This window comes from Lactuca saligna, chromosome 8, assembly GCF_052625555.1.
Source record: "Lactuca saligna cultivar CGN05327 chromosome 8, ASM5262555v1, whole genome shotgun sequence".
Classification (NCBI taxonomy): Eukaryota; Viridiplantae; Streptophyta; class Magnoliopsida; order Asterales; family Asteraceae; genus Lactuca; species Lactuca saligna.
In genome coordinates this window covers 216,386,904-216,458,992 of record NC_136424.1, presented here as the reverse complement: position 1 = coordinate 216,458,992, position 72,089 = coordinate 216,386,904, and the positions used below count along the sequence as shown (strand labels likewise).

General features: G+C 40.0%; 1 non-coding gene across 1 annotated transcript; it reads right to left on the bottom strand.

The window, feature by feature from the left end:
• Positions 1–53,718: 53,718 nt before the first annotated feature.
• On the bottom strand, positions 53,719–53,821 carry LOC145013752 (U6 spliceosomal RNA). The gene has a single exon (XR_013665271.1). It is a non-coding gene; the product is annotated as a U6 spliceosomal RNA (small nuclear RNA).
• Positions 53,822–72,089: the final 18,268 nt, after the last annotated feature.

Here is a 72,089-nt window from a genome sequence, read left to right as displayed (position 1 = left end):
CGACGAGTTCCACCTGGGCCTGAATCATAGGGCCACCGCGACTCAACTCGCCGAGTCGAAGGTCAACTCGGCGAGTCCCAACCTGACTCGATCCACCTGTCAAAACCTTTCCAACTCTCTGCGACTCACTGAGTCGCCCACAACTCGGTCCGGACTACACACATGATGGTCTCAAGGACAATCTTCAAGCGACTCGTCGAGTCTGTTCTTCAGACTCGGCGAGTCCATGCCATGCACCAGCTAAAACTGGCTTTTGCGGTCAGATCCGCTCCATACATACATAGATCTGGCCTTCCCAAGCTTATTTGTCACGTAAAGTCTTAGTCTTGGTTTCCATGCAATGCATACAAGGCTTACATTGAAGAAACAACCACTTATTTGGCAAGTTTAGCTTCTAACTCAAAGGAATGGACATAAAGCTTGTCATGAGGGGTCTCCTGGACCTGCTTAAGTCCAGATCTAGGTTCCATGTCTCCATGGGACCTATCATACTTCTTATTCAAGCCAAGAAATGCAAGAAGAAACCCTAGATTTGGCCCATCAACACAAAACACGAAGATTGGCTCAGAAAATTACCTCAAGAAGACCCCCTTGATGAAATAGCAACAGATCTAAGCTCCCCAACACTTCAAGCTTGCTCCTCTCCCTCCTTTCCTTGCAATATCACACAAAATGATGAACAAAAGGCCTTCAAACACACTCACAAGGGCTTACAGACGTATGGAGGCTCTTAGGGTTCAAGGTGGCCGCATATGAGGGCCATAAGGTCCTTTAAATAGGGCTTAGGACCGGGAAATTAGGGTTTCATCAAACAGCGCGGACTCGCCGAGTCCATCCCTTGGACTCGCCGAGTCCGGATGCGAACCCCCGCTCAAAAACGCGACCCGACTCGGCGAGTCGACTACCAAGTCGTCGAGTCCCCTCACAGAATGACAAAAATATAAGAAATGAAGATACCTGGGGATTCAGGCTGTTACAAATCTCCCCCACTATAATAAGACTTCTCCCTCGAAGTCCCGTTTAGGCAAAAAGCTCCGGATGCTGCTCCCGCATCTCATGTTCCGGCTCCCAGGTCATCTCTGATCCCTTCCGATGTTGCCACTGAACCAATACCAGGGGTACCTCCTTGTTTCTCAAAACCTTGATCTTCCGATCTTTGATGGCCACAGGTCTTTCAGCATAATGCAGACTTGCATCCACCTGAATATCCCCTAACGGAACCACCGCTGATTCGTCGGCTATACATTTCCGCAGTTGCGACACATGGAAAGTATCGTGAATCTGTCCCAACTCTGCTGGCAAGTCTAAACGGTAGGCTACCCGACCCACCCTTGCGATCACACGGAAAGGACCAATATACCGAGGCCCCAACTTGCCCCTCTTCCTGAACCGAATCACTCCTTTCCAAGGAGAGACCTTCAGAAGCACGAGATCACCAACTTGGAACTCAAGCTCGGACCGTCGCCTGTCTGCATAACTCTTCTGCCGGCTCTGAGCGGTCAATAACCTTTGCCTGACCATCTGAATTTGCTCGATCGTCTGAAGCACGATCTTCGTGCTACCCATAACCTGATGTCCCACCTCACCCCAACAGATGGGGGTGCGACACCTCCGCACATACAACAGCTCAAAGGGCAGCATACCAATGCTCGAATGATGGCGGTTATTATACGAGAACTCTGCTAAAGGTAGATAGGTGTCCCAGCTCCCTCCGAAGTCCAACACACATGCCCGAAGCATGTCCTCGAGTGTCTGAATTGTCCGTTCACTCTGGCCGTCTGTCTGAGGATGATATGTCGTACTGAAATGTAACTTAGTACCCAACTCTTCATGGAATTTCTTCCAGAACCTGGAAGTGAAACGCACATCGCGGTCCGAAATAATCGAGATCGGCACCCCGTGCCGAGATACTACTTCCCTCACATATAACTCAACCAACTTCTCCGCAGAAGAGCTCTCACTAATAGCTAGAAAATGAGCGCTCTTTGTCAGCCGATCCACAATTACCCAAATCGCATCGACTCCTCTCGCCGTTCGCGGTAACTTGGTGATGAAATCCATAGAGATTTGTTCCCACTTCCATTCGGGAATCTCTAGCGGTTGCAGCTTACCGTGCGGTCGCTGGTGTTCGGCCTTGACCTGCCGACAAGTCGAACACCTCTCGACGAACCAAGTGACATCCCTTTTCATACATGGCCACCAGTACTCCTTCTTGAGATCCAAATACATTTTCGTAGCACCAGGATGAATCGAGAATTTCGATCGATGTGCTTCCTCCATCAAAATAGTGCGCGCACCGCCCACAAACGGCACCCAAATCCGTCCCTGACAAGTCATAAGCCCTCGACCATCCGTAACAAATCCTGATACCTGACCTACCACCCGTTCCCTCTTCTGGTGTTCCGGCTTTGCAGCCTCCATCTGAGCCCCTCGAATAATGTCTAGAATCAGGGTCAAAACCGTCAACCTCATACAAATATCTCGGATAGGGGCGCTATCTGCCCTACGGCTCAATGCGTCGGCTACCACATTAGCCTTGCCCGGGTGGTACAGGATCTCACAATCGTAATCCTTCACCACATCCAACCACCTCCTCTGCCGCATATTCAGATTTGGCTGATCCATCAAGTATTTCAAGCTCTTATGGACCGTGTAAATCGTACACCGAACCCCATACAAATAGTGTCGCCAGATCTTGAGGGCAAACACCACCGCCCCCAATTCCAGGTCCTGCGTGGGATATCTCGACTCATGAGGCTTCAACTGCCTCGAAGCGTACGCTATCACATGACCCCTCTGCATAAGTACCGCCCCCAGACCCGATATAGAGGCATCACAGTATACCACAAAATCCTCCATCCCTTCCGGGAGTGCAAGCACCGGAGCCTCGCACAATTTCTGACGAAGCGTCTCAAATGAAGACTGCTGCTCCGGTCCCCATGAAAACGCAACACCCTTCCGGGTCAACCTAGTAAGTGGCACAGCGATCTTGGAGAAATCCTTGATAAATCTGCGGTAATATCTGGCCAAACCCAGAAAACTCCTGATCTTGGTGGGCGATCTCGGCACCTCCCACCTCAACACCGCCTCAATCTTGGCCGGGTCGACCAATATCCCCTTCTGGTTCACAAGATGCCCGAGGAATTGGACCTCTCGTAACCAGAAATCACACTTGGAGAACTTGGCATACAATCTTTCCGATCTCAAAACCCGAAGAATCTCCCGCAAATGTTCCTCATGCTGGTCCCTAGTCCTTGAATACACCAAAATATCATCGATGAATACGATCACCGACCGATCCAGCATCGGTCGGCACACCCTGTTCATGAGATCCATGAATGCGGTCGGGGCATTGGTGAGCCCAAAAGGCATCACCACAAACTCATAATGTCCATAACGAGTCCTGAAGGCAGTCTTTTGGATATCCTCCTCGCGAACCCTCATTTGATGATATCCCGACCTCAAGTCAATCTTGGAAAACCAAGATGCCCCCTGCAACTGATCGAACAGATCGTCGATCCTAGGTAACGGGTATCGGTTCTTAATCGTCAGTTTGTTTAACTCCTGATAATCGATACACATCCGATGTGAACCATCCTTCTTCTTGACGAACAAAATCGGCGCTCCCCAAGGCGAACTACTCGGTCGAATGAATCCCTTCCCCAACAGCTCCTGAAGCTGCGAGGATAATTCTTGCATTTCCGGTGGAGCGAGACGGTAAGGCGCCTTGGTGATGGGCGCCGCTCCCGGAACCAAATCGATACGAAACTCCACTTGCCTCTCCGGAGGCACACCTGGTAACTCCTCGGGGAACACATCCGCAAACTCGCATACAACCGGAACGTCATCAATCGAATTGGGCCTCTCCGCGGTCACACGAGTATCCATCACATAGGCTATGAATCCATCACAGCCCTCCTGCAGACTCTACCTTGCCCTGGCCGCTGAACAAAACGCCGACCCACACCGGGTCCCTTCGCCATAAACCGTGAGCACTCCCCCACTAGGGTCTCGAATCATCACCAGCTGTCTCTCGCAGTCAATGACTGCTCTAAACTTACTCAACCAATCCATGCCCACGATAATGCAAACATCCCCCATAGCTATAGGGACCAAGTCTATAGGAAACTCGACCCCAAAAATCTCGAGCACGCATCCTCGAATCACCTCGGTGGCGTATACCGCTCTCTCGTTTGCTATAGCAACTCGCAGGGGACGACTCATCGTCTCCCGATCGATATCGATGTGCTGGCTAAAAGCCAACGAAACAAAGGACCGACTCGCACCTGAGTCGAATAATACCAAAGCAGGCACATGATTCACAAGAAAAGTACCTACGCAGGTAGTAATATAAGCATAATATCTCAGCATAAAATGTAAATACATGAAAGAATACATACCGGCCACTACATCAGGCGCCGCGCGGACCTCCTCCGCAGTCAACTGGAAAGCTCTCCCACGAGCCTTCGGGGCCTCGGTCTTCACTGGCCGAACCTCAGGAACCCTAGCAGCAGGCAAAGATCCCTGGCGAAGCTGGGGGCACTCAGCCTTCCGATGGCCAGTCTGGTTACAATGGAAGCAAACCATAAATCCCTTGGGGCAATCCCTCGCAATGTGCCCCTCCTTGCCACACTTGTAGCAAGCACCCGATCGACATGCCCCCTCGTGACCCTTGCCGCACTTCCCACAAGTGCGGCTCTTCTGTCCTCCGGATCTCAAATCAGCGTACTTGGTCCGCTTGGCTGTCGGCTGTGGCTGAGCCGGCCGCCGATCCACCCATTGAGACTCGACCTCCTCCCTGGCCTGGGTCTCCAACTCGATCTCCCGCTTCCTGGCATTCGCCTGAAGCTCAGCAAAAGTCTGATATGACGAGTTCGATACGAACTCCCGGATGTCTCTCCTCAGCACTCCCAAATACCGGCTCATCTGAGCCTGCTCCGTGGACACCTGCTCGGGGCAGAACATCGCCCTCTCGTGAAACTTCCGCATGATCACTGTAACCGAATCGTTACCCTGCTTGAGGGTCAAGAACTCCTGAACCAATCGTTCCCTCTCTACCGAGGGAACATACTCGTCTCTGAACATAGCAGTAAATCTCTCCCAAGTCATGGCTGAAACCTCCGCAAGAGTGAAGTTCGCCGTCACGAACTTCCACCAATCCTTTGCTCCCAGGCGGAGCTGGTTCAAGGCGAACCGCACCCTCAGATGCTCCGGACATGAACAAGTATAGAAGCATCCCTCAATATCAGCAATCCACCTCATCGCAGCAATCGGATCCTGCATCCCGTCAAACTCTGGTGGTTTCGTGTTGCTGAACTCCCGGAACAGCAACGAGTCACCCCCCTGTGGTCTGGCAGCAGCCACAGCTGCGGTAGCTGCAGCGGCAGCAGCCTCAGACAACGCGGCGTACCGCTCATCAAATGTCTCCATCAGCGTGGTCTTAATAGACCCAAACATCTCTGGAATCTCGGCCCGGATTGCTGCAGCTACCTCCTCATGAATCATCTGACGAAGCTCCTCGTCAGTCACTCTACTCGTGCCAGGTCTGTGTCGTGGTCCAACCATGATGTCTCTGAAATACAACATAAAAATATCAGAGACTCTACCGGGAAAAAACGCACTCGATAACGCAGTCCTACTCAGTCTCTGATACTCAGGGATTCTTACTTGGGCTGCCTACTGACCCGGTGTCCTTGGTAGTACGGGCCCAATACTACCAATTACACCGCGTCGGTATTCACCCCAAGTCCTCCTCCCCAAACCCCGAATCCTGAGCACTCTATTCTTATCATTCTCTAGTTACTCACTCGCTCTCGAGCACCTCATGGAAGCAAGTTTCCCTAGACTAAGGCATCACAAGATCAGGCCACTCTAGTCCTAATATGTATACCTAGTCTACTAGCATGCGTATCATATCATATCACACATAATAAGAGCATTTTGGGGATTTTTACCGTTCGGGCGCTGGCTGACCGTACACACTTTTTCTTCTTTGGTCGTCTCATTTGTTAAAAATTTTAAATTTTCTCAAATCCCCGGTTTGAGTTCAGTTACGCCCGAAGGTGTACCCGAATCCCTCAAACCAAGGCTCTGATACCAACTTGTAACGTCATAAAATTTCCAACCAAAAATTTTCATTTTTACAACCATCAAAACATGAGTAATAAGTTTAGATTCCAAAGTAACAATGTAGTCACAACCGATTACATAACAAAAGATAAAATAGTTTTCCCCGAGTGTGTGTGTGTACGGTCACGCTGGCGCCTTCCCACGGTCCTCACTCGTACCTGAAACACATAATGCAACAACTGTAAGCATAAAGCTTAGTGAGTTCCCAAAATACAACATACACACATACGCCTTTCCAGGCCTTGACCTTCCGGTCCATGTGTCTCAGGGGACTTCCGTCCCGACTGGGTAAATCTTCCGGTCCTACCCACGTCAACCCTTATAGTCCATATGACCACGCCTTCCGGCCCATATCAAACATATCATACATGACACATATAGCAAATAACTTAACACACATAAGGCATATATTTCATATCATATTCGACCTTCCGGTCACACAGTCAAAAACCCTTCCGGGTACAGTATAGTGAGAGGACTCACCTCGTATGCCTCGCTAAGTCGCTAATCGTGAATCCTGGAATCACTCGGGCCCGAACCCTCGAGTTGCAATCCTCCTATGATATTATAAATCTATAATTATTACTTGTACCACTAAGGTGGACCATCCATATCAAGTCAACACAGGTTGACTTGGTCAGCAGTCTTTAGACAATTTGGACCAGACTCGGCGAGTGCACAATAGCGACTCGGCGAGTCTACGCGTTTTTACCAACTCTCAAGAATTTTCCCTTTGACTCGCCGAGTACTCCCCCGACTCGACGAGTTCCACCTGGGCCTGAATCACAGGGCCACCGCGACTCAACTCGCCGAGTCGAAGGTCAACTCGGCGAGTCCCAACCTGACTCGGTCCACCTGTCAAAACCTTTCCAACTCTCTGCGACTCACTGAGTCGCCCACAACTCGGTCCGGACTACACACAGGATGGTCTCAAGGACAATCTTCAAGCGACTCGTCGAGTCTGTTCTTCAGACTCGGCGATTCCATGCCATGCACCAGCTAAAACTGGCTTTTGCGGTCAGATCTGCTCCATACATACATAGATCTGGCCTTCCCAAGCTTATTTGTCACGTAAAGTCTTAGTCTTGGTTGCCATGCAATGCATACAAGGCTTACTTTGAAGAAACAACCACTTATTTGGCAAGTTTAGCTTCTAACTCAAAGGAATGGACATAAAGCTTGTCATGAGGGGTCTCCTGGACCTGCTTAAGTCCAGATCTAGGTTCCATGTCTCCATGGGACCTATCATACTTCTTATTCAAGCCAAGAAATGCAAGAAGAACCCCTAGATTTGGCCCATCAACACAAAACACGAAGATTGGCTCAGAAAATTACCTCAAGAAGACCCCCTTGATGAAATAGCAACAGATCTAAGCTCCCCAACACTTCAAGCTTGCTCCTCTCCCTCCTTTCCTTGCAATATCACACAAAATGATGAACAAAAGGCCTTCAAACACACTCACAAGGGCTTACAGACGTATGGAGGCTCTTAGGGTTCAAGGTGGCCGCATATGAGGGCCATAAGGTCCTTTAAATAGGGCTTAGGACCGGGAAATTAGGGATTCATCAAACAGTGCGGACTCGCCGAGTCCATCCCTTGGACTCGCCGAGTCCGGATGCGAACCCCCGCTCAAAAACGCGACCCGACTCGGCGAGTTGACTACCAACTCGCCGAGTCCCCTCACAGAATGACAAAAATATAAGAAATGAAGATACCTGGGGATTCGGGCTGTTACAAATAAAGAATGAACTCCTATCTTGGTAACAGGTGATGCTTTCCTGTTGCCCATGACTAAGTTTATCTTCCCATGCTCCACATGCTCACTTCTTCTTAGTGCCTGCAAATCAGTACAAATGTGAATACCACACCCTGTATCAAGCACCCAAGAATTAACATTAGATGAGTTGTTAGACAATATTGTGTAAATACCTGCATGGGTGGGTTTAACCTTCCCATCCTTTACATCTTGTAGATATTTGGTGCAGCTTCGCTTGAAGTGTCCCTTATCTTGGCAATAGAAGCACTGTGCTTCCTTTGGGTTCGAAGAAGGAGTAATGGGACCTTTCTTTGTCCCACTTGAAGAGGAACCATCAAGAGTCTTACCCTTGGTACCCTTTGAAGGGCTTTTCCTCTTCTTACTCTTCCCTTGCCCAATTGCAAGAATAGGGGCTGTTAAAGGAGTAGAAGTAACAACCGCTTTACCCTTAAGGCTATTTTCAGCTGTCCTTAAGAGTCCTTGAAGTTTGCTAAGTGTGAATTCCTCCTTATTCATACGATAAGTCATACGAAACTGATCATAACTTGAAGGTAAGGAATGGAGAATGATGTCAATCGCCAATTCCTCAGGGAAGTCAACATTGAGTTTTAGCAACCGGTCAACGAACCTCTGCATCTTCTGCAAGTGACCAGTGATGGGTTCACCATCCTTCATCCTTGCGGTTATCATGGAGGAAATGATTTCATACCTCTCTTGGCACGTGCTCTGATGGTACCTTTCCATCAGATCTAGGTGCATCTCGTAGGGGTAGAAATCTTCATAAGATTTTTGGAGTTCCGAAGTCATTGTGGCCATCATGATGCAGGACACCTTGGTGGCATCCTTCTCATGTGCAATGAACTCCGCAAGCTCTTCTGGAGTAGCAGTGGCTTCATTAACAACCTTAAGCTCCCTATCAAGGACATATTCTTTGTCCTCATAGCGGGTAATCATCCTGATGTTTCTGATCCACTCATTGAAGTTGGATCCATCAAAGACGACCTTACCACACAAGTTCATTAGGGAAAAGGAGCCTGAAGGGTTTGAGCCAGCAGCGTTATTGGAAGACATCTGGAATAGAAGGAAGATAAGTTTCATTAGATTAAAAGTCCTTAATAAGTCACCCAAATGAGATATTAAGGCTAGGATCCAACAAACTATTTATAGGTGGAAGAGGGATGTCGTAATCCACACTATAAAATATTTGAAGGTAGGTAAATGACGATTTACCAAGTTCCACCATAAGAACGAAATATTTTATTATTAGGTTTTATTGGTTTTTGAAACTCCTAGATCTTTTGAGATACATTGAACTTTTCAATGGCATGTTTGAATCTCGAATGTGCCCTCTCTAGTTTGTGACTGGGATGTCGAGGATCACAAACAAGGTGTGAATAACCATACAAATTGACTTGGTACCCTTAACAATATTACCTAATCGATGTTCTGGTTCACCACACACGCTCCACCGATCTATAATAAAGTCAAGTTACCCTTTGCCACTCTTACTAGTCCATGTTAGTGTGTCGGTTAACCACGCACGCTCCACTAACGACTTGGTAAGGTACAAACTGTAATTTTATGGGCTAGCACCAATTTCACATTTTCCTAAAGTAACTAAGATTGGGAATTTATAATGTATAGTTACTTTATAATTCATTATACTTTTAATGAGAATTTAAAATCGTACCCTACCCGTTCGGCTAACGACCCTCCACCGATCAAGGAAGCGGTGGGTGAGAGTGGACACCCATTAAGTCACCATTTTATAGGCAACAACCTTATACCCCCCTTATAGACCGGCTTCGTGAATGAGGCCTACTAACGGTAAGAACGACATATTCTTATACATATCTATATAATAAAATTATAATAATAGTATAAGGGTTGATTTTTAAACCTTTTTAAAAAATCTAAGGTATAATTTGGAATTAAAGTGTAAGACTTTTCAAATTCCAAAACTTGAGGGCAAGAATTGAAACTATTCCAAGTCTCTTCAATTTTGTAATTTATGAGTTTTATCTGTTCATAAAAATGAAGACTCTTCATTTTATGAAACCTATTTAGTTATTTAAACACAAATTAAAGAAGTGACCTTTGGTTATCCATAACTTGAGGACAAGTTATGGACACCATCAATACAATTAAGATCAAGAATTAAACACACATGGTGGTTACACATAATTCCTATGATCTTCTAAAACTCATAAGAACACAAATTCATGTCAAGCAATTTCAAGAAATCATATAAACATATATAATACTTTGAAATTGTTAAAAGTCATGTAAAATGGATTAACATAATCATTATCATTTTGAAAAACAGATTTTACAAGTCCAAAACAGATTGGGATAATGATTTTAATCCATTTCCAGCAACAAAAACTCGAAAAAATATGCCCAGCTCGATCCTACTCGGCGAGTGCATTATCCTACTCGGCGAGTAGGATGAATTTGCTCATGGACTCGACGAGTCCTCCCCATGGACTCGGCGAGTACAGTCGTCAGAATGCAGAATTTTTTGTTTTCAAGCAGTTTTGCATCAAGTATACAGAAAACAATCCTAGGCTCTGATACCACTGATGGATTTTGAGCATTCTAACACTTCCTAAGTGTACATGCAACCCTAATAACCTTGAATCTATGTTTTCTCTATATACATGCAAATTCCTTTTTCAAGGTTATTTCCTAACTAGCATGGCATGGGGATTACATAAAACATAAAACTAGTAGAAATACATACCTTGTTGTTGCTTGGATTCCTTCAAGACTTTGTGAGCCTAGCATCCCAAATGTTGTGCCTCAAATGCTTCACACAACACCACAAAACTTGGAATAACTTGAGAGACTACTTGTAGCACTCAAAATCGGTTATGCCATCTCTAGTAACCTCTTAGGTCCGATTTTACTAGCCAAAGGGTTCCTTTTATAGTGGTGTCACAATTAGGGTTTCATTAAGAAGACCCATAATTATCATGACTCTTCATTTCTCATGACCCATGGGTTTGTAACTCCCATGGACTATCCATGGAGCTCCAAATGGTTACATCCATAACCCATAAACCATGGATCATTAATCCACCATAAAAGAATTTATGATTGTCATAATCAACCCTTACATATTTGATTAGTTTCACTTTGATCACCAAATTAATACTAGATTAATACTTGATCAAATACTAATTAAATAATACTATTATTAATATATTAGAACTTATAATATATTAATAATCATAAGTACCTTATTCTCTCATTTAGTCTATCCAAGTATTGCAATGGCATGCAACCCAAATGGACCATACCGGGTCGGGTCAAGTTCATACCAAATAAAGTTATGGACTTAGACACTATATCCAACAATTAGAAGTATAAAGTAAGGACCATATTGACGTATTTTGAAAAGCGGTAACTCTTGTTCAGAAGTGATGGTCAAAATGGTAATATGGAATTGTCTCCATAGGTGGAAGTTATTCTTTAAATCTGTGTAAGATTAAAGAACTTAATGCTAAGAAGGATGTTCAAAGGAATGTACTTTGAATTTGAGACTTCATTTCCATGGAATTGTTTTCCATTGGAATACTCTGTAATGTCTGTTGCCAAATCTTTGTGACTTTTGTGCATAGTCATTACAAGGGGATCATTGAATATAAGTTTAGAATCTAACAAATTACAGTAATGGCAAGAGTTTGGTATTCTTGCATTTACAACAAGGATTGGAATTGTGAAATGAGCATCATTGGAATATTGACAATTGATCTATTTCACAAAGAGAGGACCATATTTAAACATAGTATGCATAGTTGGAGTATGGCATAATTGTTGTTTGGAAAACATAGTGTATATGCTTGGAGCATGGGACAACTAATGTTTTAATTCAAGCATAAAGTTGATTAATTGAAACATAAATAATGAGTAATCAATATGGTGCTTAGATAAAAGTCGTTTTATTTACACCCAAGTGTTGGGGCCATATAGGATTAAGTATTATTCTTGTGTTTCACTTTGCATGTTTTGACTTTCAAAATAATTATGTTATGGTATATATCATATTATTCAAACCATCCACAGTCAGTCATATGTTGGAAGTAGATATGAATCAAGACTATCATGAATTTGGCTTGTATGATTTGTCTAAAGTGCTTTAGACAATGCAATGGTTGCTACAACATTCATGAGTACTCATAAGGGCTAAGTATTGGATTCAAACCACGCTCACTTGCATCACTTCATGGAATTTATCTCGAGTGATCGTGAGACGGTAATATCATATAAATCTTCAAACCTAGAGATATGAGTTGTTGACTATGAGTTGGTTATTCATTGATTGTACGAAAACGCATTGGTAACTCGATGTTATAAAACGTGCCTTTGTGAATAATTTAACAAGTAGTTAGTACAAGCATATCAATCGAAGTTTATCTGTTCCTTCTAGAAATAGAAGCGATATCTGGGCCCCTCGATGATTTGGTTTTGACCTATGTACTGGGCCCGGTCAGAACCTAATTGATGTGTTCAATTTAGTTCTATGTCGAAACAAATCGGAGATCGAGAAACAAATGCTGCGAGATACTTTGAAAGAGCTACGATTGCTAGTCGGATTTTGAAGTCATATTTGCAAATATAGTTATTAGACTTATCCAAGTGGGAGACTATTGGATATAGTGTCTAAGTCCATAACTTTATTTGGTATCAACTTGACCCGACCCGGCATGGTCCATTTGGGTTGCATTGCATTGCAATACTTGGATAAACTAAATGAGAGGATAAGGCACTTATGATTATTAATATATTATAAGTTCTAATATATTAATAATAGTATTATTTAATTAGTATTTGATCAAGTATTAATCTAGAACTAATTTGGTGATCAAAGTGAGACTAATTAAATATATAGGGTTGATTATGACAATCATCAATTCTTTTATGGTGGATTAATGATCCATGGTTTATGGGTTTGGTTATAACCATATGGAGCTCCATGGATAGTCCATGGGAGTTACAAACCCATGGGTCATGAGAAATGAAGAGTCATGACAATTAGGGTTTACATTTGTAACTCCTAATTATGACACACTATAAAAGAAACCCTATAGCATGCAAAATTGGCACTAGAGTATTCTTGTGAGGGCATAGCCGATTTTGAAGTTTAGAAGTATTCTCTCTAGTTATTCCAAGGTTGTAGTGTTGTGTGAAGCATTTGAGGCACAACATTTGGGGTGCTAGGCTCACAAAGTCTTGAAGGAATCCAAGCAACAACAAGGTATGTGTTTCTACTAGTTTTTATGTTTTATGTATTCCCCATGCCATGCTAGTTAGGAAATAACCTTGTAAAAGAAATTTACATGTATATAGAGAAAACATAGATTCAAGGTTATTAGGGTTGCATCTACACTTAGGAAGTGTTAGAATGCTCAAAACCCAATAGTGTTATCATTACATTACTCTATATGTACTCACTCACTATTATTCTCGATCATCATTCCCAATTGTGTACAACACCACTATCATAATTATCTCAAGTATCTCATCGGCAATTAATACAGTATCATGTCCCCTAGTATGGATCTCATAGTCACATGCTCAATCAAATAGGAAGACTTAAGATTACTACAATTTATTAATACACCTATAACAATAACAATATTACCACTTTTAGCTCCTTGGACCTTCCGTGACTTCTCCCAACCCGAACATGGATCATGTGCTTCAGATACTAGGAGCTCTACTACTATCTTTGACACTTATGCATGTTCGTTTCAAGATCCATGCTGGACTGTCCAATTCGCTCATTGACGTCAATTTCTATCATATATAATCTCTACACTAGCAATTTATATCATTTCGTAGTGTAATATTTTCATTTTCATTCCTCTACTCTAATCCACAAGGAACCTCCTCCGGCATTGACGTGTTGCCAAATGAATGCACAGTCATACACAACGTGAAGCCAAATAGTCATACAAATATCGAACTCCATGCCAGAACGGTTGGACTCAAACAAGAGTTGCACATTAGGCTAAATCAAACATTGTAAGTCTATTTGGCTCCTATTGCATACAACCTAAACTAAACAAGCTATCAGTGTAGCATAAATTCCAAGTGACATACAATAGGCATTCAACATGGCATGGAAGTAAAAGGCTATCTAGTGCATATACACAATTTCTCGTAGAAAGTAATAATTCACATTAAATAATTAAATCATTTTCCTTCGGTTTCAGCTACTGCACACAATGGGTCCTTGATCCTTGTCACCAAAGTTTTCCATTTTCTTTACAAACTTTATAAGAAAATATTTCCAAGCCGCAAATTTGAGTTCAAACACTCCGAGATGTGTCTGATTTGCTCAAACTGTGCTCTGATACCAACTTGTAACTTCCCAAAATTTACAATAAATTTAAACTGTTGAAAACATTTATATTTATAATAAAAACCATTAAATCCATTAATAAACCAAAACTATTAAGTTTCAAGTATTCAAATAAAATTTCAATATCAAAAGATACTTCCAACAATATTAATCCATTTATACTTCAAAACAACGGAAAACTAACATTCTTAAAATCCAATATCAAGATTTTGTGACAAGGATCCAATCTTCAACCGTGCTAGTGTACATTCAAGCTAAAACCTCATTCATATCATATGTACCTGTAATAAGCATTTTGATAAAGTAAAGGATAAGCACGAAGCTTAGTGAATTCCAACACAACATAACAATAGAAGTTTTACACCCTACTCCTACATTCCATGCCATCAACAAATATGCAAGCATCCATATAATATATAAACATCAAGATCATACATATCATGTCTATTTGGGAACACATCCCAGACAACACCCAAATAAAGACTTAGTATTCAGCCGTCGAGCCCACGGACTTGGCGTCTCCGCCTTCGGTCCCCCTGACTTGGCACAATGGCCTTCGGTCAGTTGGCTCGGTATTCAGCCGTCAAGCCCAAACATATAGACTCGGTATTAAGCCGTTGAGCCCAAACATATCATTTATATACATTCCACATAAAAAATAAGTTCATCAAATATAACTAATGCAACAAGTATTACTTTAACTATCAACCATATAGTTCCTAGTCTCAGTCGACCTAATAGTAAGCATATAATACGCTAAGGTTATGAAGTGAGGAACTCACCTCCAATAGAAAACCACTCTCCAAAGTATCCGGAGACACCCTTTACACCAGTTCAACCTTCACGCTTCCTAATAATAGCAAATTGAGTTAAGTTATGGTCCTTTTATATCTCAAAAGTATAATGACTCATGGGTTATTTTTTCAGATTTATATATAAAAGTTATGGTATGTTCGGGACCTATTTTAACCCTCTTAATCAACTTATTTTTCAAAAAAAAAATTATATCAATGACTTTCAGGTACTTAGCTTTGAAATTAGTATTTTCACACCTCCATATGATTTTTTCTACAATTTTTGGTAAGTTTTACAAAGCTGCCTCGCAAAACAGTTCATTACGGGCCAGTCTGGATAAATGGTCGGTTTTACCCTTGTTAGAAGCATTTCTGATTTTTGGTCAATACAATGAAATGTAGAGGCCTAAAAAAAGAAACTATGGGATTTAGTTTCGACTAAAAAGGTTTTCTCATGATTGATATATGGTCTCTTAAAGATATGGATAGATTGGTCCATTTTTCAGAAAGATAAAACTAGGGTTATGATTCAATCCACTCAACCCATTAAGTGTCAAGTTCAATTAACATGTTCCAGGTCTGTAGCACATCAGCCCTAGGACTTGTAGGACATTTTCATGAAATGAGAAAGAAATCATACCTAGGTTGTTGAGATTGAAAGCTCCATACAAGCCTTGCACCTAAAACGATTTCGACAACAACCCTAAAATTTATGCCATGATCGATGACTTGTAACTCGCGCTCCATACAATATAATTAAACTTACAACAATCAAAACTTAAATATATGTATTAGGAAGCTAGACTCCAAATTTCTCGACGATCCAATGGTTCAATCTCCGAGGAACGTTCGAGCACTGCTGAAAGGTCTTCAAAAACGGGAATTCCAAGCAAAATGGATATTTGGGTTAAGTTGTGTTTAAGGCCCCCAATTCAACCCAAAAAATTTCCTCTTATATCCTTAGGTTTGAAAAAATACCTTTATTGCCCCTCTTTGCAATATTATGACTTTAAAGTCCTCAAGTCTCAGTTCGGTTCCTCATAACTCCACCTATCATCGATTTGACATTCAAGTAATTATAATTTCATTTCATACACCCCCATACTTAGTCCTGAAATATAAAATTAACTATTGGAATTCAAATATTTGAATTTATAACCTCAAACTTTTATTTTTTTGACCCATGATTATAACTATTTAAATTAATTGGAAATTAGGGTGTTACAAATCAGCTTTTCCATTCATTTTCAATGCATTCCAACCCAAATCATATATCTATCAACATCCAACTCATTCACCAACATAATAACATATTCCCATTACTTCTAAACATCTAATAAACCCATAAAAGGCATCAATCAGCATTTTACAATCTTAATATTACCAAAAGGACTAAAATGCCCATAAGCACTTAAAATGCCCTTAAGCACACAATAACAATCTAAAACATTTATACCAAAATTATAGGTTCTTACATGTAATTGATATTACAAAATAGTAACAAAGACACACTTATGGGTTATTTTCCAATATTTTTCCACTTGGCCAAGTGACTATTTGTATAAATGTTTTATTGTCTTGACCAAGTTACATCAATTTGGTTTATATTTACACCAAAACCAATAACGTACAACATAACATGTCATTCTAAGACAAGGGAACCCCACTCATCATATTTTGGTGCTTCATATGTAATTAAGTGTTCACAATTTATTAATATTGACAAATTACATATTATAGTAGAAATATAATACAATACTTGAATAACTAAAATTAAAGTTCCATTTAAATTAATATGCTATAATTACATAATATTAGGTCTAGACTTAAACCCATATTGAAATAAAAATTAGGTGCTAGACCTTTCTTCATCATATCCGTTAGAATATTATTATTTTTGAGGTGGTCGATACAAATATCATTCTCCCCCACTCATTATTACGGGAACAAGGATTTTGTATCGAGGTAAAGCTCCACTCCACTTTAGTTATTGCTAATGGAAAAGTTTATATATGCATAGTTATAAGAATAAATTTATCTAACAACCTTGAAATGGAATTTATTATCAATATTCTTGTGATTAAACTTCTCAATAATATTCCATTGTAGTTGATGTGGTCATCAACTTTTACTTATGACTCTTTCATGATATTGGACAAGTGATAGCATAAATATTTAACCCAATAATGAATTTTCATATTTACATTTTCCAAAGTAAGAGTTGAATAGCGTATCACTTCCAATTCATCACTTATTTTATAGACAAGTTTGTGATTCTTAGTCCCTTATAAATATCATAGGACTTTCTTAACGCTTTCCACTGATCTAGCAATATTAGATTGATACAGCCCAACATGTTGGTGACATAAGTGATCCCAAGATGAGTACAAATGTGTGCAGACATAAAACTTCCAACTACCAAAGCATAATGGATTAAATTCATTTGATCATGCTTTACCTTTGCTTTTGGGCATTGAATTAAGCAAAACACTTCCGCTTTAACTACTGAGCAACAGAGTGGGACCGTTGTTTGATTTTATATCGACTAAGTAAGTGCTTGATATATGCCTTTTTGGACAATCCTAAAGTTCCTTGATTTCTATATCGATGTATTTCTATACATATAACATAAGTTTCTTCACCGCGACTTGCATATTGAATGATGTGATAATAAACGTTTTGATTCATACAATAAATCAATAATTCTAATTGCCAATAGCATGTTATCTACAAATTAGAATGACAAAGTCCCTCCTACTTATCTTGAGGTATATACATTGATCTACTTTTCTTAATGAGGTCGCTACTCTTCATGAATTCATTGGACTTTAGGGTCACCTGTAATTACAATATCTTATTATATTAATTAGGCATATAAATTAAATTTCATAAAAAATAAAAAGACATTGAGGATGCTATATTAGTGAGGTTATTTTTGAATTCAGATTCAAGGTTCCATTCCTCTCCTCTTGGAGCATATTATCGATTTAAGTTACAAGCTATGTCTTTGTTGTTATTGCACATCAAGATACTTGGTGCTTAATTATTTTGTTTATGGATATAGGAGTTACTTTAGGGGTAACCATCTCGGTGATAGTACACTACCAAGTCCATACCACCAGCCACGTGCAAGTCCTTGAGAGTACTAGCAACTCCTCCTACTCAAAGTGGCGGCAGTTGCGGGGAGAGTGGTGGAAATGGTGACAAGATGATCTCACTCAGCCCGATTCAACGTGGTCCTTTCCCTAATAGAAATACTATATTATAGTGAAAACAGGTACATATTTTTAACTTATACTTTTTTGTTTCAGATAGTTACAATTTGGGCTATAAATAAGTCGAGCCCCGGTTCAACAAAGCTTGAGCTCAATCGACTTATTTGTCAAGTGACTGCATTATTCATGTTTTTGGTTCTTTTTATTTGGTTTTTCACACGTCATGTGACGATTAGCTTATAAGGAATCAATTTTGAAAATTAGCATGGCAATTTGAAAAAGAAGATAACTCTTGTATATTACTCAAAGTTATAGTCTGGGCAACATGGTTACATATCTGAAACCAAAGTACGTATCTATTGTATCCATCCTATCTTTTGAGTTAGGCCAACTTTTATTATTAGTGTGTAGACACATGCGTACCATTTCATTCATTGATCACCCACATTGCAACTCTCTTTCTGTTGTTTTTTTATTGTGGCTGTAAAGATATGTACACTTGTTTTCTTTATTTTTCATCCTTTTTAAAATATAGAAAATATGCTTGATTGTAGCCTTACTCTTTAATAAAGATAATAATATATGTAACTTGTGTTGGTGATTTTAGTGTTATCAATATATTTTGGTGTAATTATCATTAATAATGAGATAGGTTGAGTTTCATTTACTAACCGAGCTTGGAGGTGCAGGGGTGCACACTTGGTGTGATAATTATGAACCTGGGAATACGGGGGACCGGGGGCAACGCCCCTGGGTGCAGGGTTCCACGGGGTTGCATCCCCTTTGCAGGGTCTAGGGGCAGCACCCCTAGCAGTGGTTCCGTTGAATTGTCAGCAGATGAGGTTCCAAGGGGCAGCGCCTTGAAATATCAATGAATTTTACACGACTTCATGCAATTTCCCGCCAGAATTCTCCTGATGACATTGCAATGATGAAAGCGTTAGTTATGTTTAATAACTATCGGTTTTGGCCCCAAATTAGGAGGCAACCATCACAACCTCTTTTCCCCCTAGTATAAAAACCTTTTTTTGGTTCCAGAAAAAGGTTAGAACTCATATACATGAAAAGTATATTTTGTTCTCTCCATCTCTACAGAACACAAATGTAACACCCATAAAATCATGACAAATTTGAACTTTTAAAAACATTTCAAAACCATTAACTCGTTACAATACTGTTTTCAAAATATATAATATCAGAGTTTTTTCCAGCAACATAAACAAAACATGGGGAGTTGTACGATCACGCCTTCGCCTTGTCGTGATCCCCTAATGTGCCTAAAACAATAAACTGAAACTATAAGCTCAAGGCTTAGTGAGTTCCCCAAAATACTGATACACTACACATAACACATATACAAATAACAACATGTACTGGGTCCACATATTTACAAACTGGATTACCCCCTAGGCCCAAAGTGTGAGTCTGTATTGCCTTACGGGCCCATAGCTCACATCTGGCTTGCGATATATGAGTCTCCCTCAGCTCGTAACTGGAATGCTCCCAAGCCCACAGTACGAGTCTAGCATGCCCTACCTAGCCCTCATCTCGTATCTGGAATGCTCCCAGGTTTGTTGGTTGCCGAACAGAGCAGTATCACCTCAACCCATCCCACAAAACATGTCAACATATAACACAACCACTGCACATACAAAATAATCACATAACAGCACAGGTTGTCCTACTGATCTACCTAACTGGCATAGCAACTAGCATGCAACATTAACTCATACTCAACATACCACCACTACTAGGATAACATATCCAATGGGCCGGTCTTGGTACCTTAGACCCCTTAGTATAGTAAGTTAACTCACCTTTCAACTGTCAACTCGAAAGATAAGCTCAAACTCTCGGATCACCGCCACAAACTCCACCACCTATATTCACCACACAACCATACTCATAAATTTCCAATTTCCCAAAATGCCCCAGAAGTCAATTAGTCAACCCTTGGTTAAAGTCAAAGTCAATGGTCAAGGACAACAATCCATGTTGACCCGAATCGTCGAGTGCAGTCACTGACTCGTCGAGTCCTTCCTGAACTCAAGTAGTCGTGAAATCCCCCACTGACTCGTCGAGTTTCCCTGCAACTCGTCGGGTGCATGAATGTCCAAATGTCGGGAAAACCCTAGTTGCTCGCCGAGTTACCCCATTGACTCGCCGAGTCCATGCAGAAGTCCTTGCACGACAATCTTGATCGGACTCACCAAGTTGACCATGTAACACGTTGAGTCCCTTCAGCCTTTTATCCATTCAGATGCCTTTTTAGCCATTTTAAGGTTCCATATTGCAGATCCAGTTTTCCAAGGCATGTTTATCACGTAAAGTTGAAAACTTTACGTGCATGCAAGGCTCTAAAGGCTTAGAATGTCAAATCCAAGCTTGTAATGAAGTTTTACACATAAGGAGAGGCTTACACATGCTAAAGCTGGAACTTTGTGGACTTAGACACAAAAGAGAGCTCAGATCTGAAGTTCCAACTTCAGATCTTAGCTCATACCCAAGAATATCTTCCTAACATGCTAGCAAAGTCCTAATCTTTAACCAAATGAGATCTAGAATGAAATGAGGTCAAGGTAACGACTTGATACCTTCAAACAATGCTAGCTGATGTAGATTTCAGACCCCCACTCATTCCTTGCTGCTAGCTACTTGATCTCCAAGCTCCTCTCACAAAATATCCACCTTCCAAAGCTTAACACACACAAAAATGGAGCACACACACGAATTAGGGTTTGTTGGACTCTCAAGTGGCTGTAAGGGGATGCGGGAGGCTAATGATCCCTTAAATAGTGTGCAAAACCCTGAAAATTAGGGTTTCATATTCCAGCTCCTACCCGTCGAGTCCTATCTTGGACTCGGTGAGCAGGTCACTTAAACACGTGGCCGAACCCGCTGCTACTCGACGAGTCAGGGCATCCAACTCGTCGAGTAGACCTTGAAATTAAGAAAATTAGAGCCATAAAAGTAATACCTGAGAATCAGGGCATTACAATTCTCCCCCACTTGAACTAGAATTTGTCCTTGAAGTCCACTACAGTGAACAACTCCGGATAGTGCTCCCGCATCTTAGCCTCCGGCTCCCATGTCCACTCGGATCCCCTCTGATGCTCCCATTGTACCTTTACCAAAGGTATCTCCTTGTTCCGCAGAACCTTTACCTTCCTCTCCAGTATGGCTACGGGCCTCTCCATGTAATTCAAGCACTCATCGACCTGAATATCATCCAACGATACCACCACCTCCTAATCCATAATGCACTTTCGTAATTGCGAAAAGTGAAAAGTGTTGTGGATCTGACTGAGCTCCTCCGGTAGCTCTAGCCTGTAAGCTACCTTGCCAACCCTGGCAATAATCCTAAATCACCTAATATGTTGGGGACCCAATTTCCCTCTCTTCCTGAAGCGGATCACACCCTTCTAGGTCAAGACCTTCAGGAGTACCATGCCCCCAACCTAGAACTCTAACTTGGATCGACGTCTGTCGGCGTAACTCTTCTGCTAACTCTGAGCGGTCTGCAGTCGCTTCCTAATCTGCTGAATCTTCTTGGTAATCTGCAAGACTACCTTCATCCATCCCATCACCCTATGTCCGACCTCACCCCAAAAAATTAGGGTACAACATCTCCACCCATACAACAGCTCGAAAGGTGGGGTGCCAATGTTGGAATGATAGTTGTTGTTGTAAGCGAACTTTGCATGGGGTAGGTGGGAATCCTAGATCCCACCAAAGTCAATGACATATGCCCTCAACATGTCCTCTAGGGTCTGTATGGTCGGCTCTCTCTGATCGTCGATCTGTGGATGATACGTTGTGCTAAAATGTAGCCGCGTGCCCAGTTCCTCATGGAACTTCTGCCAGAAACGGGAGGTAAATTGAACATCTCATTCAGAAACAATGGAGACTGGAACCCCGTGGTGAGCGACAATCTCGCAGACATAAACATCGGCCAACTTCTCGGCCGATGAACTCTCCTGTATGGCCAAGAAATGGGCTTTCTTGGTCAATCGATCCACGATGACCCATATAACATCAAACCCCTTCACCGTCCTTGATAGCTTGGTAATGAAGTCCATCGTGATTTGTTCCTATTTCTACAAGGGAATCTCCAGGGGCTGCAGCGTATCATGCAGCCTCTGATGCTCGGCCTTGACCATCCTACAGGTCAAGCATCTCTCAACGTACCAAGCAATTTCTCGCTTCATACATGGCCACCAGTAACTCAAACTCAAGTCCCAGTACATCTTAGTGGCCCCCGGGTGAATAAAGAAGTGAGATTTGTGAGCCTCCTCCATCACTGTCTGTTTGACCCCACTAGACATCGGAACCCATACCCGACTGCATCAGGTCAATAGTCCCTGACTATCCTGCACAAACCGGGAGTTCTTGCCCCTGATCCTCACTAGCTTCCAGTTCTCTGGTCGCATGCCCTCAGCCTAAGCATCTCTGATCGAACTCATAAGTGGAGAATCCACCGCTATCCTTATACATATCGCTGGGGTGGAAGACCCAGCTGACTTACGGCTTAGAGCGTTCACCACCACTTCTGCTTTACCAGGGTGTAAAGGATCTCGCAATCGTAGTCCTTGACTACATCTAGCCACCTGCGCTGCCTCATGTTCAGGTTCAGCTGATCCATGATGTGTCTCAGGCTCTTATGATCAGTGTATATGGTACAGCGGACCCCATAGAGGTAATGTCTCCAAATCTTGAGAGTGAATACCACCGCTCCCTACTCCAAATCGTGTGTAGGGTATCTCGTCTCATGCGGCTTCAGTTGCCACAATGCGTAGGCTATCACTCGTCCTCTTTGTATGAGGACCGCCGCCAGTCCTGTGATAGATGCATCACTGAACACCACAAAATCGTCGACTCCCTCCAGAAGAATCAATACTAGAGCCTTGCACAACCGCTGTTGGAGGGTCTCAAATGCCTCTGCTGCTCAGGGCTTCACCAGAAATCCACCCCTTCCTCATCAGATGAGTGAGGGGTACTGCAATCTTGGAGACATCCCGTATGAATCTCTGGTAGCACCGTGATAATCCTAGAAAACTCCTGATATCCGAAGGAGATCTCGACACCTCCCACTGCATGACTGCCTCGATTTTGGCCGAGTCGACCAAAATCCCCTCTTGGTTAATGAGATGTCTGAGGAATTGGACCTCTCATAACCAAAACTCGCACTTCAAGAACTTGGCATATAGTCATTCTTGTCTCAGAACTCCCAATAACTTCCTGAGGTGTTCATCGTGCTGCTCTCAGGTCTTGGAATATACTAAGATATCATCAATAAACACGATGACCGAGCGGTCGAGCATCAGTCTGCAAAACTGATTCATCAGGTCCAAAAATATTGTTGGCGCATTGGTGAGCCCAACTAGCATCACCACGAACTCGTAATGTCCGTAACGAGTTCGAAACGCGGTCTTCTCCATGTCCTCCTCTCTGACCGGGACCTGATGATACCCCGACCTCAAATCTATCTTGGAAAACTAAGATGCACCCTGTAACTAATCAAAGAGATCATCTATCCTCGGGAGTGGATATCGGTTCTTCACCGTTAACTTGTTCAACTCCCTATAATCAATGCACATCCAAGACGAACCATTCTTCTTCCTGAAAAAGAGGATCGATGCTCACCATAGAGAACTGATCGGTCGAATGAACTGCTTGCCTAGTAGTTCTTGCAGCTGTGATGATAGCTCATGCATCTCGGGTGGCACCAATCGGTACAGCGCCTTGGCGATAGGGGCCGCACCCGACACTAGGTCGATCCAGAACCCAACTCGCCTCTCTGGAACACGTCAGCAAACTCTCTAACCACTAGAACCTCTGAAACTGTAGTATGATCCCTGACCCGCGTATCCACCACATACACTAGAAAACCTGCACACCCGTGCTGAATATACTGCCGACCACCGGCAGCTGAACAAAACCCTGCTCCCACTCTGGTTCCCTTGCCATATATAATTAGTTCTCCCCCACTTGGGGTTCGAACTAACACCCACTGACCCTCACAATCAATCATGGTACTGAATTGACTGAGCTAGTCCATCCCCACAATCATGCACACCTCCCCTATGGGACTCAGAATCAAGTTTATCGGGAAGGAAACCCCGAAGATCTACTACTCACATCCTTGGTAGACCAAAGAAGCAGAAACCCCGTGTTCGTTGGCGATAGAGACTCGCAACGGACACTCTAGCTCGCCTACTGGCACACTGAACTCCCTACTACATGTCTATGATACAAATGACCGACGCGCCCCCGAGTCAAATAAAACCAATGGAGGCAAGGAGTTAACTAAAAACGTACCTAATTACAGGTACAAAAATAAGAATAAAACATATATAATAAATGAGGTAAAGGATAGAAACATACCAGCAACCACATTTGGTGTTGTCCTAGCCTCCTCGACTGTAAGTTGGAAGGCGCACCCCTGAGCCCTTGGGGTCTCTGCTCTACCCTACCTCCCATCGGTAATCTTCAGTGTAGCCAGCGCAGGAGCCTGCGCCGCCTTAGCGGCAAGCAACGAACAGTTGGCCTTCACGTGGCTAACCTAATCACAGTGATAACATAACCTCATACTCGGAACCGGGGTGGCCCGGCGACAATCCTTCGCATAATGCCCATCCTTTCCATACCTGTGCCACCCACTACCAGCTCCACAAACCCCAAAATAACCCTTGTCGCACTTTCCACAAGTGCGGCTCCGCTGACCCCCGGTCCTAAAATCAGCAGTCTTAGACCGCTTCAGCGTAGGCTGTGATTGTGTCGGGGCCTATCGCTACTCCCTCACTGCAACTCAATCTCCAAATCATGCCGCCTAGCGGCCTCTTGTAGATCCAGTAAAGTATCACATCGTTGAGTGGATACAAACTGATGAATTTTAGTCTTGAGCATGCTCAGATAATGTGTCATATGGGCCTACTTAGAAGCAAACTCTGGGCAAAACATCTCCCTTTCAGTGAACATACGGGTGATCTCCGTCACTAACTCCCCATCCTGTCTCAAACTCAAAACTCCAGAGCCAAACGTTCCCTCTCGACCCGTGGAATTTAACGGGCACGGAACATGTCCCTGAACTGCTTCCAAGTAATAGCAGCTCTCTGATCATCAATGTACGACCCTGTCGTCAATCTCCACCAATCCTTGGCCCTGAGCCTCAACATGTTCAGGGCACATCTAACCTGCTGGTTAGTAGGACATGAACAGTAAAGAAACAGCCATCCGCGTTAGATAACCACCTCATGGCTCTAATCAGTTCCTGGGTACCATCAAATGTCGGGGGCTTCATGTTATCGAAGTCCCGGTACTGGAAGCCCCAACTGGCTCCTCCTCCTCATGCCACTGTTACAACCAATACAGCTGCAGCGGCAGCCGTCTCTACAAGGGTTGTGCAATGCTCGTCATAATACTAGACCATGGCAGTCTTAATAGACTTAAACATCTCCGGCAGCTGTGCCCGGAACATAGCAGCAACCTCATCATGCAGGATTTCTCGAATCCTGGCATCTAGTTGTACCCATCTGCACCACAGTCTCGGGTGCTACTGGCTCCTCCTGGCCTTCGTCTCCTGACCTAGATCTAGTCACAACGCGTCTTGTAACCACCATTCTGAAAGCATACCAATAAAATATCAGATAATCCACATAATAACAGGAGACCAACATCCAACTAAACCCTAAGGGTTGTGAATTCCTTGCTACGTGTATGGGTCGTGTGCTTTCAGTAGTACAGGCCCATACTACCTTCCACACCTATCCATATTTGTCTCAAGTATCACCACAACGCCCTAACTATATACATAAACTGGCAAGCACTCAGTCCTAACTCCTAGAGGAATGCTAAGCTATCTCATAACTGGCCTCCTGGCCTCTCATGACCCACCCATCCATGAAACTTCCACCAACCCTGCACCACTAGTGTATGCTAGCCATACATAACGTTAGACCCTATAGACTTTCGAATATCCGATCCTACCCTAAGCCCCCAATCAAACAAGAACAGAACATAAGGCCAAATCAAACATTCTCAGGCTATAAGATCTTAATTATGTATAACCGTTATTCATACACTAAGTAACTACAATAATGATCTCAATTTCACATAAAGGAAACCCTAGGCTAGCAGGCATCATGTGATCGGACAATTCTATCATGCAATTCCTGAGGATCCCTAGCCTAGTACTAACATGTTGTTCTAACATATCAGAATATCAAATAACGTATGGTATTTTGGGGCCTACTTACTGGCTCTGGCTAATCATACACCCTGCATCCTCCTTTGATATTTTGAAAACCTTTTTGAAAAAAAAATCATTTTGAAAATCTTTTCCTTAGTTTGATACTTGATTCACACAAGTGTTCCTCCAATTCACTCAAACCAAGGCTCTGATACTAACTTGTAACACCCATAAAATCATGCCAAATTTGAACTTTTAAAAACATTTCAAAACCATTAAATCATTACAATCTTGTTTTCAAAATATATAATATCAGAGTTTTTCCCAGAAACATAAACAAAACATGTGGAGTTGTACGATCACGCCTTCGCCTTGCCGCGATCCCCTAATGTACCTAAAAAAATAAACTGAAACTATAAGCCCGAGGCTTAGTGAGTTCCCCAAAAATACTGATACACTACACATAACACATATACAAATAACAGCATGTACTGTATCATAGCTTTACAGATTGGATTACCCCTTGGGCCCACAGTGTGAGTCTGGATTGCCTTACGGCCCCACAACTCAGATCTGGCGTGCCATCGAGCTGATAGTACGAGTCTCCCTTAGCTCATAACTGGAATGCTCCCGAGCCCACAATACGAGTCTGGCATGCCCCACCTGGCCCTCAGCTCGTATCTGGAATGCTCCTGGGTTTGTTGGTTACCGCGCGGAGCAGTATCACCTCAACATATCTCACATAACATGTTAACATATAACACAACCACTACACATACAAATAATCACATAACAGTACAGGTAGTCTTACTGATCTACCTAACTGGCATAACTACTAGCATGCAACACTAACTCATACTCAACATACTACCACTGCTAGGATAACATATCCAATGAGTCGACCTTGGTGCCTTAGACCGCTTAGTATAGTGAGGTAACTTACCTCTCAAATGTCAACTTGAAAGACAAGCTCAAACTCTCAAATCACCTCCACAAACTCCACTACCTATATGTTGGATTAGTTATCTAAGTTCATAACTATTTCTGGAATTTATTTGACCCAATTAGCATGGTCCATTTGGGTTGCATGGCATTGCAACACTTAGATAGACTAAATAAGAGAAAGGACACTTAAGGTTTATTAATATATTATAAGTTCTAATATATTAATTATATTATTTAATTAGTATTGGTCAAGAATTAATTTAGAATTAATTAAGTGATCAAAAAGAGACTAATTAAATATATGGGGTTGATTGTGTAAATCATCTATTCTTGTATAGTTGGGCTAATGATCCACGGTTTGTATGGATTGGGTTAAAACCCATAAGGTGCTCCATGGATAGTCCATGGAGGTTACAAACCCATGGATCATGTAATATGAAAAGCCATGACAATTAGGGTTTACATGGTGTAACCCTACTTGTGCCACAACTATATAAAGACCCCAAGTCTATGAAAATTGGCACTACTACAAGCAAGTAAGAGGGCAATCCGATTTTGTGGTATAAGAGTTCTTCACTTAAAGTTATTCTAAGTGTTTTGGTGTTGTGTGAGACATTTGAGGCATCACACTTGGGGTGTTAGGCTCAAAAGGTTCTCAAGGAATCCAAGCAACTACAATGTATGTTCTTCTACTATTATTTACGTTTAAAAGTTCCCCATGCCATGCTAGTTAGGATAATAACCTTGGAAAATCAATTTTGCATGTATCTTAGTAAAACATAGATCCAAGGTTTCTAGGGTTGCACGTACACCTTAAGAGTGTTAGAATGCTCAAAACCCTTTAGTGGTATCAGAGCTTAGACTTGTTTTCTTGATACTTGATGCAAAATTGTTGAAAAAGCTCAAAAATATGCAATCTTCTGAGTGGACTCGCCGAGTCCATGGGGGGACTCGACGAGTCCAAGCACAAATTCATCCTACTCGTCGAGTAGGTTCATGCACTCGATGAGTAGGTGCCCCTGATTGCAGATTTTCGAGTTTTCCTACGTGAAATGGACTAGAAGTATTACCCTAAACTGTTTTGGTGTTTTAAAACCTGTTCTAGATGGTGTAATGAGTATGCTAATCCATTTACAATGGCTAATATCAAAATTTCAAGTTTTGTATGGTTTATTTATGATTCTTGAAATTGTTGATATGAATATTCATGTTCTTATGAGTTTAGAAGATCATGGGAATTATTTGTAACTTGCTTGTCGATTTAATTCTTGATCTTGATGTGTTTTAATGGAATCCATAATTTGTCCTCAAGTTATAGATTACCAAAAGTCACACTTTTAAAGTCCATTATTAAACACATAGGTTACATGAAATGAAAAGTCACTCATTTTATTAATCCATTAACTCATAAGTTATGAGAGATGAAAAGTTTTGAAAGTTTCAAAACTTTTCCTCAAGTGTTGGAACATGTAAAGTCACTTTAAAAACTTTAGTTCCAACACCAAGAATTATAAAAGTTAAAATTCAACCATTATACTTTAAAATATTATAATTTAATAATATATATATATATATATATATATATATATATATATATATATATATATATATATATATAATATATATATATATATATATTATCGCCCGTAGATTCGGGCTAGTCAATTTAGAGTCAAAAACGACTTTTCGACAAAAGATTATTTAGAATAAATAGTTTGAACCAAGTTTTAGTATATGTCACAAGATTTTCGTACATATAAAGAACACCGAAATCCGAGTTATCACGAAGAAGTTATGACCCGACGAAGTTTCGCGATGGAAGCGACACGATACCGGGAAACGTAAATAGCGAATTTACGATAGAGCAAGATTTAGCCTTGGAGATCTAAACAAAAGTCATAGAATACGTTAAACCAAGAGCATCCATAAAAATAACACTCAAATCTGACTTCGTATGAGGAAGTTATGATTTTTTGAAGTTTCGGATAAGCAGTGTACAGCCCGAAATTTGAATAATAGACTGAGCGGTTTTTAGCCAACACAACCTAAACGAGAATCGAAGATCTCGTTAAGAGTAGCATAACGAGAAAAATATGGGCGAAAACGGATATCGGATGAAGAAGTTATGAGAATTTAACGTCAATCTTGTCTCGGCCTGTTGATAATGTAACATTTAAAAAAGAGTCAACATTAGCCGACGAAGTCCAAACGAAAGTTGTAGAGTACGTTCCCGCCTTCACGTGGATATAAAGAACGTCGGAAACGGAGCTCGTATGCGAAAGTTACGAATTTTTAAAGTTGAAGCATGAAATTGCGAAGTCTGGAACGAAATCGATGACGTGGCGCATTCTGAACCGTCCATCGCTAATCAGTGCTCGCTCCTGATGCAGCCACGTCGCCTCGCTTCGCTACGCCCAGTGTCCGAGGTCAAGTACGCGCAGCATACCTTCGGCCTTACCCTTCTGATGAATGCGAGACAGCTGGATCCAAATGGCACCCTTATCCGAGGAACGCCCGGCATAGCCAAGGACTACGCCCAGCGTAATCCGAGGCCTCGCTGGGTATAAAAGGGGGGCGAGGGTCTCCAACTTTTTCACACCAATTTCTTTCTCTCTCTAAATTCCTTTCTCTCTCTAAGGTTTTAACGCTCCCCTAAGCCTAGGTGATCTACTAGCACCCTAAGGAAGCCACGAGGCTCCCGGAGTCCTGAGGAAAAGGGTCTTTTGGTTTCGGAAACGCTGCTCCGAGCAAAGCCCGGTTTTCTTTAAAACCCGTTGTAAGTGAGCTACACTTATGCAATTTTTAATATAGCTTTCGAATAACTATAGTAATGTTATTAGGTCTTTAAAATAATTATTTGGGCTATTATTATGAGTTATATAGTGTTGTTTAACGCTTATATAATAATAATAATAATAATAATAATAATAATAATAATAATAATAATAATAATAATAATAATAATAATAATAATATCTAGACTATTAATTAGTCGCGGTTGATGTTAGACTAAACCCTAGTGGTATTGATACTAGGTTTTATTGAAGGAAAATTGTTTTGAGAGTATCGAAGCGCTGTCTGAGTGCTGAGTCACCACCGTATCAAGTGAGTGCATAGTCCCTTTCATCTTACACGTAGCTATGAAGTATCTTAATATAAATTACGTGCTATGTGTGCATATTGTCTGAATATTTGCTGTCTATGTTGAGTGAAAGATTTTTATACATGTTTTAAATGATTTAAACTGTATAAGTATTTTATATCTACAAAATGTGTTGGGTAAAACATGGGTAGATGAAATAGTTATTGTGTGATAACATGATGAAAGACATCAATGTTGACAGTGATCCAGTCATCTAGTGGAATATAGATGATGACCATGAACGATACTAGACAGTCCAGTGGAACGCTAGTAGGCCCGTAACCTGTAGATGTTTTTGAACTAGGTGCTCATTAGGTATTTTTGAACTGAGTGTGTTCACTAGGTATTTTGAACTGAGTGTGTTCACTAGGTATTTTTGAACTGAGTGTGTTCATTAGGTATTTTGAACTAAGTGTGTTCACTAGTTACATTTGAACTAAGTGTTTACCAGATGTTTTGGACTACGTGTTCACCAGTTGTAATCTATAAGCCTTGGTAACGATGGACTTCATGCCGATTCCTTAGGATGATCCTTAGGAATGAATAAATGAGGAATAGGTGATTCTTAAGGTAGATCCTTAAGACTAAAGAAGATAACGAGGATGGGTAATTGGGTTGATTGTTTGATTGTTTAAACATAATAATTATATTATTGTGGGTTGAAAACCCTATGTACTCACCAGGTTTCCCAACTTGACCCACTCAGTTTACTTATATTACAGGTGTTGATATGAAGTCACATTACACTCAGAGATTAAAGAGATGTAGATCACTAGTGTAAATAAATGTAGGTTCCATTTATGCTTATGCTTATGTATTGATGATGACATCCCAAACGTTTTAAAATGAATAAAATACGTTTCTTCGAAAATGTTTTGATAACGTATTTATCGTGTTCTTTTTTGGAACAAATTCCGCAATATTTTTATGAAAAGAAGTACTCTGATTTTTACAAAGCATAAACAAAATCGGTCTTTCTGGCCGTGAAAAATGGGGATGTCACATATATATATATATATATATATATATATATATATATATATATATATATATATATATATATATAACGGTAAGACAACTTGGTCTTCTATATATATATATATATATATATATATATATATATATATATATATATATATATATATATATAGAAGACCAAGTTGTCTTACCGTTAGTAGGCCTCATTCATGAAGCAGATCTATAAGAGGGTATAAGGTTGTTGCCTATAAAATGGCAGCTTAATGGGTGTCCACTCTCACCTACCGCTTCCTTGACTGGTGGAGGGTCGTTAGCCGAATGGGTAGGAAAATGACTTTAAATCCTCATTAAAAGTATAATGAATAAGTAACTAAATGTTTTTCTAAATTCCCAATCTTAGTTACTTTAGGAAAATGTGAATAATGTGCTAACCCATGAAATTACACTTTGCACTTTGTTTAAGTCGTTAGTGGAGCATGTGTGGTTAACCGGCACACTAACTTGGACTTAACAAGGTAGGCAAAGGGTGACTTAAGGTTTATCATAGTTCGGTGGAGCACGTGTGGTTAACCGGCACATCGATTGAGTGATAAACATTAAGAGTACCAAGTAATTTGCATGGTTACTTCACACCTTGTTTTGTGATCCTTGGCATCCCAGTCACAAAACTTGAGGGGCACACTCGAGATTGAAACATGCCATTGAAAAGTTCAATGAATCTCAAAGAATCTAGGAGTTGCAAAACCAATTAAAACCTAATAATTATTTCGTTTTACATGGTGGAAATTGGTGAATTGTCATTCAGTTACCTTCAAATATTTTATAGCTTGGATTACGACATCCCTCTTCTAAGTTATAAAATATTGTGTTGGGTCCTAGCCTTAATATTGCATTTGGGTGTTTTATTAAGGACTATCGTTATATCTAATCTAAACTTGTATTTCTTCTTTTTTAGATGTCTACCAACAATGTTGCTTCTAGCTCAAACCCTATCGACTCCTTCTCTCTCATGAACCTTTGTGGGAGATTCATCTTCGATGGTTCCAACTTTATGGATTGGATCTGGAACATCAGGATGGTCACTCGTTACAATGACAAAGAATATGCAATCGACAAGGAGTTGAAGGAACTCGATGAGTCGTATGCTACTCCTAAGGAGATCACTGAATTCCGGACTCATGAGAGAGATGCCACAAAAGTGGCATGTATCATGTTGGCCACAATGATAGTCGAGCTCCAGAAGTTCTATGAGGACTATTACCCTTTTGAGATGCACCAGGACTTGAAGGATTGCTACCATCAAAGTGCTCACCAAGAGAGGTATGATATCATCTGCTCCATGATAACAACCCAAATGAAGGATGGTGAACCCATCGCGAGCCACTTACAGAAAATGCAAAGGTATGTGGACCGTTTGCTGAAGCTAAATGTGAACTTCCCCGAGGAGCTGGCAATTGACATCATTTTGCACTCCTTACCTTCTTGTTTTGATCAATTCCGAATGACATACCACATGAACAAGGAGGAAGCTACACTCAGCAAACTTCAAGGACTCTTGAAGACCACCAAAAGTGGTTTTAAGGGTAAGTCAATTGTTACCACTCCTACTCCTACCGCGGCTCCTGTCTTGGCAATCGGGCAAGGCAAAGGAAATAAGAGGAAAAGCCCCTCGAAGGGTACCAAGGGGAAGTCCCTTGATGGCTCCGCTTCAAGTGGAACCAAGAAAGGTTCTGTCACTCCTTCTGTTAACCCAAAAGAGGATGAATGCTTCTATTGCCATGAAAAGTCGCACTGGAAGCGAAACTGCTCAAAGTACCTCCAAGATGTGAAGGATGGGAAAGTAAAACCCAACCATGCAGTTATTTACACTATATTGTCTAATAACTCACCCCATTCTAATTCTTGGGTCCTTGATACCGGTTGTGGTGTTCATATTTGTTTTGATTTGCAGTGACTAAGAAGAAGTGAGGATGTGGAACATGGGAAGATAAGCTTAATCATGGGGAATAGGAAAGCTTCACCTGTCACTAAGATTGGAGTTTATACTTTGTTTCTAAGTAGTGGGTTAACTTTAGTGGGTTAACTTTAGATTTGAATAAGTAGTGGGTTTACCTTTTCTTTTGATAATGAATATGGTAGTATTAATGCTTTCTTTAATAGTGTTCTTTATTTTAAAGCATTACCTTGTGATGGTGTGTATGAAGCTATGTCGGTTGTAGATAATCTAGGAAATAATGTATTGTGTATTGATTCTTCCACTAACATGGATAAAGCATCATTATGGCATTGTCGTCTTGGACATGTAAGCAAGAAACACATAGGCCAACTCCAAAAGGATGGAGTCTTGGAGTCATTTGACCTAAAGTCAGATGATCGTTGTGAATATTGTTTACTTGGAAAAATGACAAAATCACCCTTCATTGATTCTTGTGCTACGGGTGAGGGTTTGTTGGATCTGGTAGACACAGATGTGTGTGGACCCTTTAGAACCGCCACAAGGGATGCCAACCGCTTCTATGTGACTTTTACTGATGATTATAGTAGATATGGATATGTCTACTTAATCAAGCATAAGTCAGAAACCTTTGAAAAGTTCAAAGAGTTTAAGCAGGAAGTGGAGAATCAATTGGGCAGGAACATTAAGATGCTTTGATTCGATCGAGGTGGTGAGTATCTTAGTATAGAGTTCATTGACTATCTTAAGGAATGTGGGATTGTCTCATAATTGACCCCTCCCAGGCACCGCAGTTTAATGGTGTGCCTGAGAGGCGTAATCGAACATTGTTGGATATGGTTCATTCCATGATGAGTCGAGCTTCGCTACCAATCTCATTTTGGGGGTATGCCTTAGAGACTATTGCCCATATCCTTAATCTAGTCCCTACAAAGAAGGTTTCCAAAACACCTCACGAGATGTGGACTGGAAAAGTTCCCAATCTAGATCACATGAAGATTTTGGCTTGCGAGGCTTTCATGAGGCGCAAGACTCATGATAAGATCGAACCTCGAAGTGAGAGATGTTTATTCATCAGCTACCCACAGAAATCCTTTGGTTACCTCTTCTACAAACCCAATGATAATATGGTCTTTGTAGCAAGGAGGGGAGTCTTTTGCGAGAGAGAGTTCATAAACCAAGCAAACAGTGGGAGGCAAATTGACCTTGAAGAAATTCAAGATTTAAGTGGTGAAGGAACCTCAAACCCTAGCAATCAACCAGAGGAGGAAACTCCTATCAAAACCTAGCAATCAACCTGAGCATTACTATGGTTTCCATATTACTGCGGAAGGTGATACACTTATCAGTGATAACACACAGATAGGTCTGGATGATCCTAACAGCTACACGGAAGCTATGGCAGGCCCTGAGGCTGCTAAATGGAAAGAGGCTATGGACACCGAGATACAGTCCATGTATGACAACCAAGTTTGGAACTTGGTTGACCATGTACTAGGTCGTAAGACAGTTAGGTGCAAATGGATCTTCAAAAAAAATACCGACATGAATGGTAATGTACACACTTATAAGGTGTGACTGGTTGCAAAGGGCTTTTCTCAAACTCCGGGAGTTGATTATGATGATACCTTTTCACCAATAGCAAAGATTAATTCTATTAGGGTTATGTTAGCCATTGCTACATTTCATGATTGTGAAATATGGAAAATAGATGTCAAAACCATTTTCCTTAATGTAAAGTTGGTTGGGGATGTTTACATGAGTCAACCAGAGGGTTTTGTCAGCACAGAGCACCCTAATAGAGTGTGTAAGCTTGAGAAATCCATTTATGGATTGAAACAAGCACCTTGCAGATGGAATCTTTGTTTCGATGAGAAAGTCAAAGAGTTTAGCTTTTCGAGGAGCGAAGATGAATCTTGTGTATATGTCAAGGCTAGTAGGAATATAGTTAGCTTTTTGGTATTGTATGTGGATGACATACTACTCATGGTAAATGACATCCTAACTCTGCAGGAAGTGAAATCCTAGCTTAGGAAGTGTTTCTCTATGAAGGACCTTGGAGAAGCTGCCTATACCCTATGGATAAGGATTTTGAGAGACAGGAGTAAGACACTAATTAGACTTAGTCAGAGTACCTACTTGGATAAGGTGTTGAGTAGATTCAGCATGCATTGTCACACCCCCAAACCAAGGATGGCGGAAACGTCTGGGGGTGGAGGACTTCATGTACAGTATCACAACAACGTGTATAATAGTGCTCAAAGTAAAAACAACCACCATATATATAATTGCAAAAGTTACACAAAAGTATATGTTTACATGTTTCAAAAGCAATTACATTATGATGACAAAATAATTTGTTGACGGTTTAGCGTCCCATCCTCAAAGCGATGAAGTTTTCCTGTTTCACTGATTTCCTGAGAATACAAGTAGTTTTAAAGAGTGTCAACACAAAGGTTGGTGAGTTCATAAGAGTTTTGTTTGAAGTAGAAACCGTTTTTCCTTGTAAAATCGATTTAGTTTGATTTCCAGAAAATCCAATATTTTCTTAGTTAAGTATGAATAGAAATAATCCTACATGATGCTGTAATGAACCCTAGAGTAATCCGTAGAGTTCCTCTATAATCGTCCAACATATAAAGTTATATAAGGCTTAACTTAGATAAAACGTTGAATATAGTGGGTCTGCCCTAGGTCCACAACCCAACGAGGAACAGGAGATGAGGCGGGCACCACCAATTCTAGGCCAATCAAGACTAAATTCTTATATGACTCAACATATACGCTCAGCGACTATAGTTGAAGTCTAACAATTTTAGAGGAAGTGTAGTTTTAATATCATAATAGCTTTGTATAGAGACCCGGCACTTTGTATTTGTACCCCTTTTTGTATAGAGACCCGGTACTTTGTATTTGTACCCATAGAGATAAAAGGTGATTTTAAATTGACATAAAACTCATTTAGGTTTTAAAAATAAAATCCCGTAAACTTATGGATTGTTCCCTATGTGAGCCGTTATAATCATACTATGACTATGTGAACCTGCCACGACGTTCTCAGTGTCGCGAAAAATGAAATGACATTTGTCACCCGTAGACCTGCAGGTCCAACTGTAGCTAGCAGCAAGGTGTGGGGTGTCAATCCCAATATAGATCTATATACAAGTATCACGTTCTCCCTCAAGGAGATTCTGATTATAACTACCAGGAATTATATCCCGCACTCGGACGTACGGGGAGAGAGAGAGAGAGAGAAAAATAGAGAAACTCACAATATAGGATAACAAGTTTACGTGAAATGTGTGTGAATATAAATATTTCTTGTATGAATGTACCCTTCTTGTACGAGTGCGTAGAGTGATGTATCATAAACTATACCTATTATAGTTTATCTAAAATGTATGTACCATGTATGAACTCCTTTATGGAAAAGTATTAGTGTTGTGAATTTATTGAACCATAGCTTAATAAATTTACGTGAAATGTGTGCGAATAGAAATCTTTCTTGTATGAATGTACCCTTCTTGTACGAGTGCGTAGAGTGATGTATCATAAACTATACCTATTATAGTTTATCTAAAATGTATGTACTATGTATGAACTCTTTTATGGAAAAGTATTAGTGTTGTGAATTTATTGACTATACTTTTTATAGTTTAATAGCACGTGTTCCAAAATGAATGAATAATATTTAATATGAATGTTTTAGTTTCAGTTCATAATGATAAACTAGCAAGGAAACACATTCAAATATTAGAACTTATGATTATACACTTTGCTCAACATAATACAAAGCGTTATGATATTTACATGCTGTTGGCAAAATTTAGCAATTCTGCCCTGTTTTGGAAAAATCATAGAAAAATCATACGAAGTCGAAAACTAGATCCGTAATTTCTGAGAGTTCACAAAATGTGTCTAGTTTGCTCATAATTTTTATCACAATTTATAATGACCTCTAACTTGGGTGAATAAGTCCATAATCACAGACTGGTCCGGATTGTTGTTTGAAATGATAGGCAGTTTTGTAAAAATCACCATAAATTGTAGAAAAATCGTATGGAGATGTGCAAGTAGCCATTTTAAAGCTAAAAACTTGAACTATTTGCACCTTGTACAGTTTTGAAAACAAAAGTGTTTAAGATGCCCAAAACAGTCCGTGAATGGAGTTGAACTTTTCTAATGAAGGCTGTTAGAAAAATTTAGATATGTTCTTAGTGTTTTAACTTGTATTCCCCCCTGAAAACTTGAGAAAACATGAAAATGTAGGGGTATGAACTCACCTTGAGTGATTTCAGTAGATAAGTGTTGAAGAAGGAAAGTGTTCAACCCAAAAACACTTGAAGAATCACTTGAAGATTCGAAGATCTAACACAATTATGAGAGAGTTTGTCTAAGATATCCATGATTTGAGTGGAAATAAATGAGATAATCATAAAGAGAATGGATTATGCTTACCACATGTGGAGGAAAAACTCAAGATCAGCCCTTGAATCTCGAATTTCTAGAGAGAGAAAGTGAGAGAGGAAAGAGTTTGATCTTCTTGTGAAATGAGAGCAAATGAGAGAAGTGAGGAGAGAGGATGAATAATCAGCCCTCAAAAACGTGGGAAGGAGGGATAATTGAGTGGAAAAGACATTGATGTGACCTAGGTAAGGTGGAGAGGTGTGGTTAGTCAAAGAGTGGGTGTGGGGTGGTTGCTTGTGACTTTGGATAAGGCAAAGTCAACACTCCACCTTTAATAATTCATCCATTTGATTTTTATTATTTAAATAATGATTTTCATCAAAATATGTTTAAATTATGAATATTTAGAGTTTATAATGTTAAAATATAATTTCTGGAGAAAATCCCGCTTTAAAATCATGAAAAACGGGCTTAAAATGTCAAAAATATCAAAAATGGGCTAAAAGTGGCAATTATGCGAAATCTGGCCGAGTCTCGGCCTTCTGGTGCTGAACCGAGAGAGAGGGAGGCAGAAACCGAGAGAAGAAGAGAAGGAGGGAAGAAGCCGAGAGGGGAGAAGGGAGAGGGTAGGAACCGAGAGGTGGAAGGGGACAGAGAGGCGCGCGAACAGAGAGCGAGTTAGCGAACAGAGAGGCGGAGGCGGACCGAGAGGCAGAATAGCGGACAGAGAGTGGGACGGACCGAGAGGCACCGAGAGGGACCGACCGCTCGGTTGTGAACAGTACTCTCGGTTCCGGTTCTTGCTTCTTGGGCTCGGTCTCGGTTCGGTTCAGCATCAGGAGGGTTCGGCTCTACTTTCGGTTTCGGGTACTTGCTTCTTGCTCTCGGTTTCGGTTCTCTTGGCCACCAGAGGCTCGGTCTCTGGTCTCTTGGCCACCAGAGGCTCGGTCTCTGGTCCTAAGAAGCCTCTCATTCCGGTTTCGGTTCCTAAAGCCTATTTTTCTCGTTTTCGCCCCGTTTTAAGCCGTTTTTGACCCGGTTAAGGGCCGGAATGACCCAAATGATTCCAAAAAGTTACGGGAAACTTTTGAGAGAGATTTGGGAGAGATTTCTCACACTTGGAGAGATTTGGGAGAGATTTGACATTCTTGGAGAGATTTCTCATACAAAGAGATATTTGAGAGAGATTTCACATACTTAGAGGGATTTGGGAGAGATTTGACATTCTTGGAGAGATTTCTCATACAAAGAGATATTTGAGAGAGATTTCACATACTTAGAGGGATTTGGGAGAGATTTGACATTCTTGGAGAGATTTCTCATACAGAGAGATATTTGGGAGAGATTTCACATACGTGGAGAGATTTGGGAGAGATTTGACATTCTTGGAGAGATTTCTCATACAAAGAGATATTTGAGAGAGATTTCACATACTTAGAGGGATTTGGGAGAGATTTGACATTCTTGGAGAGATTTCTCATACAAAGAGATATTTGAGAGAGATTTCACATACTTAGAGGGATTTGGGAGAGATTTGACATAGTCAGAGATAGAGTGAAAACGATTGAGAGGGGATCCATGTGTGACAAATGTGAGTGTCCGGCATCGCAATGCATGGTTCGTAAACCCTGTTAAGCCCTGATTAAGGATCTTACACATTCCCGATGAGTATGCATCATTGTTTTATCAGTTTGGCTCGCCACGTAGTACGGTTTTTAGGTTAAAGAGATCTAGTTGTACGTACTTTTCGATTCATGTTTTCTTATTAGAGTAGCGACTTGTTTAGTAGATACTGAGCGTAAGTCCAAGTACACAAGGGTCAGTTGAGCTGACCGGTTTGACTTGTTGACTTGATTTGACTTTGAATTGACCGGAATTTGACGGTTGTCACATCATCCCCCCGTTAAAGGGAATTTCGTCCCGAAATTTGCACTTCGAATGGGGATCCAGGAATTTAGAGGAAAGATGGGGATGACTTTTCGTAGTACAAGAATTTGATTATGGCGAGGAATAACTCGCCCGATGTCACATGATTACTACTATGCATGCTTTAATCGATGCTAGATTTATCATATAAAGAAATTCGGGATTTAAATGTCGATGTTAGAAACACGTACTGATATTTGCGGGCAGTTCCGGAGTGGTTTCTCCCTCGGTGATTGCAAACACCCTCCCGCCACCACCAGCATCTCTTGTTCTTGGGCATTCCCTTTTAAAGTGTCCCGTTTCTCCACACTCGTAACAGGTTGGGCTTGCTCCAGAGCCGGGTACCTGGTTGATGGGTCGTGCTGGTGCCTTACAGAAACGAGCAGTGTGCCCCTCTCTGTCGCAGTTTTTGCAATGCAACTTTCGGCAAGCCCCAGTGTGATGGAAGTTACACTTGTTGCATTTTGGAAGTGTTCCTGCGTATGGTTTCATGGGAGTTGGTGTGGTGAGGGTTGTGGCAGCATGAACAGCAAGGATCTGTTGCTTCTTAGCGAGGCCTTGGGTTGATTGGTCCTTCTTGTTGTCCCAAAACTTTCTTTCGTTGTTCCCTCCTCTTGCTTGGGTAAGGGTGGTTGCCATAGTGTCATGGTGGGCATGATGGTCAATGAGTTGTTGTGCTAACTCCTTGGCGCTGTCGAAGGTAGTTGGTCTTGAGGCGAGCACGCTATCTTGAATTTTGGGGGACAATCCCCAGAGGTAACGCTCCAACTTTTTGTCTTCCGGGGTGACCATAGCGGGACAAAGGAGTGCTAGATCACAAAATCGGTTGGTGTAAGTTGTAAGGTCGGAGCCTGCCATTCGGAGATTCCATAGTTCTTGCTCCAGTTTTTGCACTTCACCTCTTGGGCAATATTCCTTCAACATCATCTTCTTTAAGTCCTCCCAACTTAACGAGTTAGCCACTGCAAGCGTAAGCGACTTAACTTTGCCGTTCCACCAAGTGAGAGCTCTTCCGATGAAGGTGAATGTCGCGTACTTGACTTTGCTCGCTTCGGGGCAAGCACAAATCTCAAAGATTTCTTCGGTCCTCTCGAACCATTGAATTAGTGCGAGGACACCCCCACTTCCATCGAAGGAATCGGGTTTGCCATTTGTGAAGTCCTTGTAAGTGCATTCCCTTGTGCGTCCTGCACTATCCCCGTGGTTAGGGTTTGTGGCTCCAGATCCAGCACCACCATTGCTATTTGTGCCAATTTGTGACATTGCAGCTACCATGGCTGCTGTCACTGCAGCTTGGAACATTTCAGGATCAAACTGGGGAGGTGGCGTCGGAGGTGGTGGCGCTGTGCTGCCCGAAGGTCTGGGTCTTTTCCTTGGTGGCATCGTTCTGTCATGAGTTTGCAAAAAGGAAAACTGATCAGATGGTAAGTTCCTACTAGTAAAGACAAGTCAGTTGTTATAGAATTTGATTTTTCCTGCGTTATTCTTCGATTTAAGAATTCCTTATATATAATTCATAAAGGAAGTCCATATTAATGAACTTCACGAGTTAGTGGGTTTTGTGGTCTCTCTTAGATTTTTCGCGAGTGTGCTCAAGGCGATTGGTGCGGATCGTATGTATTCTTGTATTTGCATCAACCTCTGCGATACTATGGAGAGTTGTTCTACCCTGAATCTCGTTTCGGGCAACTCTATAGACTAGGATTGGAAAAAAAAAATTATCTGCTGAGTTTCCTTTGTTTATGTTGTAGAAGCTTCGTTCTCTATTAAACGACATATGTTGGTCTTGTTCTTTGCTCCAGGTTTCCAAGCACTCTACCCAAGGAGGCGTCGGGCCTTGAAAGCCGGTCAAGGGTTGGGATTCGGAACAAGAGTCATCGGGGTTAAGTTCTCCACTTCAGGGTCGGGGTCAGAACCATCAGCATAGCCTTCAGCTTGGTGACCATCTACAGGGGTTGGGTAATCATTCTCTGGCTCCTCTCCGAGCCATTTGGTATTATCGTGGTTAGGGTAGTACGGGTCGTCGTGTGGATGGAAATCCAGCCATGATATCTTCGCGAGAAATGGGGATATAAGAAATAATTAAGCAAAAGTACTAATTGGCTAATTATACGATGATCTTTATCAGGTACTTCAACAAATTGTTTAGTGCATACTAATTATATGTATTCGGGACAGGATAGACCTTCGAATAAGCGACCCTAACTCTAAATCCCCAATCCAACGAGAACAGGAAGTAGAGCAAAGATCCACAGATTCTAAGTCTATGACGTCCTGGATACATAAAATTTTAATGTATCCACTAAGCAACTATTGACCTATTGATAAAGATCTATTTAGTTCTCGCAGATGTAATTTTAATAATGCCAAAATACCCCTATGGTATTCCATTGTGGTAGTGTTGGTAAGTTTTTAGACTTGTTGCCACATCACAACCATTCTTGGGCATATGCTAATCACTCCTCGGACCAGCATAGTTGATCAGGCTATGCTATTCCCAAGACTGATCATACATCCCCAGGCTTACCTGTGATATCCAACAATCATTACTTTTGTTTTGTCCTAAAATAATGCTGACCTTAGTATGTATGCATGCATGTATACTTTTAACAAGAGTTATTTATTCTTAAAGGTATAGTGGTTTTGAAATCTTAAAATCAGAGACCTTAGTCCCAATGCATTTATAGTTTGTATATCTTATGTGGTTCGATATACTTAGTTCACTATAAACAATGCTCTGATACCAATCTGTCACACCCCCAAACCAAGGATGGCGGAAACGTCTGGGGGTGGAGGACTTCATGTACAGTATCACAACAACGTGTATAATAGTGCTCAAAGTAAAAACAACCACCATATATATAATTGCAAAAGTTACACCAAAGTATATGTTTACATGTTTCAAAAGCAATTACATTATGATGACAAAATAATTTGTTGACGGTTTAGCGTCCCATCCTCAAAGCGATTAAGTTTTCCTGTTTCACTGATTTCCTGAGAATACAAGTAGTTTTAAAGAGTGTCAACACAAAGGTTGGTGAGTTCATAAGAGTTTTGTTTGAAGTAGAAACCGTTTTTCCTTGTAAAATCGATTTAGTTTGATTTCCAGAAAATCCAATATTTTCTTAGTTAAGTATGAATAGAAATAATCCTACATGATGCTGTAATGAACCCTAGAGTAATCCGTAGAGTTCCTCTATAATCGTCCAACATATAAAGTTATATAAGGCTTAACTTAGATAAAACGTTGAATATAGTGGGTCTGCCCTAGGTCCACAACCCAACGAGGAACAGGAGATGAGGCGGGCACCACCAATTCTAGGCCAATCAAGACTAAATTCTTATATGACTCAACATATACGCTCAGCGACTATAGTTGAAGTCTAACAATTTTAGAGGAAGTGTAGTTTTAATATCATAATAGCTTTGTATAGAGACCCGGCACTTTGTATTTGTACCCCTTTTTGTATAGAGACCCGGTACTTTGTATTTGTACCCATAGAGATAAAAGGTGATTTTAAATCGACATAAAACTCATTTAGGTTTTAAAAATAAAATCCCGTAAACTTATGGATTGTTCCCTATGTGAGCCGTTATAATCATACTATGACTATGTGAACCTGCCACGACGTTCTCAGTGTCGCGAAAAATGAAATGACATTTGTCACCCGTAGACCTGCAGGTCCAACTGTAGCTAGCAGCAAGGTGTGGGGTGTCAATCCCAATATAGATCTATATACAAGTATCACGTTCTCCCTCAAGGAGATTCTGATTATAACTACCAGGAATTATATCCCGCACTCGGACGTACGGGGAGAGAGAGAGAGAGAGAAAAATAGAGAAACTCACAATATAGGATAACAAGTTTACGTGAAATGTGTGTGAATATAAATATTTCTTGTATGAATGTACCCTTCTTGTACGAGTGCGTAGAGTGATGTATCATAAACTATACCTATTATAGTTTATCTAAAATGTATGTACTATGTATGAACTCCTTTATGGAAAAGTATTAGTGTTGTGAATTTATTGAACCATAGCTTAATAAATTTACGTGAAATGTGTGCGAATAGAAATCTTTCTTGTATGAATGTACCCTTCTTGTACGAGTGCGTAGAGTGATGTATCATAAACTATACCTATTATAGTTTATCTAAAATGTATGTACTATGTATGAACTCTTTTATGGAAAAGTATTAGTGTTGTGAATTTATTGACTATACTTTTTATAGTTTAATAGCACGTGTTCCAAAATGAATGAATAATATTTAATATGAATGTTTTAGTTTCAGTTCATAATGATAAACTAGCAAGGAAACACATTCAAATATTAGAACTTATGATTATACACTTTGCTCAACATAATACAAAGCGTTATGATATTTACATGCTGTTGGCAAAATTTAGCAATTCTGCCTTGTTTTGGAAAAATCATAGAAAAATCATACGAAGTCGAAAACTAGATCCGTAATTTCTGAGAGTTCACAAAATGTGTCTAGTTTGCTCATAATTTTTATCACAATTTATAATGACCTCTAACTTGGGTGAATAAGTCCATAATCACAGACTGGTCCGGATTGTTGTTTGAAATGATAGGCAGTTTTGTAAAAATCACCATAAATTGTAGAAAAATCGTATGGAGATGTGCAAGTAGCCATTTTAAAGCTAAAAACTTGAACTATTTGCACCTTGTACAGTTTTGAAAACAAAAGTGTTTAAGATGCCCAAAACAGTCCGTGAATGGAGTTGAACTTTTCTGATGAAGGCTGTTAGAAAAATTTAGATATGTTCTTAGTGTTTTAACTTGTATTCCCCCCTGAAAACTTGAGAAAACATGAAAATGTAGGGGTGTGAACTCACCTTGAGTGATTTCAGTAGATAAGTGTTGAAGAAGGAAAGTGTTCAACCCAAAAACACTTGAAGAATCACTTGAAGATTCGAAGATCTAACACAATTATGAGAGAGTTTGTCTAAGATATCCATGATTTGAGTGGAAATAAATGAGATAATCATAAAGAGAATGGATTATGCTTACCACATGTGGAGGAAAAACTCAAGATCAGCCCTTGAATCTCGAATTTCTAGAGAGAGAAAGTGAGAGAGGAAAGAGTTTGATCTTCTTGTGAAATGAGAGCAAATGAGAGAAGTGAGGAGAGAGGATGAATAATCAGCCCTCAAAAACGTGGGAAGGAGGGATAATTGAGTGGAAAAGACATTGATGTGACCTAGGTAAGGTGGAGAGGTGTGGTTAGTCAAAGAGTGGGTGTGGGGTGGTTGCTTGTGACTTTGGATAAGGCAAAGTCAACACTCCACCTTTAATAATTCATCCATTTGATTTTTATTATTTAAATAATGATTTTCATCAAAATATGTTTAAATTATGAATATTTAGAGTTTATAATGTTAAAATATAATTTCTGGAGAAAATCCCGCTTTAAAATCATGAAAAACGGGCTTAAAATGTCAAAAATATCAAAAATGGGCTAAAAGTGGCAATTATGCGAAATCTGGCCGAGTCTCGGCCTTCTGGTGCTGAACCGAGAGAGAGGGAGGCAGAAACCGAGAGAAGAAGAGAAGGAGGGAAGAATCCGAGAGGGGAGAAGGGAGAGGGTAGGAACCGAGAGGTGGAAGGGGACAGAGAGGCGCGCGAACAGAGAGCGAGTTAGCGAACAGAGAGGCGGAGGCGGACCGAGAGGCAGAATAGCGGACAGAGAGTGGGACGGACCGAGAGGCACCGAGAGGGACCGACCGCTCGGTTGTGAACAGTACTCTCGGTTCCGGTTCTTGCTTCTTGGGCTCGGTCTCGGTTCGGTTCAGCATCAGGAGGGTTCGGCTCTACTTTCGGTTTCGGGTACTTGCTTCTTGCTCTCGGTTTCGGTTCTCTTGGCCACCAGAGGCTCGGTCTCTGGTCTCTTGGCCACCAGAGGCTCGGTCTCTGGTCCTAAGAAGCCTCTCATTCCGGTTTCGGTTCCTAAAGCCTATTTTTCTCGTTTTCGCCCCGTTTTAAGCCGTTTTTGACCCGGTTAAGGGCCGGAATGACCCAAATGATTCCAAAAAGTTACGGGAAACTTTTGAGAGAGATTTGGGAGAGATTTCTCACACTTGGAGAGATTTGGGAGAGATTTGACATTCTTGGAGAGATTTCTCATACAAAGAGATATTTGAGAGAGATTTCACATACTTAGAGGGATTTGGGAGAGATTTGACATTCTTGGAGAGATTTCTCATACAAAGAGATATTTGAGAGAGATTTCACATACTTAGAGGGATTTGGGAGAGATTTGACATTCTTGGAGAGATTTCTCATACAGAGAGATATTTGGGAGAGATTTCACATACGTGGAGAGATTTGGGAGAGATTTGACATTCTTGGAGAGATTTCTCATACAAAGAGATATTTGAGAGAGATTTCACATACTTAGAGGGATTTGGGAGAGATTTGACATTCTTGGAGAGATTTCTCATACAAAGAGATATTTGAGAGAGATTTCACATACTTAGAGGGATTTGGGAGAGATTTGACATAGTCAGAGATAGAGTGAAAACGATTGAGAGGGGATCCATGTGTGACAAATGTGAGTGTCCGGCATCGCAATGCATGGTTCGTAAACCCTGTTAAGCCCTGATTAAGAATCTTACACATTCCCGATGAGTATGCATCATTGTTTTATCAGTTTGGCTCGCCACGTAGTACGGTTTTTAGGTTAAAGAGATCTAGTTGTACGTACTTTTCGATTCATGTTTTCTTATTAGAGTAGCGACTTGTTTAGTAGATACTGAGCGTAAGTCCAAGTACACAAGGGTCAGTTGAGCTGACCGGTTTGACTTGTTGACTTGATTTGACTTTGAATTGACCGGAATTTGACGGTTGTCACATGCATGATTCCAAGAAAGGAGAGTTACCGATACAGAGCAACGCCATACTGAGTAAGACTCAGAGCCCGAGTATAGAGGATGAGATAGTTAAGATGAGTCGATTTATGTATGCTTCCGCTGTAGGCTCCATCATGTATGTTATGACTTGTACTCGTCCTGATGTGGCCTTTGCCTTGAGCATGGTCAGCAGATATCAAGGGAACCCTGGCAAGGCTCACTGGACTATGGTAAAGAACATTCTCAAGTACCTGCAGAGGACTAAGGACTGGGTCGTTACCCTCGGTGGGAGTGATGACTTGAGAGTAGTAGGGTATAGTGATGCTAGCTTTCAGACTGATAGGGATAATTTCCGCTCTCAGTCAGGATGGGTCTTTACCTTAAACGGAGGAGCAATTACTTGGAAAAGTTCCAAGCATGATATAGTGGCTTATTTAACTTCCAAATTACAGTATATAGCGGCAAGCGAGGCAGCAAAGGAGGCTATATGGCTAAAGAACTTCATTGGAGACCTTGGATTTGTACCAGCTATAAAGGAGCCTATGGAAATTTTCTGTGATGGTGAAAATGCAGTTGCCTTAGCCAAGGAACCAAGGGTTCACGGAAGATCCAGACACATCGACAGAAAGTACCATTTCATCAGACATCGAATTGAAGAAGGACTCCTCGTGGCAAAGAGGTTATCATCGGATGAGAACCCAGCAGATCCCCTCACGAAGGGATTGGGTAGGGTTAAGCATCTCCAGCATGCGAGGCGCATAGGGCTGAAGGATGATATTAGTTTTAGTAGTTAGATAATTTTGAAATTTGTAAAGTGTAATTGAGATTTAAAGATAAATAAAAGTTGTTGTTTATTTATAAGTATAAGTTTTGCTATCTTTTGTCAATCGTTTACTATAATTTCATTTTGCATGTTTTCACTTCCAGCATAATTATGTTATGATATATCATGTTATTCGAATTCTTCACAGTCGGTCATATGTCGGAAGTAGATATGAATCAAGACTTTCATGAGTTGGCGTGCAGATGTTTAAGTTGTTGGACATAGCAAGATTTGCTACAACACTCATGAGTGCTCATAAGTTCTGAGTATTGGATTCAACCCACGCTCACTTGTATCACTTCATAGAATTTATCTCGAGTGACCGTGAGATGGTAATATCGTATAAGTCTTCAAACCTAGAGATATGAGTGGTTAACTACAAGTTGGTTATACATTGATTGTACGAAAACGCATTGGTAACTCGATGTTATAAAACGTGACTTTGTGTATGATTCAACAAGTAGTAGAACAAGCATATGAGTCGAAGTTTATCTGTTCCTTCTTGGATTAGAAGCGATATCTGGGCCCATCGATGATTGTGTTTTGACCTATGTACCGGGCCCGGGCAGAACTAAATTGATGTGTTCAATTAAGTTCGATGTCAAACAAATTAGAAATCGAGAAACAATTGTTAGACAAAAGTAAGACATTGTTCCATGTATTTGTCCAGATGATATCTAAAACAGAGGATTATTTGATCACTTATCTTAAATGGCATATCATCATCATCTCAGTTCTAAGAGACCTTGAAAGAGCTATGATTGCTGATCAGTTCCTGAAGTCATTCATGTAGTTATAGTTATTAGACTTATCCAAGTGGAAGACTGTTGGATTAGGTATCTAAGTTCATAACTATTTCTGAAATGTACTTGACCCAGTTAGCATGGTCCATTTGGGTTGCATGGCATTGCAACTCTTGGATAGACTAAATAAGAGAAAGGACACTTAAGCTTTATTAATATATTATAAGTTCTAATATATTAATAATATTATTTAATTATTATTAGTCAAGAATTAATTTAGAATTAATTAAGTGATCAAAAAGAGACTAATTAAATATATGGGGTTGATTGTATAAATCATCTATTCTTGTATAGTTGGGCTAATGACCATGGTTTGTATGGAGTGGCTTAAAACCCATAAGGTGCTCCATGGGCAAGCTGATTTTGTGGTGTAAGAGTTTTTCTCTCAAAGTTATTCTAAGTGTTGTGGTGTTATGTGAGACATTTGAGGCATCACACTTGGGCTGTTAGGCTCAAAAGGTTCTCAAGGAATCCAAGCAACTACAGTGTATGTTCTTCTACTAGTATTTATGTTTAAAAGTTCCCCATGCCATGCTAGTTAGGACAATAACCTTGGAAAATTAATTTTGCATGTATCTTAGTAAAACATAGATCCAAGGTTTCTAGGGTTGCATGTACACCTTAGAAGTGTTAGAATGCTCAAAACCCTTCACTATATTCACCATAGAACCATACTCATAAATTTCCAATTTCCCAAAATGCCCCAGAAGTCAATTAGTCAACCCTTGGTCAAAGTCAAAGTCAATGGTCAAGGTCAACAGTCCATGTTGACCCCACTCGTCGAGTGCAGTCACTGACTCGTCGAGTCCTTTCTAAACTCGAATAGTCGTGAAATCCCCCCACTGACTCGTTGAGTTTCCTTGCAACTCTTCGAGTTCATGCGTGTCTAAATGTCGGGAAAACCCTAGTTGACTCGCCGAGTCACCCCATTGACTTGCGGAGTCCATGCAGAAGTCCTTGCACGACAATCTTCATCAGACTCGCCGAGTTGACCATGCAACTCGCCGAGTCCCTTCAACCCTCTATCCATTCAGATGTTTTTTAAGCCATTTTAAGGTTCCATATTGCAGATCCAGTTTCCCAAGGCATGTTTATCACGTAAATTTGCAAACTATACGTGCATGTAAGGCTTTAAAGGCTTAGAATGTCAAATCAAAGCTTGTAATGGAGTTTTGCACCTAAGGAGAGGTTTACACTTGCTAAAGTTGGAACTTTATAGACTTAGAAGCTAAAGAGAGTTCAGCTCTGAAGTTGCAGCTTTAGATCTTAGCTCATACTCAAGAATAGCTTCCTAGCATGCTAGTAAAGTCCTAATCTTTAACCAAATGATATCTAGAATGAAATGAGGTCAAGGTAACAACTTGATACCTTCAAATGATGCTAACCGAGGTAGATTTCAGATCCCCACTCGTTCCTTGCTTCAAGCTACTTGATCTCCAAGCTCCTCTCACAAAAGATCCACCTTCCAAAGCTTAACACACACAAAAATGGAGCACACACACGGATTAGGGTTTGATGGACTCTCAAGAGGCTGTAAGGTGCTAAGGGAGGCTAATGATCTCTTAAATAGGGTGCAAAACCATGGAAATTAGGGTTTCATCCTCCCGCTCCTACTCGTTGAGTCCTATCTTGGACTCGACGAGTAGGTCGCTTAAACACGTGGTCCAACCCGCTGCTACTCGACGAGTCAAGTATCCAACTCGTCGACTAGACCTTGAAACTAAGAAAATTAAAGCCATAAAAGTAATACCTGAGAGAATCGGGGCGTTACAACAAAACAACAAGGTATATTTCTATGTTTTGATTTTGGAAGTGACCTAATTTTCAAAATTGCACTTCTTGGATTATCCTAATCGGATTCCGTGATACCGCGCATAAGGGTCGACATAACAAAATCACGAGCGTAGAAATTATCCAAGTTAATTGATATTTTAAGACCCAAAATCTTACAAATTTGGTTTCTATAAGTAGAATTTGGCTTAACTCAATAAGGTTCTTCTTCCCCCTCTCTATTTTTTTATTTATTATTTTTACTTTTAACAGTAAATATATAAAAGATGAGTGTATGTATGAATGCTTTTCAACAACTCTTTAGAACTAACGAAATTGCGGCAATTTGCTAAATTAGTCCACCAATTTTTGTATCAGCTTAAATTTTGAATCAACATTGAGTTTGACCACTTAACCCTTTCTTCAGTCTTTTTGTATTTGGTTTAATAGGTAATACATGTTTTATTCGGTAGACCTATGAGTTGAAGCATGCACAACACCATATCCTTCTTTTTTCTAGAAGTAATTAGGGATGAGCATCGGAAGCGGGTACCTGCTACCAGAACCGGAATCGCCGGTTCCGAAAATGGAACCGCCTTAAACGGTTTCAGTTCCTGTTCCTAAAATCTTGGAACCGCCTTAAGTGGTTCTAGTTCCAATTTTTATTTTTTTGAAATCGCTAACACATGATACCCTTTGGAACCGATATATATATATATATATATATATATATATATATATATATATATATATATATATATATATACACACACACACACACACACACATGTGAGACCCATGTATTACATGAGTTAATTTAAAAAAAAAAATTAAATATAAAGGTAAAATATTTGAGAACTTTGAATTTATAAGAAAAATAATGAATTACTATAATGGAAATGTTTTTTAAATTTTAAATTTTAAATTTAAATAAATAAACAAAATAAACTAATGAACTTTAACTTTGGAAATTTTGAAATTAAAATGTTTGTTGATTAATGAAAAGGATATAACCACAAAATGATATTTGACAAATTGAATGACAGTGTGACACGTGGCAAAAAACCCTTCATAAATATATATATATATATATATATATATATATATATATATATATATATATATATATATATATATATATATCCTCCTTAATAAATGAAGGTTTTTTTTGCCACTTGTCAATCTCTCATGAGTTTTGGCACTTGTCATTTTGTGGTAATTTTGAAATAAATATTATCCACCTATCAATTTTTGATTTGTTTAACTTTTAGTTAAAATCATATACTTATATATGTAAAGTATTAAATATCATATATATGATATTAAATTGTAATAAATACGTTTCTTTTTTTCTTATTGTAAAGTTATACATTAAAAAATATTTCATTTTTATATTTTAAGTTTAATGGTTTTTTAAATCAACTCGTATAATATACGGGTCTCACAACTGGTATATATATATATATATATATATATATATATATATATATATATATATCTTTTCTTTTTATTATAATAAAAGAATAGATTTAATTTCATATTGACAAGTGTCAAATAATTAGAATTTGTCATTAATGTTATATATCATCTATCATGCCACTTGTCAGCCTATTAATTATCAATTTCAAAATTTAAATTTTAAATTTCCACTCTAATTACACTAAATTAATAATTGATTATTTATTTCAATTTTCAAATTAAAATTTTCACTCTAATTACATTAAATTAATAATTGATTTTTTATTTTAAATTTCAAATTTTAAACTTTCTCACTTTAATTATATTTAATTAATAACATTCGATTGAAAAATAAAATAAAATTAATAAAAATTATAAGGTGATATAACTGAACATATTTATTTAAATAAACAATTATGATTTTATATAACTAAAAAATATATATTTTAAGTAATAATTTATCTAAAATAATTTATTAATAATTTTGACTTTTAAATATGAAAGTTTAATTAAATTTGTAACTGTGGTTATCACGAGTTATAAACTAGTATATATATATATATATATATATATATATATATATATATATATATATATATATATATATATATATATATATATATATATATATATATATATATATATATATAGAAAATAGAAAATGAAAAGATGACAGTTATAAAGGCGAACAACAAATAGCAATTTTGTGCACTGTGCAAAAGAAAATGTGTTATAAGGTATGAGTGTTTAAATTGTGTGATGTATATTTATGCTAGCCTTATATATAGGAAACCAAGGACGGCGAGTAAAGGGGTTCATCTTATTTTGTTGATAGAGGTTTTGGCTCCCCATAAAAAGATCACCTAAGCATCTACAAATTTTTAAGTAATCATTTTTCATAAATTCTGTGTTTTATAAGCATAAATCGGTTTTTTATAGCTAAATTTAGTTTGAAAATTTTTAGCAAGTGGATATCTAGTTCCGACGGTTGCAAGAACGGTTCCAAAATGTTAGGAACCAATATATCTGGTTCCGATTCTAGTTTCAATATCCTAGGAACCGTCGGTTCCGATTCCGGTAAGAATATATTTGGTCAGGTACCTATTTATGCTCGTCTCTACAAGTGACCGTATTCCTTTAAAGTTACAAAGACTTAAACAAATATTTCAATATTTAAATGTTGTCTTTATAGTTGCCTTTTGACTGTCAAAAAGATGTGATACCTTTTACAAATAATGGTACATCATACCATTTAGGGATAATGACTTAGGAGGGTAATAAAGTTTCCAGTTTGTCCGTATTAGATCACTAAGTTTTTTTTGTGCGTATTAGACCAATATGGTTGTTATTACCGTTTACAAATAGTCCTTTTACCGGTTTTAACGGGTAAAAAAGACTATTTTTAAACGGTAATAACAACCATATTGGTTTAATACGCACAAAAAAACCTTAGTGAACTAATACGGACAAACTGGAAACCTTATTACCCTCCTAAGTCATTAACCCTAATTATTTAGAAAACATGCTTACTTATCAATGTGAATGATTTGTTTGACTGAAAATAGTTGCTTCCATTTAAACTTATCTCACAACCCTTCCAGAACTTCTAAGTCCAGAAACTCATATAATTGATGATCTTCATTACATAAATAAACAACATTTTATTAATAACTTCTTTTTTGTCATTTAAATGTTTACACGAACACATCCATATGTACAAAAACAAAATCTCACTTTGATACCTCTCATCAATGTCTACATTTGATAACGAATGGAAATGTAAAACCAACAGGGACTTGTATATGATGTCTATTATCAATTATTTTATAAAAAGCAAAACCACAACATGAACTAAGAAACTGAAGTTGCAAAATGAATAAAAAAATCAGCACATAAACAAATACATACATACTATATACAACACATAAATGGAAGTTTATAAAGCATGAAACTTAATGACAGGAAAAGTAAAAAACTTAGAGGAGACTTTATAGAAAGAAAGATCACCCTTACTTGCCACAACTGGTTGAAGACATCATCAAGAAAATTAATCTGACCATAGAATTCACATGTTGTCTGATCATGACTTCAGTAGATGAGCTACTGAAACGTAAGAATTGCAATTTAACTCTATTAACATTTGAAAAGGGAATTAGGGTTCCAGAGAAGACGACGAAGGGTTAAAAAATATTTTGGACCATTTCTCGATTTATGTGTGTCATCCTTGCGCAGAGACCATGCTAATCTTCTCTGTATCGTTCTAATTTTATCGGATGTCCCCAAAGGGACGGCTATAGATGAAGAGCTTCGTCATACAGAGGAGTAGCAGGTTATATGGGACGACATGAGTTCTAAACGAAGTAGTTTACTATTGATGGTCATATATTCTCGATGTCTTTAAAATTAGGGTTAATGACTTCGGAGGGTAACAAAGTTTCCAGTTTGTCCGTATTAGGTCACTAAGGTTTTTTTGTCCGTATTAGACCAATTTGGTTGTTATTACCATTTACAAATAGTCATTTTTAACCGTTAAAACCGGTAAAAGGACTATTTCTAAACGGTAATAACAATCATATTAGTCTAATACGCACAAAAAAAACCTTAGTGACCTAATACGGACAAACTGAAAACCTTATTACCCTCGTAAGTCATTTTCCCTACCATTTAAGCCATTACGTCAAATAGTCTCAAGATGTCAAGATGTACGTATGAAATCAATCGCGAAACACTAACAGATTTTTAACATAAACCTTTTTTTTTGTGGAATTCCATTTATCAATCGTAAGCTCTCATCGATGATGTGATTATTTTGTGAGTTGCCAAACTCAGTAATTTCCTTTGATCACGTGACCCTAATCTATTGGATCTTTATTTGAGGTTTTAACTATCAATAGAAAGATCCATTAAACAAATTTGGTGTTAAAATGAATCTAAGATGCTTATGTATTGGACAAAATTAACTTTGCTTGTATCTCTAGATATTTTAAATAGCCACAAACTATGTATGTGCTCTTTTCTTTTTTTAATCTAAACAGTAATCAGGGGTTCGATTCATGCCTCTAGTTTTCAGATTTTTTATTTCTGAATATTAATTAAATGAATTCTATTGTTAATAAATTAAAGTTTGCTCGGTTTGGACGATTGGTTCAGAAACTTGCCATTCATAGTGGACTTGAATTTCTTTTGCCATGGTTGATGGTTCTGTTTCGTTAATCAACTACATAACTTTAGGTTTCTTTGACTTTTGTCATAAACTATTTGGAATATTAAATACATATTGATTGATTACTTAAGTTGCTTCCTAATTTTTTCAATAACATTTTCATGATTTTTGATTAACGAAAAATAATATAACAATATATTTTTGTTAATACTCTAAATATATTAATGAATTTTTATTTTTTAAGCAATAATCCAACGGTCCAACCCAATTTACGTTAAAGTGATCAAAAAGCATGGTCAATACTGACCATGGCGGTTGCTATACCGAATAACGTAGCATAGCAAATGTTATTAGGTCTTTGGAAATTAATGATTTATTACTTTTTATTATTACTTTGAGAAATATTTTTTTCTTACTTAAAATACATATTAATTTTTTATTTCACTTAGATCCTATTTAAAATTTTCATTTTAGAAATATTTAAGTTGTGTTGGTTTGTCACAACTAGTTGCTCCATTAATTTATTATAAAAAAATTAAAAATTGTTATATTTCACAAACCAAATAGTAGCTGATAATTTATATTATAAGTTATCTTTTTTAAAAACTACTTATACTGATTTTCATGAGCTTTTTTTTAAATATTCCGAACATACCTTTAATTAATTATCAAAAAAAATATTTTTTTTAAATATTATTTTATATCTTCCAGCTAGTTTTTTATCAAACATTATTATTTTGTCAGCTATCTTAAAAACTAGCAGCTAGCTTTCCAGCTAGTCTGTCAAACATAACATTAATGTTTATTCTTTTCTGTTTAATATTTCTTTTAATCAACTTGTATAATAAATGAGTATTTAACCTAATGTGTGTGTGTCACCCGGTTGGGCAAGGTGGCGTATAGGTTGGACCTACCAACCAAACTCAGTCAGATTCATAGTACTTTTCACGTCTCCCAGTTATGGAAGTGCCCGGTGGACGATTTGGCAGTGGTGCCTTTGGGGATATTTAAGTGGATGACAGTCTGAACTACATCGAGCGGCCAGTAGCTATCCTTGACAGGAAGTTGAAGGATCTGAGAAACAAGATGGTGGAACTAGTGAAGGTGCAATGGCAGCACCACAAGGGCTCGGAACCTGGGAGCCGGAGGACGTGATGATGGAGCACAACCCCGAGCTTTTTCCGGATTCAGCAGCAGACTTCAAGGACGTAGTCTAAAATAAGTGGGGGAGTTACTTAACATCCGGTTCCTGATACGTATTTCAATTCAAGTAATGTTGTAATTTACTCTGGGGCTCGGCAAGTTGGAGGCCCAACTCGTCGAGTAGACTCGACTTTTGATCGGGGGTTTAAGTGACCTACTCGACGAGTCGGAAGACCAACTCGACGAGTAGGAGCTGTCTGGACAAAACCCTAATGTTTAGGGTTTGCACCCTATTTAAACACATTATCTCATCCCAAACCAGCCTCCATCACCCTCCCAACTCAAGGAAGCCCTAAATTGAAACCCTAAACCCTTATTGATTATTCTTAAGCCTTTGGTGCCTTTTTGGTGTGTGTTTGAAGTTGGAGAAGAAGAAGGAAGCTTGGAAGTTCAAGTAGAAGCAAGGAGATCCAGAAGTTTTACTCCATTCTCAGCTCATTCAAGGTAAAAAGTTAAGACCTTGACCATCTATCTCTTAGATTTTGATTTGGAGCTATTTCTACCCATTTTATGAGTATAGAGAAGCTAAAACCGGATTTTGTGGGTATGCTTGAAGTTGCACTTCGAATCTATGACTATTGGGGGTCTTTATGGCATAAAGGTGCCAACTTTGTTGCCATAAACAACCCATGCATCTTGTAGACCCTTTATTATGGCTTTTTGAGCCAAAGGCCCTATGCATGTACATCAAGTTTGTAGCTTTATGTATAAAATGGACCCTAGAAGGCCAAATATGTGGTTTTGATGCGTTAAGACCCATTATAATCGATTGTATAGTTTTGGAAAAAGATTGACTCAACGATTCAGGGTGTATTTTCCACCAACTCCTTTCTGTTTATGGACCAGATGTTAAGATTGAAGGTCCCTCAGTTCTTTAGGCTCATTAGGGACCTGTAAATCATAGAACTTGACGAGTGTATGAACAGAATCGGTGAGTTCAAGGCAATATCCCAACTACATGAAGATGGACTCGATGAGTTTAGGAAGAACTCGGCGAGTCATAGACTGAACACCTTCATATGGATGAAGATGAACTCGGCGAGTTCAAGGACAAACTCGGCGAGTCGGTTAACGATAGTCCAATGTGTTGTTGAAGGCGAACTTGTCGAGCTCTTGCTAGACTCGACGAGTAGGGACGAGATAATGACATTTTGTGCATGAGGGGACTCGGCAAGTTGGTGAACCAACTCGGCGAGTCGAGTCAACCAGATGTTGAATTTGACCAGATGATTGACCATTGACCAAGGTGTTGACCTTGACTTTGTCTTGGACTTGAGTTGACCCTTGTAAGGGTTACGCGTATGCATTGATAAGTTAGAAAAGTTTTTGTGTAGGGATTGAGGATTCGAGGAGAGTTGGTTTTCATACTGAGATCGGTACAGACACTACACGACTTTAAGGTGAGTTTCCTTCTAGTAGGGGTGGGTCTACGGCCACAATGTCGACCCACCAGTAAGGGCGTTACATAGATGGTTGTCTTTGTGATAATCATCTAGGGTTGATGTGTGATATGATTATTGTGCTTGATATGCTTGTTGTGCTTGATATGTATTAGTAGTAGTAGGGGTGCAATAGTCCCCGGTTACCGTTTGAAAGATACCGAAGGGGAGGGTAGCTCCCGGTTACCGGTTGAAAGATACAGAAGGGGAGGCTAGTTCTCAGTTACCGGTTGAAAGATACTGAATAGGAGGGAAGCTCCCAGTTATCGGTTGAAAGATATCGAAGGGGAGGTTAGTTTCCAGTTACCGGTTGGAAGATACCGAAGATTATGCATTATTTGGTATGGTTATGATGGGGGAACTCATTAAGCTTTGTGCTTATGGTTTTTAGTTTTGGTTTCAGGTACCTCTTCATCTAAGGGGAAGGATCTGGCAGGGTAGGAGCGCATCACACCTTCATACATGATTTTCCACATTTGAGAAACTTGGGATTGTACTCTGATAATACACCATCTGCTAATATAGTTTGAGACTTGTGATTTGTGACTTTATGTTTGAAATGATTTTAATGTTGTTTTTCCATTAACTATTTTCACAATTAATACATTTCAAAACTAAAAAATTTAGGTCCTTATTTTGGGATGTTACAAGTTGGTATCAGAGCCTTGATTTGAGGGATTCAGGCACTCCTTTGGGGTGTGTGGACTCAAACCGAGGGCTTGAAGGATTTTTACAAGGAAAATAGTTTTCTAAAATTTAAAATAAGGAGTTTTGGGGAAGAACAAGGTATGTGGTGCGTGCGATCGGCCGAGCTCAAATAAGTTTTCCCCAAGATACCCATACATGATATGTTATGCTACATGATATGATTTTGAGAATTGCATGCTAGACTAGGGCTAAGGATCTGGGGAGGATGCCTTGTATGCCGATTATGTGATTATGAGTATTGCATGCTAGATTAGGGTTAAGGATCTAGGAAGGATGCCTTATATGTATGATGTATGAGTTTATTGAGCTATATGCTAGGACTGGTTAGTCAGCAGGATGGTAGCCTGATTAGGTTATGCTTGGTAATGGTTACTCAATGCACGAATGTTGCTTGCTTTATGTTGATAGGGGTTCCGACTAGCTTTAACTAACTAGTAAGCGGGTATGTAATAGTATCTGCAAGCTAGTTAGGGGAAGATGGTAGGGACTCCTTGTGCAACTGATGGTGGAGAGTAGATCGGGAATGCCCTGGGACAAACCTATGATGAGATTAGTTGGAAAGGAGTATTATTAGAAGGAACTTGGTGAAGTCAAAGCAATCCTTGAGGAAAGTACGGATAAATGTGGAAGGTAGTATGGGCCCATACAATTGGAAGAAGAGGATCCATACTCGAATCAAGGAGGGCTAAGATGGAACCAGGAAACTTGGAGAGTGTCCTCTCGAGAGTATGTATGACCCTGACATTTATGTGTTTATTTTTCAGAATGCCGATTATGTGACATGGAGCAGGAGCCTCAGGATCGCAGTCGGGATCAGGATCAGGCTTGGGTGCAGGATCCGAGCAGGTTGGTGACGGGCTACGCAATTTCATCATGTCTGAGATCACGAGAGGTATTATTGAGGCGACCCCAGTTATCAGGTCGATCAAGGAGGGGATTACTAAGCTGATGGAGGATCGCCTCCTAGCGTTTAGGAGTTACTTGACGTCTAGCCAGTAGGGTATGTGCATACTGTCCTTCAAGGACTTCCAGGGGAGTGGCGCGCCAGACTTTCACGGGGTGAAGGACCCCACTTCTACCAGGATATGGATCGTAGAAATTGATTCTGCACAGTTGACGAGCTACTGCTCGGAGGGGTCGAAGGTCCGCTTTGTTGCGGGTTGTTTGAGGGATCGAGCTAGAGATTGGTGGGAGTCAGTTGGTGACTCGTTGGGGGCCCCAGCCATTGAGGCTATGACTTGGTCAGACTTTGTGACCAGATTCAGGGCCGATTTCACGCCAGCCGTGGAGCTTCAGCAGCTGTCTAGGGAGTTTCTTGACATGAGACAGACTACGGAGTTAGTGGCGGAGATCACTGCCAAGTTCCAGGAGAGGTCCTTGTTGGTACCTCAGTACACAGGGGATGAGGAGATGCGGAAGACCCACTATCACGATATGTTGAGAGCTGAAGTCTGGGAACATGTTAGATATTCCGCTTGCCCTACCCTGGATTCCATGATTGCCAGGGCAAGGGAGAGGGAGATTGATCTCGAGCACCTCAGGCAAAGGAGAGGGAGATTGATCTAGAGTACCTCAGGAAGATGAAGGCGGAGACAGGACAGGTTGTTGGAGTTTTGGGGAAGAAACCTAAGGGATTCGATGCTAGGTCGAAGGGCCAACAGGGCCGGGACCACTATGGGAAATGCGGTAGGTCACAGGAGGGAGTTTTCTGTATAGGGTCAGGATCAGGTTGTTATAAGTGCAGTAAGACTGGGCATTTTGGAAGGGATTCTACTGCCCCTGCCCCCACTGTTTAGACTTCGGATCTGATTTTCTTTCATTGCAATCAGAGGGGCCATAAAAAGGCCAACTGCCCTAGATTGGCAGCAGCGCCAACAGTGGCGCCAACTCCAGTGACTGCACGGGTTACGGATGGTTGGAAGGTCAAGCTAGAGGCTTTAGTGGTGAGGAGCCAAGCTTTTCAGTTGACAGCTGAGGAGGCACACGCCGTACCCGATATGGTGACGGGTATGGTTTCTTCTCTCTAACTTTTATTATATGCCGCTTGTGATATTGATGTATTATGCTATATGTTTTGTTTAGGATCGTTCCATGTGAACAGTATCCCGGTCCAGGTGTTGTTTGATTCGGGTGCTACCCGATCATTTGTCTCTCTTGCGCTTAGCAAGAGGTTTCCCGAGTCTTCGGGCATGTTAGATTGCCCTCTAGAGGTCGAGATTGCGGCCGACCGGTCGGTGCGAGCATCAAAGGTTTTCAGAGATTGTGTTTTGAGGTTATACAAGGAGTGCTACTTGGTAGATTTGGTTCCCATACCATTACGGGGGAACAAGGTTATCATAGGGATGGATTGGTTGAGCCCCAATAGGGCAGTGATCGATTGTGTGCAACAGTTGGTTCGGATCAGGACCCCATGTGGGGGAGAGCTGGTGAATCAGGGCGAGAGGCCACAACATGGACCAGCTTTATGTTCAGCAGCGAGGGCTAGGCGCTACCTACAACAGGGTTGCATAGGGTATGTCGCCTATGTTTTGGATACCCGAGAGGCGGGTAAAGTGACAGTGAGTGATGTGCCAGTGGTACGAGAGTATGCGGATGTATTTCCAGAGGAGCTTCCTGGGATACCTCCGCAGAGGCAGGTAGAGTTCAGGATCGACCTGGTCCCCGGTGCAGCTCCGATAGCCAAGGTACCATATCGGTTGCCTCCTTCTGAGATGCAGGAGTTGTCTACATGGCTATAGGAGCTGTTAGACAAGCGATTCATCAGATCTAGCAGTTCACCTTAGGGAGCCCCGATTCTATTTGTGAAGAACAAGGACGGGTCACATCGGATGTGTATAGATTATCGAGAGTTTAATAAGGTAACGGTGAAGAACTTTTACCCACTCCCAAGGATTGATGACCTCTTTGACCAGCTTCAAGCAACATCTTGGTTCTCCAAGATTGATTTGCGTTCATGATATCATCAGATGGGGGTCAAAGAGGAGGATGTGCAGAAGACTGCCTTTCGGACGCGATATGGTCATTTTGAGTTCGTGGTGATGCCTTTTGGGCTCACCAATGCTCCTACCACGTTCATGGATCTTATAAACCGCGTGTGTAGACCGATGTTGGATCGGTCTGTGATATTTTTCATTAATGACATCTTGGTCTATTCCAAGACTCGGGAGCAGCATGAGGAGCACTTGTGGGAGGTATTAGGTACTCTTAGGAGGGAGAGCTCGTATGCCAAGTTCTCCAAGTGTGAGTTCTGGTTGTGCAAGGTGCAGTTTCTTGGGCACCTTGTCAACCAGGATGGGATTTCAGTCGATTTGGCCAAAGTGGAGGCCGTGATGAAGTGGGAGGTCCCGAGGTCTCCATCTAAGATTCGAAGCTTCCTGGGATTGGTAGGTTACTATCGGAGATTCATTCAGGACTTCTCCAAGATAGCCATGTCTGTGACCCAGTTGACAAGGAAAGTCGTGGTCTTTCGCTAGGGGCCTGAACAGTAGGCCGCATTTGAGTTATTGAGACAGAGGTTGTGTGAGGCATCAATCTTATCCCTTCCAGAGGGCATAGAGGAATTTGTTGTGTACTGTGATGCATCCATATCGGGTTTGGGTGTGGTATTGATGTAGAGGGAGCATGTTATCGCCTACGCTTCGAGGCAGCTGAAGCCTCATGATGCGAACTATCCAAAGCATGATTTGGAGTTAGGGGGAGTTGTTTTCGCCCTCAAGATTTGGCGTCATTATCTTTATAGGGTCCGTTGTACCATTTACACGGACCATAAGGGTTTGAGGTATCTTATGGATCAACCAAATCTGAATATGAGATAGCATCGATGGCTAGATGTGGTGAAGGATTACGATTGTGAGATCCTTTACCACCTGGGGAAGGCCAATGTCGTGGATGATGCGCTTAGCATCAAGGCAGCATCAATCAGGGATATTTACATGAGGATGACCGTGGTGACTCCACTATTGGAGCAGATTCGAGAGACTCAGCTAGAGGTCGTCAAGGATGAACATCGTAAGAGTGAGCGTATTGTGGGCCATGTTTCCTCCTTCGATTATGACAGTCGTGGTCTGTTGACTCTACACCGAAAGGTGTGGGTCCTGTATCATGGAGGTGTGCACCAGGTATTGATGGAGGAGGCGCACAAATCCTGGTTTTCTATTCATCCCGGGGCAACGAAGATGTATAGGGGTCTTCATCTTGATTACTAGTGGCCCTGCATAAAGAGGGATGTAGCATGGTTTGTAGAGAGATGTCTGACCTGCAGGAAGGCCAAGGCCGAGCATCAGATGCCTCATGGCAAGACCCAGCCACTGGATATCATGTTGTGGAAATGGGAGGATATCACTATGGATTTCATCACGAAGCTTCCCTGGACCGCTCGGGGAGTGGATTCGATTTGGGTCATCGTGGATCGATTGACCAAGAGCGCCCATTTCATTCCAATTCAGGAGAGCATCTCGGTCGAAAAGTTGGCCGATATTTACATCAGAGAGGTGGTGGCTCGTCACGGGGTGCCAGTTTCGGTGATTTCTGACAGGGACATGTAGTTCACTTCCAGATTCTGGAGGAAGTTTCATGACGAGCTGAGGACTCGTCTACACTTAGCACCGCCTTCCACCCACAGATGGATGGTCAGAGTGAGTGGACCATCCAAACATTTGAGGATATGTTGTGGGCGTGCATATTGGAATTCGGTGGTAGCTGTGATACCTACCTTCCCTTAGCAAAGTTTTCCTATAATAACAGCTATCATGTGAGTATCGACTGTCCTCCCTTCGAAATGTTGTATGGGAGGAAGTTCAAGACCCCGATATGTTAGGGCGAGGTTGGCCAGAGGGTTATGGGGAGTACCGAAGTGGTACTCAAGACTACGGAAAGCATCCAACATGTGTGGAGTAGGCTTCAGACTGCTCAGAGTTGGCATAAAAGTTATGCCGATAGGCGTCGTTCGGAACTGGAGTTCCAGGTCGGCGAAATGGTGCTTCTGAAGGTGTTTCCTTGGAAATGCGTCATTCGGTGCAGGAAGCAGGAAAAGTTGGGCCCCAAAGTACATTGGACCTTTCAGGGTCGTCGCCCAGGTGGGAAAGCTGGCATATAGGCTGGACCTGCCAGCCAAACTCAGTTAGATTCATAGCACTTTTCACATCTCCCAGTTGCGGAAGTGCCTGGTGGACGATTCGGCAGTGGTACCTTTGGAGGATATTCAGGTGGATGACCGCCTGAACTACATCGAGCGGCCAGTAGCTATCCTCGACAGGAAGTCGAAGGATCTGAGAAACAAGAGGGTGGAACTAGTGAAGGTGCAATGGCAGCTCCACAAGGGCTCGGAATGGATCTAGGAGTCGGAGGACGAGATGTGGGAGCACTACCCCGAGCTTTTTCTGGATTCAGTAGCAGACTTCGAGGATGAAGTCTAAAATAAGTGGGGGAGTTATGTAACACCCATTCCTCGTACGTATTTAAATTTAAGTAATGTCGTAATTTACTCTGGGACTCGGTGAGTTGGACGCCTAACTCGTCGAGTAGACCCGACTTTTGATCGGGGGTTTTAGTGACCTACTCGACAAGTCGGACGACCGAATCGACGAGTAGGAGTTTTCCGGACAAAACCCTAATGTTTAGGGTTTGCACCCTATTTAAACACTTTATCTCGTCCCAAACCAGCCTCCATCACCCTCCCAACTCAGAGAAGCTCTAGATTGAAACCCTAAACCCTTATTGAGTGTTCTTAAGCCTTTGGTGCCTTTTAGGTGTGTGTTTAAAGTTATAGAAGAAGAAGGAAGCTTGGAAGTTCAAGTAGAAGCAAGGAGATCCAGAAGTTTTACTCCATTCTTAGCTCATTCAAGGTAAAAAGCTGATACCTTGACCATCTATCTCTTAGATTTTGATTTGGGGCTATTTCTACCCATTTTATGAGTATAGAGAAGCTAAAACTGGATTTTGTGGGTATGCTTGAAGTTATACTTTGGATCTGGAACTATTGGGGGTCTTTATGGCATAAAGGTGCCAACTTTGTTGCCATAAACAACCCATGCATCTTGTAGACCGTCTTTTATGGCTTTTTAAGCCAAAGGCCCCATGCATGTACATCAACTTTGTAGCTTTATGTGTAAAATGGACCCTAGAAGGCCAGATCTATGGTTTTGATGCATTAAGACCCATTATAATTGACTGTATAGTTTTGGACACAGATGGACTCGGCGAGTCGGGGTGTATTTTCCATCTATTCCTTTCTTTTTATGGACCAGATGTTAAGATTGAAGGTCCCTCAGTTGTTTAGGCTCATTAGGGACCTGGAAATCATAGAACTTGATGACTGTATGAACAGACTTGGCGAGTTCAAGGCAATGTCCCAACCACATGAAGATGGACTCGCCGAGTTCAGCGTTGTTTAGGCTCATTAGGGACCTGAAAATCATAGAACTCGACGAGTGTATGAACAGACTCAGCGAGTTCAAGGCAATGTCCCAACCACATGAAGATGGACTCGACAAGTTCTGGGAGAACTCGGTGAGTCATAGACTGAACACCTTCATCTGGATGATGATGAACTCGACGAGTTGAAGGACGAACTCAGCGAGTCGGTTGAAGATAGTTCGATGTGTTGTTGAAGGCGAACTCATCGAGCTCTTGCTAGACTCGACGAGTAGGGACGGGATTATGGCATTTTGTGCATGGGGGGGCTCGACGAGTTGGTGAACCAACGCGGCAAGTCAAGTCAACCAGATGTTGACTTTGACCAGATGATTGACCATTGACCAAGGTGTTGAACTTGACTTTGTCTTGGACTTGAGTTGACCCTTGTAAGGGTTATGAGTATGAATTGATAATTTAGAAAAGTTGTTGTGTAGGGATTAAGGATTCGAGGAGAGTTGCTTTTCATATCGAGATTAGTGCAGACACTACACGACTTTTAGGTGATTTTCCTTCTAGTAGGGGTGGGTCTACGACCACAATGCCTACCCACCAGTAAGGGCGTTGCGTAGGTGGTTGTCTTTGTGATAATCATCTAGGGTTGATGTGTGATATGATTACTGTGCTTGATATGATTACTATGCTTGATATGCTTATTGTGCTTGATATGTATTAGCAGTACTAGGGGTGGAATAGTCCCCAATTACTGGTTGAAAGATACCAAAGAGGAGGGTAGCTCCCAGTTACCGGTTGAAAGATACCGCATGGGAGGTTAGTTCTCAGTTATCGGTTGAAAGATACCGAAGGAGAGGGTAGCTCCCAGTTACCGTTTGAAAGATATCGAAGGGGAGGTTAGTTCCCAGTTACCGATTGGAAGATACTGAAGATTATGCATTATTTGGTATGGATATGATGGGGGAACTCACTAAGTTTTGTGCTTACGGTTTTTATTTTTGGTTTCAGGTACCTCTTCATCTAAGGGGAAGGAGCCGGCAGGGTAGCAGCGCATCACACCTTCATACATGATTTTCCGCATTTGAGAAACCTGAGATTGTACTCTGATAATACACCATTTGCTAATGTAGTTTGAGACTTGTGATTTGTGACTTTATGTTTGAAATGATTTTAATGCTATTTTTCCGTTAACTATTTTCACAAATAATATACTTCAAAACAAAAATATTTGGGTGTGGATTTTGGGATGTTACAAGTTAGAATCTATAAACAAATTTTATTTATAGTTTTCTTAAAACAACCTAATTTCTTCATAGTGTGATGCAAAGCCTTAGTAGTCATACAAGCCCTATTGAATATGTAGCTTTTGATTCAATAGAAGTTATGGTTGTTGGATATTTTTGGACCAATAATAAATGTATATAAATAATGTTATTATTGATTTTATATTATTATGGAAATTATATAAAATCGTTGATGGATCAATTTTATAAATAAATGAGGATATACACTTACCATTTTTATCTTGTGGGTTGAGTTTCTGGTTTGACTCAAGATCTTCTAAATCCCTAATATCTCTCGGATTCAATTATATCACCATCTATATAAATATGTAATGAGAAGCAGATTGAAAATACACGAAATACACATGTAAATTGTTTAGGTTTTGCATAGGGATTTTAGAGAGAGTTCTTGAGATCAACTGGAAAACTCAACCCAGTTCTTCAGATCTGAAGATCATAATGAAACAGGTATATAATCATTCTTCATGTTTAAGCTTTCTTTTAATCAGATTTGAGATTAAGATCTAAAGCTTCTCCGTTCTATGTTTTGGTTATTTAATAACCAATAATTTGTATCAAAGCATCCACGAATCTGTTATTGGAAATTATATTTCGGTTTGGGTTTGGTTGATCTTTGAACTACTACATATCGGAATATATCTTGCTTACTCTTGTTGTTCTTGTCGTCCTTTTCTTAAATGACGTGATGGTATGACATAATGAGTCGCATGTATAAAAAATGGATAAATGTTGATGTTCTTTTAATTTTTTGATTTTGCCGAAAGTGAGCTTTAATTGGCTTTTATGATCCTACTTTGGCTGACGTTGCAACGTTAAAACATTAACATAAGGAAGTATATATATTTGAGTATAAAATAAGATGAAGTTCAAATTTCCTTTTTATTTTTGTTTGCAATTATATTTAATTATCGCTAACATTGTATGGAACTATTTTATTAAATTGGTTGTTTTGATATGGTCGGCTTGTATGATAATCTTTTTCATTGTATTATTAAATTTCGGTTTCATGAAAACATGCAATAGTGTTTATGAAAATTTATAAACGTATTTTGGGTTATTGATAAATTTCATTGATGAAATATTATTTATTTTAAGGGTAAATTAATTCACACAATATGTGTAACAACCAAAAAATCTTGATAAAATTTTTCATTGAAAGACCATCAATTTCATTCATTAAATTGTTTCAAAAACCATCACCAAATATAATATCCAAAATATCATAGTACAATTATTGAAAATCCAGAAATCATGAGGGGATGATGTTGTGTCATCACGTTGGGCCCTTCCATTTCAAATCGGAAGTACCAAAAACAATAAACATAAACTGTAAGCACAAAACTTACTGAGTTCCCCAAAGTACCACATATCAAACATACAATTAGGCTTAGCCCTGGGGCATGTTCCAACCTGATACGCATATATGGGCCCAGCCCTGGGGTGTATTTCAACCTGATCAACACATATGGGCCCCACCCTGGGGTATATTTCAACCAAATCATACAATAGTGGGCCCCGCCCTTTGGTCTATTTCAACTTGATCATACGATATTGGGCCCCACCCTGAGGTTTATTTCAACCTTAACATGAAAACTCACAAGAGAAAATAATTTAGAAATACATTTGATAATACCATTAGAATCAGTAGAGTGGTGAGTATCAATGAAGGATTGGTTTATAAAATGAGAACTCACAAATCTACTCTTAAAGTCTTCCTTTAAGAAGTCAGCTTCATAAAAGGTTTGTTTAGTCTCAACAACTTTGGTTAATGAAATAGCACCTTCTATATCACCTCCAAGAATTTTCTTACACTGATCTAGAATCTGAGCATTAATGATTCTTCTTATATTAAAGTGAGAAGATGCCCAATTTTTCAAAATAAGTTGACTGTGATTAGCATGATCAAAAACTTTTTCTTTTTCATTGTAAAGAAAATTATTGGTCAGCGAGATAGAAGTTTTTTCCTTTTTTAGAGCATAAATAGATTTTTCAAGAAAAGAGTTTTTTCTTTGAGTTTCTTTAACTCAAGACTGAGAGACGATTTTTCTTTATTTGAGACCAATAAATTTAAACGTAAGAGATCAATTGAGTCATATTTTTCAATATTATCAACATAGGAGAGATTAACAAGATTCTTTACCTGATACGCTGAGGTATCATCCCATTCTGACTTGAGGTTCTTTGCGGCATGAGGAGGATCAGCGTCAACGATCTCAATGCTATCATGATTAGTTCCAGTGTGTGGTTCAAAAATCTGAGCCATCATCCACTTACATTCATCGTCTGATGAGTTTTCCTTTTCAAAAGAAGATAATAGAGTGATCATCATCTCTTGAGCTGCTGAGTAGCTTTGAATCAAATGATAGACAGAAAATGGGAGTGAGTTTCCAATAGCAGTTCTCACCTTTGCATATGGATTCAACATCCTCTTCTCTTCCTGGTTGAATCCGGGAACAGGTTTCCATTTTAGCTTGCTACCAGATGCACCATCACTGGATTATTGATGTATAGTGACGATAGGACCTTTATTGACAACACCGAGCATATCAATGTCCATGAACTCGATAGCTTTCATGGCCTTTGATTTCCATGCAGAGAAGTTATGTTTGTCAAACGAAGGAATCTTTTTGCAAAAAGTTGATTTTGGAGTAAAAGAGGTTGACATGATTACTTAAGTGTATCAAAAACCTGTTATGATACCAATTGAAGGTTTGTATCAATCGAATACACTTCAAGTATAAAGAATAAAAAGAAACTTAAACAAAGAAAAGTAAAGAACAGAATTTAAAAGACACCAAGAGTTCTCCAAATTGTTCTTTCACCAAAAAAAGGTTTTGTCCTCAACAAGAATATGGTTTCCACAAAGACGATTGCAACACCGAGTCGTGTTCATGACATTAGGTTTTTCCCTAATGTTGTATATATACTAATCTATACATATCAATCCCATGATTTAAGGGATTGCGTCTAATCTATACCAAGAAGCGATCTTATCACAAAGATACCAGATTTACTCTATACTAGTCTATATCATTACCTTAGATACAAAAGATTACAATTGGATAAATGTACTATAAGCTAACGCTGATAAGCTTGATACGGTGCCACTGTAGATGTAGTAGACGCTCATATTGATCTATCAGTGTGTCGTGTGTTTGACTCATCAGATCATAAGGTGTGACCTTACAAGAGTTTGCCTAAGTTTTTAGTGGGCGAAGCCCTGCGGTGTCTAATAGACAGAGATTAGGAGCTCTTGATTCAAATTTATGTCCGCTTAATGCCCAGTTTTCATTAGTGTGCTCTGTAAGTTAAGTTATGCTTATTTTATTTAAGTGTAACTTTTAATTATAGGTATAGTCATCGTTATGAACCTATAATTAAGATTTATGAGTGATTCCAAGTCGTTATATTGATTGATCTACTTAAGGGGATGATGTATACGTTGGATTTAATGAGGTTTTTAAAGTGGAATTTCCAAACAGTATACTCTGTATACCAAACGGACCCTACCTCCGATATGATCCTACTTGGTTATCTCTTATCAGTTATAGATAAGTAGACATTGGGATTATGGAGGGATCTCAACTATTCATTAGTCATAAGAAATATTAGACTAAGACTTAGTAATAATGATACTAGGTTACGTCAAAGGAAAAGTTGAGTACTAGAAGCGAAGCGTTGTTCGAGTTTCGAATCATCACTTTCACAAGTGAGTCGGTAGTTACTTTCACCTTACACATAGATATGAAGTATCTAAATAATTAAATGTTATATGTTCTTATGTGAATTTTTTTTTGTGTTGGATGAAATATTATAAGATGATTTTTACATGATTTACCATATATGTATTTTCTTACCTATAACGTGTTGGGTAGAAATAGGTAATGAGGGTTGAATAGAATAAAGAGGGAGGTAAGTGATGAACGATGAAAACACTAACTGGCCTTGACTTTAAAGAAGACGTCATCTAGCAGAGTATAGATGACAACCATGAACTATTCTAGAAAGTCCAGTGGAACGCTAGCAACCTCACAACCTATAGGTGTTGTGAACAATGTGTTCACCAGATGTACTCTAAAACCTGTTAACATGTATTATAGGTGGACTTCCTAAAATAATACTGTCAGCAAAGAAGATGATCCCTAGGATAAATCCTTAGGAATAAATATAGAAGAAAACCTATTGACAAGTATTAAGGAGGAATCCGTGAACTAGTACTATCAGCATAGATGATCCGTAGGATAGATCCTTAAGAATAAAGAAGATAACGGGGATGGGAAATTGGGTTAACTATTTTCTAATTAAACATATTAACTATATTATTATGGGTTGAAATCCCTATGTACTCACCAGGTTTCCTAACCTAACCCACTCAGTTTATTGTATCATAGTAATCATATATGACGATATAGATATCTGCTGGGAGATTTAAAGGAGATATAGACTATTAGTTGTAACATACACGTTTTGAAATCGTGTTTTGTAGTGAATAATATTACGAAATATTATGTGAATTTGAATGTTGAGTTCTAACAAATGGTTTTTACTAGAAATGAAGTAAAACTATGCTTAGAATCATTTAGAAAGTATTGGAAGTCTTATGAGATTCAAATCAAATGTCAAATAGTGAAATTTAATGAAAATATAAAAATTGGAATAAGTAAAATTTTATTTTTGAAAGTTGTAGATAATCTCGTTAGAAACGTTTAGGCGAAAACCTCATCGAAATCCGAGTTATAATGAAGAAGTTATGACCAATCGAAGATCCGTGATAAAACAGGCACGACGCAAAATGACATAAAAAGTGAGTTTTTGATAAACTGCTTTTAGCCTTATTAATCTAAATGAAAGTCGTAGTATTCGTTAAACCGAGAAGTTCGATAAAAAGAACGCAAAAATCTGACTTCGTATGAGGAAGTTATGATTTTTCTAAGATTCAGCTTAGCAGTAGACAGCTAAAAACTCGAATTTTCGATCGAGTGATTTTTAGCCGACACAACGTAAACTAGAATTGAAGGTCTCGTCATTAGTAGTACAACGGTACAAAGTCTGACGAAAATGGATGTCGGATGAAGAAGTTATGAATTTTTAACGGATTTTCTTATCCCGGTCTGTTAAAAATAATAATATTAACAGTAAATTCAAAATTAACCGACGAAGTCTAAACGAAAGTTGTAGAGCATAGTTGTCTCTATGCCTACATATAAAGAACATGAAAAACGGAGCTCGTATGCGAAAGTTATGGATTTTAGAAGTTCGAGGCTCAAAAACCGAGAAATAGTGGATAATACCAGGAAATCTTGCATGAATAGTAACCGCCTCACCCGGATCGTGCCCCGTGCCCGAAGCACCTTAGTCACCAATGCGCTGTGCGTCCGAACGTCCGACGTGTGTCGTCTTCTGATTGGACTAAAGCCGAAGCCTATCCCCGTCTGAGGCGCCTCGCCCCGTGTCGCATCCGAGTCTTTCATGCGCACCAGCTCCTCTCGCTTCGTGGCCTTCGCTCCAGCAGCCGTGTGTCCTTTTCGGCCGACCCTCGTAATCTCGCCCTATAAATAGGAAGGCTGCGAGCCTTCCCATGTAGTTTTGGGAATTTGCCCTTTTTCACCCCTAATTCCATATTTTCACTATTTTGACATCCCCCGAAGCCCCGATGTCATTTCTAACACCCAAAACACGCCCCGAAGTGCCCGTGAAGCCCGAAAAAATTTATTTTTTCGATTTTAAAGCTCTAACTTTGCAGAGCCCGATTTTCAATAAAGCTCCCGGTTTTCAACATAGAAAGTCATATTTAAAGCCGAAGTGCTGCCCAAACTACTATTTTGACCCCTGGTTAATCCAAGGTGAGTTCAATGTATAGGAACAATTGTATGTTATGTGTTATATGTGCTATGTGATTTTCAGTGTTATTATTCCGAGTTATTTTCCCGTATTATTTTATTCGCTATTTTTATAGCAAAAGTAATACATTTGACCATGTGATCAGTGAAAGGACTTAGATTCACATTGGTACTGGTACGTAGCCTCTGGCCATGTAGAGTATGTTTCCGTAAGAGAATGACTTTTATTCTATGGCATTGGCAAATGGTTAGACAGGGCTATAAGCCTGAAATCTACCAAGATGTTAATCATAAATCTTATGTCTTATGTGCCATTTGGGCTGAAGTTTTGTTGATGTATATCAAGTATGGAAATTGTTGTCTCACTGATTGTATATCTTTGAATCAAGTCATTGATTGTTATGGAAAGCTTAACACATGATTCACATATGTCTTTGTTGTTCCTTGTTTCTCTTTGCTTCTGCCATATTGAAGTATATATATGGCATAACGTTATATTATATCTATTATTGAACTCACTAAGCATCACCGCTT